Source organism: Podarcis bocagei, assembly GCF_964188305.1.
Source record: "Podarcis bocagei genome assembly, chromosome: Z".
Taxonomy (NCBI): Eukaryota; Metazoa; Chordata; class Lepidosauria; order Squamata; family Lacertidae; genus Podarcis; species Podarcis bocagei.
The window spans coordinates 3020083-3084713 of NC_138140.1; the positions used below are offsets into that span (position 1 = coordinate 3020083).

The following is a 64631-nucleotide window of genomic DNA, read 5'->3' on the forward strand; positions in this document are numbered from 1 at the left end:
ATCCTAAGATGACTTGGCATCCTGCCACGTGAGATGGGAAAGGCTCACCCATTTGTCTCTGGCAACAGAGCTCACTCTTTTAAGATGTGGATGATGGGTACTTAGTTGAGCTTTTAAGGCCATCACCTTGATGAAGGAACTGGCCTCACTGTTTTAGCAACCTTCCTCCTCTCATACACAGGATCACACATCTGGAAAGGACCCATGGATGTCATCCAGACAGGCTTCCCTCCCACCCTACCCCACTCCACCCCACCCCTGTGTGTGTATTAGTTTCTTTTCCTTCAAACCAGCTTCCACCCAGTTTGTGAGTGGAGGCCACAGTTAAAGCGTGTGTGTGTGTACATCTGAGCAGTCATTGTGCATGTACAGTGGCACCTCTGGTTGCGAACGGGATCCATTCTGGAGCCCCATTCGCAACATGAGCAGAGCACAACCCACATCTGCGCATCTGCGCATGCTCGGGTCGTGATTCACCGTGTGACGTCATTTTGAGCGTCTGCGCATATGTGAGCGGCGAAACCCGGAAGTAACCTGTTCTGTTACTTCCAGGTCGCCGCAGGACGTATCCTGAAAGAACGTAACCTGAACCGAACGTAACAAGAGGTATGACTGTACAGTTGGCAACACAGGTACATAGAGCAGCTTCATTGAATAGCAGTTCAGCATGGGGAAAGAAATTGGGTAATGTTCATCAAGTGAGGAATCACTTCCCTGCCTCCCCTACGATGTGTCCTGTAATATTAAAAAATCAGCTTGTAACTCAGTGGGGAGAAATGACCCAGCTGACTTCTGGGTATTGCAGCCTGGCTGGGAAATGTCTGGGAGAGCCTTCCTTATCTCTCTCTGCCTGCGTGAAGAATGCAAGGCCAGTCATGATGCAGTCTGCCAAAGGAGGTGCAGAGCTGTCAGCAAGAATTATCAATAAATGCTCTTCTTATCCAGCAAGTGGATTTGTCCAAATAGCAAAACACATTCTGCCCGCACATGGAGAGGGGTTTCATAGCTTTTTTTTAGTTATAAAAAATACTTTTAATTAATTCTACAGAACATGGTGTTGTGCAGAACAGGATCTTGTGACAAGATACGTAGTCCATATGCACTAAAAGTTCATCGCCGAAGGAATACAGACATGAAATACAACCAAAACAGATAAACCACAGGTATGCGTCAAATGTAGCAACTAAAACTCTATGTACCATAGACCTTGTGGTTAGACAACACAAGGACCCTGTTATGCTGACAGAGAGAATTCAAAGTCACTGTTTCAGCTATATCAGCTTGTAGGCCAGGAGGTGTCCTTGACTATGTTCCTCCTTGCTTCCAAGAGAAATAGACTCAGACTAAACAGGTATGAAATCCTGATTCTCAGGGTTTTTTGGCGCCTAAGAACAATAACTTATTAGTTTTCCCAGCAGAAGATGCCAGATACCACCAGTTCCATTTTCCTAAATTGGATGGGGCATCTGCAGAAGAAAAAGTGGACCCTCCCCACCCAAAACAACCACCATAAATGATGCCCTGTGTCCCTGTAAAGGTAAAGGTACTCCTGACTGTTAGGTCCAGTCATGGACGACTCTGGGGTTGCGGCGCTCATCTCGCTCTATAGGCCGAGGGAGCCGGCGTTTGTCCGCAGACAGCTTTTGGGTCATATGGCCAGCATGACTAAGCCGCTTCTGGTGAACCAGAGCAGCGCACGGAAATGCTGTTTACCTTCCTGCTGGAGCGGTACCTATTTATCTACTTGCACTTTGAGGTGCTTTCGAACTGCTAGGTTGGCAGGAGCTGGGACTGAACAATGGGCGCTCACCCCGTCGTGGGGATTCGAACCGCCAACCTTCTGATCGGCAAGCCCTGGTTTAGACCACAGCGCCACCCGCATCCCCTCCAGTGTCCCTGAGCCTCCACTAAATCCCGCAAATTGGACCCACTCTAGCGACATGCCCTCTTTGTTCTGCAGGATCCTCCACAATCACCTCCTGCACTGCAGGAACAAAGAGGGCGATGAACCTCAGCAGAAGCCAGTTTTAGAAGGAAGAGTCTCCTGGCAGTGCCAGGCTCTCCTCCCCAATGCTCTGTGGCTGAAGGTCAAATCTCACTTAGAATCATAGAGTGATAGAGTTGGAAGGGACCAAGAGGGTCATCTAGTCTAACCCCCTGCAAGGCAGGAATCTTTTGCCCATCGTGGATGCTTTGTAATAGTGCTGTGCTGGAGGGGTAAGTAGCTCCATGACTTTTTCCAGAGCAGGAGCAGTGAGTGCCAGAGAAACTGAAAGGCAAGTGAATGAGGTGGTAATGTGTCTTTCAGGTTGGTTTGCAGCAGATGAGCATAGACCAGTGGTTTTCAGCCAGTGTGCCATGGCACCTTGGGGTGTTGAGGGCAGCACTGGCCTCTGTCCCTCTTTCCTTCCCTCCCTCCTCTGCTGCCCTCTCTGTCTCTGCCTCCCAAAGGCTTGTGCAGCTGTTTGTTGCAGCAGCCCTGGCTACAAGCTCCTCAGGGGAATGGTGCCTCTGGGGCTGGCCAGGGGGCGCTTCCCAGGCCCCTGTGGGGCAGTGTGAGGAGGCACCTCTCTTTGGGGCGGGGGGGGGCAGCTCAGAGACCAGGGGCAGCAGCAGCAGTTGCTCAGAGGACTCCCAAGGGGAGAGGAGAGGAGGCTGAGGGAACACTCCACAAGGGAGGCTGTTCAAAAAAGGGTGAGGGGCTTCCAGTTCGGCAGGCAAGGGGGGACATAACTGGGCTCCTGGGCCCCACAAGGGTGCCGTAGAAAGAATGGAGTTGGTCAAGGGAGCTGTGGACCCAAAAAGGTTGGGAAATGCTGGCATAGAAGAATCCTGAGATGAGGGAAATCACCCCAAGCAGAGGCTGGAAAGCAGTGGTGAGGTGTGAAATGAAAACTACTCAGATCTTTGGGATGGAGGCAGTACAGTGGCACCTCGGGTTACAGACGCTTCAGGTTACAGACTCCGCTAACCCAGAAATAGTACCTCAGGTAAGAACTTTACCTCAGAATGAGGCGGTGCAGGAGCAGCGGGAGGCCCCATTAGCTAAAGTGGTAACTCAGGTTAAGAACAGTTTCAGGTTAAGAATGGACCTCCAGAACAAATTAAGTTCTTAACCCAAGGTACCACTGTACTTGTTGCTGGCTCTGCTGTTAAACTAGGCTTCAACAGCCGCTGTGACAGCGACTCTCATTTTTAAAAACTATTGCTTTATGGCTGTATTTGTGTGGTTGATGTCAGTTGGAAAGGTGGGATATAGAACTGACGAAATAAACAAATTTGAAGAAGTGTCCATGGGCTTGGAATGTTCTTTATGCTTTGACAATTTCAAAGCCAGTCTATTTTTCAAGAAAAGTATGGATGGTGGGTTTCTGTTGGTTTTGTTTACATTCCTTAGTCCATTGCTGTTTTTGATGTTAGGCTTTCTTTCTTTTTTTAATGAGCCCTTGGAATGTTGGTTCTTCAGTGTTAAATGAGGTTAGTTAGTACACAAGTTTTCTCAAGGTAGAAATGAGGAAAAGAACTTGCCAAGGAAGGAAGGAAGGAAAGAAGGAAGGAAGGAAGGAAGGAAGGAAGGAGAGGAGAGGAGAGGAGAGGAGAGGAGAGGAGAGGAGAGGAGAGGAGAGGAGAGGAGTCTACTTCAGACACAATGGTGGGGAAATAAGGTCCCTGCTCCTTTAATTGCATAAGATACCAACTTCATGGCCATGAGACCAAGCTATGAATCAAGATGAAACTCTGAGTTCAAATCTTGCCTCTGCTATGAACGGGGACAGAGGGTGGCGCTTGGGGTGGAACTGTCGTCATGCCACTCCTTGGTGTGTGGAGTGCCGCAGGGTGTGATACTCTCCCCAATGCTTTTCAACATCTTTATGCGCCCCCTCGCTCAGCTTGCCCTGAGTTTTGGTTGGGCTGCCATCAGTATGCTGATGACACCCAACTCTATCTGTTGATGGACGGCCATCCTGACTCGGCCCCAGACACACTGACCAGATGTTTGGAAGCTGTGGCTGGATGGTTACGTGGGAGCCGGTTGAAGTTAAATCCTTTGAAGACAGAGGTCCTCTGGCTGGGTCGGGACAATATGGGATTGAGGGGGCAACTCCCATTTCTTGCGGGGGTGCAATTAGTGCCAGCACCGTCCGTTAAGAGTTTGGGTGTAATCTTCGATACCTCCCTCTCTATGGAGGTACAGATGACAGCTATAACAAAGGCGGCATTTTTTCATCTCCGCCAAGCTAAGCAGTTGGCTCCTTACCTCTCTCGCCCTGACCTAGCCACTGTGATCCACGCGACGGTCACCTCCAGACTTGATTATTGTAATTCGCTCTACGTGGGGCTGCCCTTGAGACTGACCCAAAAACTCCAGCGGGTGCAGAATGCCACGGCAAGACTCCTTACGGGGTCCTCACTGCAGGATCACATTCACCCGATGCTTTACCAGCTGCACTGGCTCCCGGTGGAGTACAGGATCAGGTTTAAGGTGCTGGTTTTGACCTTTAAAGCCCTATATGGCCTAGGACCCTCGTAACTACGGGACCGCCTCTCCTGGTATGTTCCACGGAGGACCTTACGGTCTTCAAATAAAAACATATTGGAGATCCCGGGCCACAGGGAGGCTAGGCTGGCCTCAACCAGAGCCAGGGCTTTTTCGACCGGGGCCCCGAGTGGAACGCTCTGTCACAAGAGACCAGGGCCCTGCGGGACTTGACATCTTTCCGCAGGGCCTGCAAGACAGAGCTGTTCCACCAGGCCTTTGGCCAAGGCACGGTCTGACCCCCTCTCTCCTTCTGTAATCCTCATAGAACTATAGTCCAATGGTTGCCATTAATTTGATTCTGAATTGATTTTAGAATGTATTTCAATTAATTGAATGTGATTTTATGTAAACTGCTATTTTTACTGTTGTTAGTCGCTCTGAGCCCAGCTTTGGCTGGGGAGGGCGGGATAGAAATAAAATTTATTATTATTATTATTATTATTATTATTATTATTATTATTATTAGTTGTTTAGTTGTTTAGTTGTTTAGTCGTGTCCGACTCTTCGTGACCCCATGGACCAGAGCACGCCAGGTCTTCCACTGCCTCCTGCAGTTTGGTCAAACTCATATTATTATTATTATTATTATTGCAAGCTGGCCTCCTGTACACCACTGCTTCTCAACCTCACCATCCTTCATCTGTGATATGGAGATGACTATGATGATGATATTTGTATACCACCCTATCCCTGCAGGTTTCAGATATAACGATGCTTGCCTTGAATTTTGAGGCTGTTCTTCCCCTGAGCTGACACACATAAGGTGCATTGAGTACTCAGACATTATACATACAGTTCATGTCCTGCATTTAAGTGCCATTCACTTGAATTAAAATTAAGTAGAATAGGAATGGCTGGATGAGTAAATAAAACTTGGTCACCCAAAGGGCTGCCTCTGGGTGGCCCACAAGCAGGCCATGGAGGGCGTAGTCCTCCCTGTTTGCCCCAGCATCTTGTAGGCAGCTGGAGGCAGACTGTGTCTGGGTATGGAGTGCTTGTTTAGATGGACCAGGAGCAGTGGCGTAGCGTGGGGGGTGCAGGGGGGGCCGGCCACACCGGGCGCAACATCTGGGGGTTAGGGTTAGGGGGCGCAAATCCACGGGTTAGGGGGCGCAAATTACTTGCCTTGCCCCGGGTGCTGACAACCCACGCTACGCCACTGACCAGGAGATCCATCTGGTCCTCTCTGAGTTTCATCTGCAGGGGAGGAGCATTGCCCACCCCCAAAGTGGTGGTGTCTTGACTTGGGAATACACTTTCCAATTGACTCATCTAACCCGCAGGACAACCCTTTGAGGTGGGTTAGGCTGACAGAGGCAGTGGCAGGCTACCAAGATAACACACTGTAAGCCTCATGCTGCGTGAGGATTTGAACGCTGCTCTCTCTTAGGTTCTAGTCCAATACTCTAACCACTATGCCACACTGACTCTCTACTGCTTAGCAACACCAGCCCCATAAAAGGCTGTGGGAATACCATCAGAGGAGTGTGGTGGAATGGTTAGAGCACGGATGGCAAGCCCCTGCGGTCCTCCAGTTTTTGCTGGACTCCCAAAAGCTAGGAAGGACTCTATGAATTGAAAGCAGAGACGCTGTATGTGCCTTTGTTATCCAAGAAAATATTTTACTATCTATCTATTGGTGTGGTGTGAGCAAACTTTTATTCTGAAAGTGTGGCCCAGGTAAAAAGTTTGAGAACAACTGTTCTGGTGTATAGTATATTGGTGTGTTTTTTAAAATTGTGCTAATACTTAATCTTTATATACCCTGTCCTGAAATTCATGCTTTGGATGACTACACAGTTTAGACATCTTCAGAACAAATAAATGGTCACATTTTTATGGGACTTAGTATTTTTTGCACATGTATCCTACTACCTTGGGATCTTGAGACAGCTGATGGGCATCTTTCCTAAAAAGTACATAACAAATAAAGAGTATCTTGGCACCTGAGATTCCCACAGTGGTGTTTCAGATGCCTCTGTTGGGGCAGGGGGAGCCCACAAAGAGGCTCATCCATGAAAGCCAATTTTATGACATTTATAGCCCACTTTCCCTCCCAGGGTGGTGCTGTGGGTTAAACCACACAGCCTAGGTATTGCCGATCAGAAGGTCGGCGGTTCGAATCCCCGCGACGGGGTGAGCTCCCGTTGCTCGGTCCTTGCTCCTGCCAACCTAGCAGATCGAAAGCATGTCAAAGTGCAAGTAGATAAATAGGTACCACTCCAGTGGGAAGGTAAATGGCGTTTCCGTGCGCTGCTCTGGTTCGCCAGAAGCGGCTTAGTCATGCTGGCCACATGACCTGGAAGCTGTAGACTGGCTCCCTCAGCCACTAAAGCGAGATGAGCGCCGCAACCCCAGAATCGGCCATGACTGGACCTAATGGTGAGGGGTCCCTTTACCTTTTTATCTTCCCTCCCAGGAGGGCTAGGCAGCCCTTCACTTCCTCACAACAGCCCTGTGAGGTAGGTTAGGCTGAAAGACAGCAGTGGGCACAACAGCACCCAGAGAACTTCCGAGATGGCCTTGGATTTGAACTTGGATCCCACTCCTTCTTCCTAGGCTGACGCTCTAACCTAGGAATACGTACAACCTCCATCAACTTTGTTGGACTGGTCATGTTGTTCAGATGCCCGATTATCATCTTCCAAAGCAACTACTCTATTCCCAACTTAAAAATGGAAAGCGAAAAGCAGGTGGACAACGAAAGAGGTTTAAAGACGCTCTCAAGGCAAATCTTTAAAAAATGCAATAGAGTGGACACAGGTTGCAAACGTGATCCATGCGGGAGGAATGTTCGCATCCAGGCAGTGCCGTGTGTGCCCACGCATGGGTTGTGATTCAGTGCTTCTGCAAAGCACGATTTAGTGCTTCTGTAAATGTGCAACCACCAAAACCTAGAAGTCACCTGTTCCGGTACTTCCAGGTTTCGGCGCGTCCGTAACCCGAAAAAACGCAACCTGAAGCGTCTGTAACTCGAGGTATGTCTGTATAAGCATGGGAAATTGGGAAACACTGTCCTGCGAGCACTCCAGTTGGGGAATATCCTTTACCAATGTGTATTGCACTTTGAAGAAGCACAAACTCAGGACAAAAGGAAGAAACAAGATGATGATGATGATGATGATGATGATGATGATGATGATGATTATACCCCGCCTATCTGGATGGGTTTCCCAAGCCACGCTAAGAGGAAGGTATGTTTGGCAGACTCTCACCGTGATCAGCTCCCACTTGGAAACCTATGTCCCCACTGTGGAAGGAGGTGTGGATCCAGAATTGGCCTCCACAGTCACTTATGGACTCACCATTATGACCGTGTTCATGGAAGACAATCTTACTTGGCTACGAGGGATCGCTGAAGAAGAAGAAGAAGACAATCTCCACCAATCCTAACCATTGCGTGCCACCCTCAGCTCCTTGAAGAAAGGGTAGGATGGAAATGAATGGAATCTATCGGATTTCTTTACCCCATATATGCCCACTTGACTGCTTTGATTGCCAGAGTGAGCACTGTTATACCTGCTGTACCCATTCCGTACTGTAAGTGCTCAGTCTTTTAGTGTGGCAGCACCTGTACACTTTGGAACTCCCTGCCTGTTGATGGTGCTTTCACCTTACTCTTTGTGGCACCTGCTAAAAACATACTTGTTTAAAACAATAAACAATAGTCTAAAACAGATTAAAACATCTGGGCAGCCTTGTTTAAACAAGAATGCTTTTAGCAGAATGTTTTAGAAAATGTAACTTTCTGAAAGTTTTAAAGTGCGGCTGTTAGTTTTTCCTTATTGTTGATTTATCTTTTTTGTAAGTTGCTTCGATGTTTGTGTGCTGTTGCTGCTGTTTTAACAGTCAAACGGTGTACAAGTTTTATGAAACAGACACATTAGCACATAAATCGGCGGTAGCCTGCGCCTGCACAGAGAGGTTCCACCGACCTGCCATCCCCACGCGTGGGGCGCTGATACTTCCCAGGAAGCGCGGTCCAAGCTGACTTGGCAGCTTTGCCAGGAGGAGGAGGAGGAGGAGGAGGAGGAGACTCTTCCCTACCTGCCCAGTCAGGTCCCGCCCCGCCTTCCTTCTTTGGCTGCGCCAGCCTCTTAAGCCGCCCGGTCAGGAAGGAGGAGGAGCTGAGCTTCGGAGCAGCGGCGGAGAACAGGCGAGGCGCATCAGCTCCGGTTTTCGGTTTGCAGCTCCGGTTTTCGGTTTGCCAAAGCCGCGAGATGGGCAGCGGCGGGACCAAGAAGGTGGCGGTGGTTCTAGGCGGTCTGGGCTTGGCGGCGTTGGCGGGCCTCCTGCTCCTCTGCCTGCCAACCAAGGACTTGCGGGAGCCTCCCGCTTTCAAGGTAGGTAGCGCGCGTGCAGCGCCCGGCATAATCCAGACGCCCGGCGTAGCCTCCGCTGCAGCTGGCGTGGAGGTGGTGGGAAGATACCTGAATCGGGGCACAGCTCTGTCTCCTCCAGGAAAAAGAGCATGTGCAGAGGCACTCAGCTTTGCAAACTGAGCGGGCTAGGGGCAGCGTTCTGCAGCAGAGCATCTGCCTTATGCGCGGCAGGTCGCAGGCGCAGTTATTGGCATCTCCCAACAGAGCTGGCAGCCTCCCTCGTCTAAGAACTTGGAGAGCTTCCGCCAGCCAGAGCTGGCACTGGCAGCGCTAAGCGCGGCGGACCAGTGGCCTTAACCCAGTATAAGGCGGCTTCCTAGAGTTCCATTCTGATCCAGCTCTTCATTCAGAACAATGGGGACCGGAGCCTTATTTTAGTAGGGGAAGGGCTGTAGGTCAGCCTCAGAGCGCTCGCTTTGCGCGCAGGAAGTTCCTCGTCCGGTCCTTGGCGTTTCCAACGGGAGTCACACGGGGCTTCTGCCAGTCAGTGTCAGAGGACCAGTTCCTCAAACAGGGAGATGGGATGGGATGTTGTTTCTAACTTCCACTTTTCTGCGGGTGGTGGCAGCGCTTCTCCCCGCCTCGAGTTTCCGAACCCATTTAATAAGTCCGAACTCTTGAGCTGAAAGCAAACCGACTTAAATGTTTTATCCAATTGAAGAGTTCAGAAGATGAAATAAAAGGGCCCCATCCAGGATGCAAAGTTGGGAGAGAGCTCAGTGTATTACACAGTTTCCATACGAACCTCTTCATCTTTCTGTTCAAAAGTTGTGAAAAAGTATTTCCAGTTTGTTTTTCGTTTGGGGGGGGGTGCGCGCGCGCGTGTTGAGAGTCATTCGGGACACCGCTCAAATTTTCTGTTATCCTTACTGTATTGCTGTTTATTAATTAGCCAACCCCTCATGCTAAGGTTGGCGGGTCACAGCATTAAAACCAATACTTAAAACAACTTAAACTCCTAAAGTAACTTGCAACCATAAAAATATGTTGGGTCCTAAAAACACGCGCCTCGAGTGTTAAAAGCGTTGGTCCTTCATAGGCGTGGCGACGTCTCCTTGCTTTGCGTTCTATTGTCGCGGCGTTTAAGGGTTTGCCGATTTAGATGCGTTTTCCAGGTGTTTTGATTGGAGGCGGGCAGGGTTAATGGGGTTGAGGAGGGAAATGGGTCGCTAGGGAGAGGGGATCCCTGACTTAACACCTGCCTGGTGTAATTGGAAGTTCATCCCCACTCCCGAAAATTGTCATTGATTTTGTTCTTGACCGGGTGGTGGAGGAAGGGCATGTTCTTCCAGGGCAGTTTAAAGTTTAGCTTTCTGGTGAACAAGTCTTTGCACTGTAATTCAATGGTAGCAATTTTTAGGAGTTTCTTTGGAACCCAGGGCTGAGCCCCAGGGGCTGAATCCAATCTCTCTTCACGGAGCGCAACGAAATATGGTCCTTTAAGGCCCTGTCTGTTCTTGGCTCTGGCGCCACCTATTGTTGGTCTCTCTGCTTTCTGGCTTTCTGAAAGTTTTAAACTGCTGCTGTTAGTTTTTCTTATTGATGATTTTATAATATTGTATTTTTTGTAAGCTGTTTTGAGATTTGGTTGTTGTTTTAACAGTCAAGTGACAGGCAATTTTTCTGGGCGGCCAGCCAGCTTAGCTGAGAAGTGGTGGCTAAAAATGTAACAGTAGCTCTGAGCATATCCAAAGTGCCACCCTACTTACTCATGCTCTGCTTATTACTTTTTTAAAATCATCTGTGTTTTAATATGCTTCTGAGATTTTGTACTTAGCTGAGATGACAAAGTTAATGTGTTTAATTAGAGAAAAATATTTATTGGCATTTATTCAGGACTGGAAACTTCTTATGGACTTTTGGTATGAAATAAAATGCTTGTAATATCTGGATTTGAAGATTTAAAAAATGGTTTATAAAGATAGAGTGGTTGGAAATTAATGAGTAAAAACTATATTTGCCTGCAGAACAGAGAACTGGGAGTCTTTTTCATAGAGTATTTCTTTCCTTTTTCACTTTCTCCCTTTCTTCTTTCACTTATTTCCCTTTTTTCTTCTTCTTTCTGCCTTTATTCCTTTTTAGATTAAACATTTATTTCAGTGTATTATAAAAATATATTCTGTACTGGGTATGAACTTTTGTATATCTTTGGCCAAGTATCAATAAATATAATAAAATGGGGGGAGGAAAAAATGTTTTGAGATTGTTTGCTTACATGTTTCATTTTCTTCATTTTCAGCTTTTTGGCTATAACCTGTATTTGGCTGACCAATAAAAGTTGTTGTTGTTGAATAACCACACCCAACCTGCAACCATCTAAAATCAGAGGCTAATATTTCTGAATGTGACAGAATAATTTGAGTACAGGATTGAATGCCTATAATCTCTCTGTTGTATTAATTAAATAGTTTGTGTTATGTATGTGGGGGAGGCGAGGGTCATGGATGGCTTTCCTGGGTGCTAAAACTGGGGTACGTCCAGGGAGCGAATCATCTTCAGTGACAGGAACTCTGAATTGGTACCTTATTTTTCAGCACCGATAACAAAAAAATAAAACATGGTACAAATCTTTCAGACTGCACACCACACTTTTTCAAAGCAGAAGGGGTTAAAATGAAGTAAAAGGCCACACATTGTCTCCAGCAAAGTGCCACTGAATGTGCCCATTAATCTAGCATTGGATATTACCCATCCTCACATCTCCTGGTTAATATTAACAAGCTGAGATATTAACAAGAACAACTTCAGAGTGAGTGTTCTTTTAAGAAACAGTGGAAGGGATACAAAAAGGGATTGCTGGGTGGACCTAAGGACCCCCTGCCCTTGTCCACCCACCCCTTTTGAAACCAATTATCAACAATTTGAAGGAGGGGGGGGGGAATCTGCTAAGATATATTAATGGTCTGGGTGACAATGCACTTTCTTGCTATCCCTGCAAGGCCTTCAGGGCCTTTGGCACCTGGCGAGGGAGACACAGGTCAACTCATTTAGTCGCAAAGCCTGCTAGGAAAATTTAATGTCCTGTTTTGGGGGAGCCCAGTACTGTTGGCCTCCAGTTCCCATCAGCCAGAACTGCCAATGGTCAGGGATGATGGGAGTTGCAGTCCAGCAACATCTGAATGGCCTCAGGCGTTCCTCACACCTGGCCTAGTGGGCAGCTTCGCCCTGTGATGGAAAAATCCCAGTTTATCACGCAGCAGCTCTTTCAAGATCTTTCTGTGGGCCAGGGTTTGCACCTGACCCTCCCACCTCAGAAACCAACCCCCTCCCAATACTGGCATGGAGTAACGGTCACAATCTTTCTTCCTTTCTACCTCCCTGGAGAGAAAGGCAATCAGACAGCTCAAGCGCTCCAAAACAGTTTAAGAATGCAAGGGTCATCTGTTTAGATCAGGGAGGGCAAGGACTTTGCTGGCATAGAACATCTGCCTGGCATGCCCAAGAGCCCAGGTCTAAGGCCTAAGACCACCTTGGGAAGCTGCTGACAGTCGGAGGAGGCTGGGTGGACAAAAGGTCTAACCTGATACAAGGCAGTGCCTGATGCTTAGAACAAGCAATCTGTTTGCTGGAAATATTCCCAGTTTCCGTGCCTCCCTTTTTACGGTGGTTTATTGGATTCGTGTGAGGTATCTTCTTGGGCAGCTTGTAGTTTCTGCTTTGGAGAGATGCCTGATTTTCTTTCTTTTTTTTTTAAAAAAAGGCAATAGGAACCATCTTCAAATATTTGGAACGCTGTTCTCTCTTGTCTCTTGTTCCAGAGGATAAGAACCCAGATTAGTGGGTGCACATTGCAAGAAAAAGGGCTTTGAACAAAGTGGTAGGCAGTGGAAGAGAATGTGGTTTCTCCTCACTGGAGGTTTTAAAGCAGAGGCTAGATGGCTTCCTCTCAGGGTTGTTGTATGAGGAGATTAAAGGGGTGAGGGTTGTACTAGATCCATGAGCTTAGCCCCTCATCCATAGCTCCACCCCTCTCTTTTCACAATACAGTGGTACCTCAGGTTACAGACGCTTCAAGTTACAGACTCCACTAACCCAGAAATAGTACCTCGGGTTAAGAACTTTACCTCAGGATGAGGCGGCGCGGCGGCAGCAGCAGGAGGCCCCATTAGCTAAAGTGGTACCTCAGGTTAGGAACGGACCTCCAGAACGAATTAAGTTCTTAACCAGTATACAGTGGTACCTCGGGTTAAGAACTTAATTCATTCTGGAGGTCCGTACTTAACCTGAAACTGTTCTTAACCTGAAGCACCACTTTAGCTAATGGGGCCTCCCGCTGCTGCTGCGCCGCCGGAGCACGATTTCTGTTCTTATTCTGAAGCAAAGTTCTTAACCCGAAGTACTATTTCTGGGTTAGCAAAGTCTGTAACCTGAAGCGTATGTAACCCGAGGTACCACTGTATACTCATCAAGGTTCTGCTTGCTCCTTTCATATCTATCAACAACAACAACACAATAGCAAATATAACAACATAAGCAACAACAGTAGCATTTCAATACTATAAATACTACAAGATTGCATTAATCTTTCCTCACAGAGTTGGTCTTGCTCCTTGGGAACCTCTTCCTTGAAACCTTTTCCATCTAGGCATCTGGGTTGGCCCTTTTTTGGGTGCTGAGCACCGTGCCAGACAGGCAAGATGCCTTCCATATGATCACAAATTTCCAGTTACGTTTAGGGCCTATCTGTGTTCCCATCAGCAGGGCAGATGCAATATCTGCTGTCAGGGAAGATGAGGTGAGGTTAGAGCGGGGAAGCCCTCTTGTGTCATCCACACTGTGGAAACTGTTGCCAAACATGCCTCCACGTGCATTCCTGCCATAAATAAACACAGGGCAGTGTAGGAGTTCTCCGCCTACCCTCCTGGTTATTGTTTAAATTGTTTGGGGCACTGCGCCTTATGCCCTCCCCGGAGGAAAGGAGGCAAGAGAGAAAGGTATCCCAGCTATTTGGCAACGAGGATCTATTGTGAAATGGCAATGTGAGCTTAGGAAATGAAGTGGCACATTTAGGCAAGGTCAGGTTAAACATTAAGAATATATATACTTGCTGGTGCAGTTTGCAAATGGAGCGAGGCTGTGTGGAGAGATTGCGAAAGAGACTTCCTTGTAGTCGTCGTTTTCTTCTTTGACCACATTTTTGCACCATGGAAATCTCATACTGTATCTTCCTTGTAGGGCACGTACCAGACATGCATAAATGTAAGCAGGTCTGCTAGCATTTCCTTTTGTTTATCTTGCTGCCCTCCATCATGATGGAGGCCATTTAGGTGGCTTTCGATGTAGAGAGAGAGAGAGATGGTTAGATGATGTTGCTGGGCTGGAGCTCCCAGTGTTCCTGATCATTGGCCACATTAGCTGGTGCTGATGGGATCTAGGTCTGGTCTTGGACTGGGTGGGTGACCACCTGAAGCCATGTCCACCTTGGCTTCTATGATAGCAGCGTCCAATATGGTTTCAAACTGGATGGGAAACTGTGTTGAGATCCCTACCTTGCAGGGAATTGGTCTAAATGACCCTCTACAGTTTTATGATTCTACGGAAGAAAGATTCTATGGATCTTTGCATTTATTAGCCAACCTTTCTTCCATAGAATCAAAGTATTGTAGAGTTGGAAGGGACCCTGTAAAATGAAGCGGACCTTCCAGATGTAACCTTCCAGATGTTGCTGGATTGCAGCTTCGCTGTTCCCCACCCACTGCTATGTTGAGGCCAATGCAAAATGGATTCCACGGAGCCGCAGAGGGTTGAAAGGTAAATAGAACTTCCACATGCAGGGGCAGTCTACCTCTATAACAGATAGGGCAGACAAACAGTAGATCACCATCAACTGCCACCCCCTGCTTGCCCCTTTTGGGACCTACAGCGCTGGCTAAGTGAGATCATTGCTTCCCGCTCTGTTTGTGGTTTACCCACTTCCTGCCTGGCAGGCTGACATCTCCTGCTGATTTCTGGAGGCACTGCCACGACATAGGCTCACTCTTTTATTATTTCTATTTAAAGGTAGTCAAGATTTCCCACCTGTGAACATGGGATCTGTGGATCCACTGAAGGGGGATGAAGGACAGAGAGGGAGAATTGTGGGTTCATATCTTGCTTCCAGCATTCTTGCTCATCATCCCCTTTAATCTGCACCATGGGAAGAGTCACACTGACCTGTGTTACACAGTCACTGGAAAGCTGTTTGAGAAAAGTGAAATAATATAGAGATTGTTCAGGGGAGTTTCTGCTTTTGGTTACATGCATGAGCTGGGTTGCTGTGGGAGCATTGCATTTGGAGAGTCTCCTGGTGGGGGGGGGCAGGGGGAGGAGAGGAGAGGCACGGTCTCCGCATGGGCATCCTGCCTTCCATGCTTGGTATGTAAATCTCTTTAAATCCCTTGGCACCACAGCCAAGTCTGAGAGTGCTGCTTTGCCAGGGCAGGAGAGAGTCTTTTAAGAAGCCTGGGAACAATCTTGCACAATTTTGCTGAGGCCTGCATCCAAAAACCAGCCCTGCATGCACAGAAGCCTTTTGGCACCTTGACTTTGCTGGAGGGGAGATCAGGAAAGCCTGGGGGCTAATTCGTGGACTGCATTTGCTAGAGACACTTCCAAGTCGTTTGCAGAGTCTAAATCCACAGTAAAGGATGAGTGGTTTGTAATACCCATGACCCCCTAATGCATTCTCTTTCAGCATGGTTACCTCTCAGCAGTTCTCGACCTGTGGGTCCCCAGATGTTGTTGGACTACAACTCCCATCATCCCTGAGCTCTGGCCTTGCTAGCTAGGGGTGATGGGAGTTGTAGTTCAGCAACATCTACACCCACAGGTTGAGAAAGGCTGCTCCAGATATTACCAGACTCCAACTCCCATCATGCCTGATCATTGGCCACACTGGCTAGGGCTGATGGGAGTTGGAGTCCAACAAGGTTTTAGGTACTGTTTACAGAGCCTTGAATAGCTTTGCTCCAGGGTACTTAAGGCACCACCTGAATATTTGTATCTCATCTCAGTCACTGAGATCATCTGCAGCAGCACTGCTGGTCATTCTCCGAGTTGGTGAAGTTCACATGAAAGCATCAGGAAACTGAGCCAGTCCTGTGGAACACTCTACCACCAGAGAACCAGCAAATTCCTTCCATTTCAACTTTTAAATGTCCGCTGAAAATTTCTATTCCTTCAGGCTTGGAATACCTATTTCCACAATAGTTAGCTGATTTCTGATTTTAACCTTTTGATATGGTTTTTATTGTATGCCTTTACGCAAAATTGTTGTAAACGGCTCTGATATATTTAGGAAGAAACGACGAAGGGTAAGAGCTGTTCAACAGTGGAATGGTCTCCCTTGGGAGGTGGTGGACTCTCCTTCCTTGGAGGTTTTGAAGCAGAGGTTGGCTGGCCATCTGCCATGGATGCTTGAGCTGAGATTCCTGCATTGCAGGGGGCTGGACTAGATGACCCTTGGGTTCCCTTCCAACTCTACAATTACATATGATTTTAAGAAACATCATATGTAAATATTTTTATAAACATCTGGAGGGCCACGGGTTGCCGTATGGTGTGCTACTTGATCAGGGTCTGAGCCATTCCAGTCAGCCATGCCACTGTTCTCCATCCCCACTCTGTCAGTCAGAATCCTTTGACTACTGACCACGCTCGGTCTTTATTCAGCAGTTTTTAGGGTTTTCTCTTTCCACCACTCCGACTGCACTGGGTTGTTTTTTTACTGGGTATTTTTGTACTTCTCCAAACTTTGGGGCAGCCCCAAGCCTCTTGACCTCCTTCTTGTGGGGGGGGAGGGTGATGTTATTTTGGCTACCTAAACCTTGACTCTCATAGCCTGAATCTATCAGTTGAAGGAATGTGTGCTGGTCCCGGGGGGGGGGGGGGGAGGTACTAATACCGTAGCCGAAGTTCAGTCCAGAGTCACTAGCAGGGTAGACGATCACTAGATGAGGCGCGAGGTCCGAAATAGGGAGCCGGGCGGGGAAGCAGGAACGCTGGTAGGGCAGCAGCAGGAAGCCAGGCGGGTAACAGGAACACTGGTGGGTCAGCAGCGGGCGAGGAACAGGAACACCGGAGAGTCAGGAGCAGGAAGCCGGGCGAGGAACAGGCACACCGGGAGTGCAGATCTAGGTCTGGGTAAAGCAGGTACTCCACAACGACGTTGCTCCCGCAACCTGGGACCGGGCTGCCTGGCCTTTATCTTCTTCTAAGGCCGGGGGCGGTCCCGGCCCCCAGAAGCCCCGCCTCTCCTGGCCTTAAGGCGAGCACTCCTCCTGGGAGAGACCAGTTCCCTTCGCCTCTCTGCCCTAAGCCTCTGCAGTTCAGGAGAGGCCGAAGGGTTACTGGGCCCCGGGGGAGGCTCACCTGTAGCCACTGAGTCCTCCAGCACCTCTGGGGCCAGAATGGTTTCACCTGGTGCCTGCCCCTGAGGATCTGGCACAGGTACAGGCTCCTCAGCATCTAGGCCTTGCCCCAGTTCAGCCGGCCCTGGAGGCGGGGACTCCTGTGCCGGCTGGGATTCCTCCGGTTCACTCTCAGACTCGGAATCCCAGGCCATCACAGAATGATTTGGAACCTTGTTCTGTGACCTCCCAGGACTGATCTCCTCCCATTCCCTTCTGCTCGTTTCTTCCTTCAAGTTTGATGACGCCTCCTCTGGCATTTCTTCTTCCTTCCTCCAGATTAGCATTCAAGTCACTCAGGAGTTATATAAATGCTGTGCTCTTTCCCTGCTTTCGTTCCTACTTTCCAGCTGGAACTCTCCCTGACTCTCCTGTAACTTTGCCAAAGTGTGACTTCATCTGCAGCCTCTGAGCAATCCTGAAGCCCTGTTTCTCAATCTCTCTCACTTGGAAGCATTGGCGGGTAGAGCTTTGGGAAGTGACAAAATGTGCTGTCACAAACTGACATGATATCTTAGGAATACAAGGAAGAGCTGGGTCAGGGAAGGGCTGTAGCGCAGTACTAGGGCACCTGCTTTGCCTTCAGAAGGTCTCAGATTCCCCTAATGACATCTCCAGGTAGGGTGAAACCCTGTGTGAAACGCTGTAGAGCTGCTGGCAGTCAGTGTAGTGATACTGAGCAAGATGCATCCAGTGGTCTGATGGTATAAGGCAGTTAAATGACTACACCCCAGAACAGTTGGCCATAGAGCGAAGCAGAGAGTGGGGGGTGACCCTAGACTGAGCCTTAAGTGGTCCCCAGGGCTTGGTGCAATATGTTAACTGTTGCTGGACCGATTAGCAAGAGTGATCACAGAGCCATAACTTCACATATGTAAACGGACAACTTCCAGTAACATTCATATTTGACTTCAAAAGTGGAAAGCAGAAATAGCATGGCTTCTGCAAAGGCAAGCCATGTCTCATTAATCTTTTAGAGTTCTCTGAGAGAATCTACAGGCACACAGAGGTGGCCCAGCTGAAATGGTGTACTTTGTCAAAAGATTTTTGAAAATCTAAGCACCTCACCCAGGACTCCTGAGTAAGCTTAGCTGTCACGGAATGAAAGGTGGGGTCTTTTTTGTGAACCAGGAGCCTATTAAGAAACAGGGAAATCAGGAAGCGAAGAGTGGGAATAGATGGACAATTCTCTAAATAAAGAGATGTAGGAAATGGAGACCCCCAAAGGATTGGTGTTGTGACCTCTGCTTTTTAACTTGTTCACAAACTATCTACCTGTATATGTAGGGATGAGCAGTGAGGCAGCCAAGTTTCCTAGTGCTACTAAATTGTTTAAAATAAAAAGAGTGTGAGAAGAGCTCTGATAGGACTTCTCCAAACTGACTATGTGGGTGGTAAAACAGCAGGTGCAATTCACTGTACACAAGCGTAAAGTGAGACACACAAATGAAATAGTAATATCGATTTCATGTTTATGCTCCCGGGTTCCGAGGAATAAATGTGGCCCTCTAGACGCTGCCTTGCAACAAGTCTCAGCATATTTCTGCATTGCAGGGGACTGGAGTAGATGACCCTTGCAGTCCCTTCCAAATCTACAGTTTATGATCTACGAGCTGTAAGAGTCAAGCAGCATCTTGGAGGGCTTGCAAGAGACTCCAGGTCTTGCCCTTCTTTATTTCAAATCAGGACACAGAGAAGCTGCAGTCAATTCTTCTTGTTGTTCTTCTTTCTGGAAATCCCAGAGATGTTCTTTGCAAAGGTCATTCAGCTGCTGCCAGAATGAGCCCCTGTGCGCTTAGAATAATTCTTCTCTGTCCGGCAGATTGAGTGCCAGGACTTCTCCAAGAGACTATTGGGCTTGACTTGGGCTTTTTGCAATGCAGCAGGGGCTGTTTTAAGGAGGATCTCTTGAATTCATTCTCTCTCACTGGTGTTTCTCTCTCTCTCTCTCTCTCTCTCTCTCTCTCTCTCTCTCTCTCTCTCTCTCTTTCTTTCTTTCTCCCCCCCCCCCCCTCTGCCTCTGTGGCTATTTCCTTTCTCAGAGCTTCAGATAATGTTTTCTGCTCAGAGTTCTGGTTGCACCACGACATAGGTGCAAATTCCTAGGGGCTAAGGGGTCTTCGCTCCCCCCTTAAAATATTTGAGGGAGCCCACCCCCACCCCCCCACTGATGGGCATTGCCAGTCAAATGGTGTGCATGTTCCACATCTTGTGATTGATTATATGGGGTGGGGATTACCCCACCCTGTATAGTGTAGTATCAAAATAGGGCTCCTTTTTTGGCACAATATAGATAGACATCTTTTCAAAATTTGAGGAAGAGGTTTGGCTATATTTTACAAAAACTATACCAATCAGTATTCCATTATTGATTCCATCAAAACTTATTTATACTGTTGAATTTATCTTAATGCTACCAGCATTTTCAGCTGTACACAATTACTTTCCATACATTAAATAAACGTTTTCCAATCTTCTTTAAACACATGTTCTTCTTGCTGTCTTATTCTATGTTAAGTCTGCAAATTGTGCATATTCTGTCAACTTAAGTTGCCATTCTTCTTTGGTTGAAGCAAATTGCACAGCATTTGATGCATAAGAAAGATTACTCTCAGGCTGAAGATGTCATTAATATATGCAGGTTGACAGGCCAATGCAGTTTCTGAAAGTTGAGGTTGTGTACTGGGAGGTGGGGGGTGGGAATGGTCAAGAGCAGCCTTTGCCTATGCTGACTGGGGCTGATGGGAGCTGTAGTCTAAAACAGCAGGAGGGCACCAAGTTAGTGCAGGCTGGTCAAGAGGGTAGCTCAGGTGACCATGTAATGTTGGGGTTTCTTTCACCCCAGTTCCTCCCATTCTTAGAGCCAGCCAATTAGACGGCCCATTGTCTATCCTGCCATGACAATGAATTGCAATGGCTTGGTCACTGGGTGTGGGTAAATGGTTAAAAGTTTGAACTTGGAGTTCATGCAAGCACCTTGCAAAATTTGCTATATAAGGGCATTCTCTGAAGTGGAAACACAAACCTACTCTGCCACCTCCAGCTTTCAGTTTTAGATGCATTGTGAAGATGAAAGGAAACATTTTCTTGGTGGTGTAAAGAAATTCAGACTCTGGCTTTGGGTCTCTCTCTCTCTCTAACTACTGATTGTTTTCTCTTCTTGGGGGGTCTCCTGAGATCCTTCTGCTGCTGTTTTACAACCCAAGCCCCCCCCCCCAAGGCCCCCAATGATTAGAGTACAGCAATTCAAGGAAAACCAAAACCTCCTGGGGCCACTGTTACGCACAGCTCAATACCAAACCATGTGGGAAGTTGTCTCCCCTGTGGCTCTGCGAAAGTTGCTGCTCTGAGTTGGCATCCGTTCAGTTGCTCTCCTCCAGGAAGTGGAAGCTTCCAGGAAGTGGGGAGACAAGTCTAACATGCTCCACATTCTAAGGATAGATCACAACTAATAAATGCTTTTTGCATTTATGTTGATGGGGAAGCAGCATTTCCTTAGATTTGGACGTGCTAGCCACAAAAGAAAGGTAGCAATGCTAATCGTGGATCCCTCTGCATTTCCAACCTTACTATAAGAAGACATTATTTAAAGGATACCCTTCAAAAATCTAAGGGCATATTGGCATTCCTACCACCACACATACATACATGTCCCCTCCCCACCCTGTATCTTGCATTCCCTCCAGCAATTACCGTAAGTGATGGGAGATCACAAATGCAACTAAGGGCAGACAAGGTCTCTAGGACCAGTCAGACTGCTGCATTTTGGATCCTATTCAACTCAGTACATAACAGGGTCATGTACCAGGGGAGGCAGATTCATGGAGCAGAGGTCTAGCCATCATAGCTAACAGCCATTGGCAGGTGGAGCCTCCAGGCAGTATGCCTTTTGAACAGCTACTGCAGGGGCCAGATCATTGATCCACCATGCTCACTGTTGTCTGTACTGACACTCTCCAGAGTTCCAGCTTGTGGCTGTTCCCAGCCCTGCCTGGAGATGCCCAGGATTAAACAGGGGAGGATTTTCTATGCCAAAATAGTTGGCCATTGTACAAAAACAGGATACTGGACTAGATGGACCAGAGTTCTATTCAGCAGGGCTCGTCTTGCACCCTTATGCTTGTTAAATGGAGCCTCCATTTGCAGAGGCAGTCTGCCTCTGAAAGCAGATGCTGGAAAACCAGCGAAAGGAGGCTCTTGCCTTTATGCCCTGCTCATCCTGATTGGCTGCTGGAGGTGTGGGTTTAGGTGGATCTTTGGCCAGATCCAGCAAGGCTCCTCTTAGGATATGTTGTTGTTCTTTGCACACACACCCCTCTCCTGAATGCGTAGGCTTTCCAAGAACTCTGTGATCTTTACAAGTCATGCATCTAGCAGTCCGAAGCATGTATTGTTTTGGAATTTGCAAGAGTCCAAGTCCCAACTCTAGATTTTTCCACCTAAAGGAGGGTGATAAAAAAACAGACTTCTCTCCAGGCTCTTTTGTGGGGGCCTGTCAAGGAAGCGGGGGGGGGGGTGTTGGAGGGGTGGGTGTTCCTGGCTGAAGTTTGACCTACAGATGTGCAGGCTGGGAAATGGGCTGCTCTCTGTTGCTGAGCTCACAATACACTGTTTATGGAAAAATTGGCCTTGTGAATCTTGTAGCTAAATAAGCTCCAGGGGAGCCTTGCTTAAAACCGGGAGGAGAGGCTGGACTGTGGAACAAGGCGGGAGGCATAGATGACTATCAGATGTACAAGGGAACGTGGGCTGGCTGTCGGTCTGAATGTCCCCTTTTGGCTTGGAGTGGTCAGAGGTTATGGGAAAGAGATTTCAAGTGGCGGATGCTGGTCCTGCAATAGGCGGAGCCAATGTACAAACTGTGGAGGCAAAGCAAGCGAGCTGCTCTGAGTTTTTAATTCCCTCCGCCCCTGACTCCAGCCAAACTGCTTTGGAAATCATAGAACTGTAGAGCTGGAAGATATCTGTCATCTAGTCCAAACCCCTGCAATGCAGGTACCAAAAATATATATATGAAGAAGTCTAACCTCCTGCATGAAACCATCACCAATTGCATGCAAACATTTTACACAAATGCCCCGGAGTGTTTGCAAACATTCCTCTCAGGTGTATGGTGTCTGTCATAGAATATTGGCCAACTGGAGCCTGCTTCTGTGAGTTTGGATATAGCTGTCATGAATCTTAAATCTGAATTGGATCTTAAGTTCAATTCCACATCAGCCTGCTATTTGTTCTTTAAGTTCTCATGAAAATTTATTGGTATTTTAATGCCAATTTCTGCTAATATATTCATCTTTATACACAGCTTTGCCCAACATTTTTTTTTTTTGCAAAGCACATCTTCTCTAATGTTTGGCATCTTGGATGTCACTGCTACGAATACAGGCACACTGTTCCACACACTTTACCCAGTCCTATGCAATTTTGTGCACATTGCTGGACTGGAGGAGGATGGCATTGCAAAATTCAGAGGAACATAAATTTTGGAGGATGGCTGTGTTTTTGTCTGCATATTTTTCGAGGAAGCAGAAATTAGGCAGGCTCACCTTTAAAGGTGATCTGGATGGAATTTCTCCCCCATCCTGAATAGTTGTCAAGGCAGAGCCAGGCACTACTAGGGTAAGTGAGGTGCCAGGACTTGTTTGGAAGGAAACTGAAGCAGCGTTACCAGTTACAAGGCATTTTTTGCTTGCTCTGGATACTGTCATGTTGTCTGGGCAGCCTCTTTAGGACAATCAAGTTATTGCTTGAATGCAAACCGGCGAGTCTCGCCCTAGAAAATTAACTGCCCTTGAGGTGTGTATTAAGTAATCAGAAGGCATTAAGGAAAAAAAACCTTTTGCAAGAATCTCCACCAGATTTTTGACACAGAACTGGATCGTCCAGGTTCTCTGCAAAGTGGAGGGTGAAAGGCTGGTGCTGTGTGTGCATTGTTGCAAATTTGAGAACGTTATCCTAAGAAGAGTCCTGCAGCAGCTGGATCAGACCAGAGGGCCCCATCCAGTCCAGCATCCTCTTCTCACAGTGGCCAAACAGAGGCTCATTATGGGATGTGTGAAAGCAGGGCCTGAATTCAACAGCGGCTCGCTCCCCACTTGCAATTCCGAGCAACTTGTACTGCCTACAATACAGTGGCGTAGCGTGGGGGGGTGCAGGGGGGGCGGCCGCACCGGGCACAACGTCTGGGGGTTAGGGGGCGCAAATCCCCGGCTAGGGGGTGCAAATTACTTGCCTTGCCCCGGGTGCTGACAACCCACGCTACGCCACTGCTACAATAACAATGATGGGTTTAGTTTGGATGTAATCTGAGGGGTCCCTTATAGCCCTGTGATTCTTGGCTACGTTTTGTTCATCAGGAGAGGTTTTAGAGAACAAGGAAGCCCTCTAGGGATTATCTTGCTGGTTCTGAGACAGTGTTCAGCTGCCCTGGCTTTTGACATGGAAGCATGTTCCATCAACAGATGGGCTCTTCTGAAAGGTCATTTGGGAACCAGAGAATCATAGAATTGTATTATTGTTGATGACTTCTGGGAGGAAGGAATGGCAGTTCAGCTGTCTCTCTGTTAGCTCAGTCTTCTGGTGTAGGGAAAGCAGACTGAGAGGTTTTTTGCTCATCGTACTAGAAAGAAACATTTTACCACCCCTGGCGGGAATGCATTCCAATATGAGGGTTTTGGTCTGATGCGCATAAGGAACTGCTGCTGGTGCTACAGGTGATAATACAGAATTATTTTTGCTGTCTATGTTTATGGGGCATAACAAAGATATCAGGTCTAAGGACTTGATTCCGCATTTGCTAATTGCAGCTGGATGAGCCGCCACTTGACACAGGTAAGATTTTGATAACCTAAACTTACCATCCTGGTACAGAAGGATTTGGACTTTAGCAACAGCAGAGAAAATGATGCAGCAAATCAGCTTTATGCAAGGAAAAGGAAAACCACAATAATTTTGCCTGTTTTGTAAGTCAGCCATTTTTGTAAGTCAAAGACTTACAAAACACACAACAATGGCAGTTATGAACATTTGGCAACTTTAATATACTTAATGTGAACTCTGGAACTGTTTGATCTTTTATTCTTTGAGGTCATGGTGTGCCTTGTCCTTTTCTTGCATTTCCCCCCATTTTAATTTCTATTTTATTGTTTTTCTTTTGGATAAATAAACCGGGGAATCCAATGCAGGTGAATGTTGGAAGATTATGGACAGACAAAAGAGAGTAGTTGTCTCAGGGCAAAGTTAAACTTAAACTCTGAACTTCCCTCCCAGAAGGAGGATGGCTTTAAAATGGGGGGGGGGGTGCGCACAAATTCATAGAGGATCAGACTCTCAGAGGCAACCAGCCACAATGGCTGTGTTCTACCTCCATTGCCAGAGGCTGCATGTCTCCAAATGCTGGGACTTGCAGGTAGGGAGGCTGCATGTCTCCAAACGCTGGGACTTGCAGGCAGGGAGGCTGCTGTTATGCCGAGGTCCTACTTGTGGGCTTCCCATTTGGCTGGCCACTATGATAAGATGATGCTGGCTCAGATCGGCCATTGGCCTGATCTGTGAGGGTTCTTCTTCTGACATCCTCATGTTCCTGAGTCAGACTACCGTTCCACCCAGCCAACCATTGTCCCTACTCTGCCTGGCAGTGATTCTCCAGGGCGGTGAGCAGAGAGAGCAATTTCCAGAGCTGATGCAGACATTGAACATGGGACCTCTTCTGCTTGCAAAGCATGTCATCTGCCACTGAGTGCTAGCCCCAAATGAGGGCTGGCAATCATGAGCTGGCACCACTGGAAGCTTCCCAATGCCCACACCTCCAAAGGGGGGCCGCTGCCTCTCATTGTTGCTGCCTGTTTCTCACTCTGAAGTAGCACAGGAGGACCCAGAAGGTGAGGAGGGCCCTTGCCATCTCTGAGCTTTTCTGTGGACTGGACAGCATCAGTGGGGGGAGGTTCACCTAGGAAGAGCCCACCCATCTCAAAATCTGGAGCTGGCCCTGTCCCAAATCCCGCTAATGGAGCTGGTTCTAGATGCCTTGGCAGTGTGGTTTTATCCTGAGAGGTCAAGAGAGGGAGTTTTCCAGATGGCTTTGCAAGGCTTCGGTCTCCATATCACTAGTTGACAGAGAAGAGCCTTCTTTGCACCCTTGGGTTCCGTGGGGCAGGCTCATTGCCTTGTGGAGCTGGACAATAGCCAGCCGCCACCATCCTTCAGTGGCAAAGCACAAGCTGCTATTTCATTCCATTGTGCGCTGTTACTTGTTGGAACGTGAAGGCTTATCTCCCTCCCATTTAATAATGCTTTTTGTTTCTTTCATGTAGAGCACTTATGTCTCAAGTGCTTGTGCTTGCTGGCCAGAAAGGCTCTTTTCTTTTCTTTTTGTGATATGATACTTTATTTAGAATTCAACATTAACAAAGAAAAAAAAAACCCACAGTAGTTGCTACATCAATTCCTTTACAATTAACCAATTTTAACAATATATAAATAGTAATAAAAAAATTACATAACATCACTTTTTAACTTACGGAGGTTTTCATATTACACTTTTGTCTCTTTCTTAACATATCAAAAAGAGAAAGACCAAGAAGGGAAACAGAAAGAAAGAAAAAAGAAGAGAAAGAAGAAGGGGGAGGGAGGGAGGGGGAGGGAGAGGGGGGGGGAGAAGAAAAATAAAACAGAGCTCTCAGAGTAGCTGACACACACTCAGTTAAAACTAGACAGTCCGTGTCCACAGGCTTGCAGTCTAAAGAACAGAATATAAAGGACAAGGGGGTGGGAATCAAACTCAGGCGCCAACTCTTAAACAGTTGTTCCTGTAATGACCAAATGCTGGCGCTGTTCAAGGGAAGGATGTGCTTAGTGCAGCTGGTCTTTGGCAAAGCATCCCATCTCTCCTGCTGAGGCAGCCTGATGGAATGGCTGCCCCAGGGGATGGCTGAGGGAGAGGAGGAAGGAATGTGTGTCCAAGGGTTACGTTCATGCTGATAGTATGAGTAGTAGTAGTAGTTGTTGTTGTTGTTGTTGTTGTTGTTTTCTTAATGGGCCAGGGCAGTTTTCTGTGGTTCCATGAACAAAAGCCTGCGGCCCTCCTGATGGCTGTGTTGGCAGGGGCTGATGGGAGATGTAGTCCAAAATGGCGGTGGGTGGGTGGGGACTCCAAGTTGGCAAAGGCTGGAAGAAACCTGCCCATTTGACTCGGGAGCAAGCCCAAATACAGAAGAGCAACCAAGTAGTGAAGTATTGGGTTTCTGATCTTATGCTGTAAGATTCCCAAGAAATGTTTATTGTTGGGTAGCTAAATAAAATAATAGAATCTTAGAGTTGGAAAGGACCGCAGGGGTCATCTAGTCCAATCCCTGCAATGCAGGAACCACAGCTAAAGAATCCCTGACAGGTGGCCATCCAAACTTTCTTTGAACATCTCAACTGAACTGTTCCATTGTCAAATGGGCCTTACTGCCAGAAAGCTCTTCCTGGTGGTTAGCCGGCATCTCCTTTTTTGTTGTTTAAATCCATTGGTTTGGGTCCTCCCCTCCAGAGCAGCAGAAAACAAGCTTGCTCCCTCCTCCCTGTAGATATTTGAAGATGGCTATCTTGTCACCTCTCAGTCTCCTCTTTTCCAAGCTAAACATACACAGCACCTTCAGTCACTCCTCATAAGCCTTAGTTTCTAGACCCTTGATCATCTTGGTTGCCCTCGTCTGCACAACTTCCAGTTTGTCATAGAATCATAGAATCATAGAGTTGGAAGAGACCACAAGGGCCATTGAGTCCAACCCCCTGCCAAGCAGGAAACACCATCAGAGCACTCCTGACATATGGTTGTCAAGCCTCTGCTTAAAGACCTCCAAAGAAGGAGACTCCACCACACTCCTTGGCAGCAAATTCCACTGTCGAACAGCTCTTACTGTTAGGAAGTTCTTCCTAATGTTTAGGTCAATATCCTTCTTAAATTGTGGTACCCAGATCTGGACGCAGGACTCCAGGTGTGGTCTGACCAAGGCAGAAGAGAGCAGGACTAGTACTTCCCTTGATTTGGATGCTTCTATTGATGCAGCCTAGAACTGCATTGGCCTTTTTAAAATTTTTGGTTACTTTGAGTTGCCAGCAGCATTCTGCTGCCTGTGCCTTACAAAGTTCAGCTGATACAACAGCAGCAAAATTGAGCCAGTGGGTCTCTTCCTACATTCCCATATGCCCCACAGGACAGATAATCTGAATTTCTGAGAAGGGGGAAACAGAAGGGTTAACTGGGAAGAAAATGCTCAGATGCTTCCGGTTGCTCCCTAGCATGCCCCTACAGGCAGGGACCTCTCTTTTTTTAAGCGATCTGTTCCTTTGATGGTAGCTTTCTAAATAAATAATAGTTTATCTTTCTGTGTAAGTCTTTAAGTTGCCAATAATGCAATTGTGGCAAAATCTTGAGGGCCGTTCTTCTAAGTGGGGAGGGCAGTTTGAAGCAAGTGCATTTCATTATGTATTCTTCTGATCAGGGAGAATGATTTGATGCAGATGCACTTGATGATAGAATTGTAGAGTTGGAAGAGACCCAAAGGGTCATCTAGTCCCACTGCCTTCTTTCTACCCGGCCTTTTGGCAGACATTGCTGAACTTTGCCATCTGGGAATGGATCTGAGATTGCCTGGCAAATAGAATCTCTCCTACCCCCTCCAAGCTTCTAATCATCACCATCATAATTTATTATTTATACCCCGCCCATCTGGCTGGGCCTCCCCAGCGACTCTGGGCGGCCCTCAACAAAGTATCAAAACACAGTAATGCATCAAACATTAAAAGCTTCCCTAAACAGGGCTGCCTTCAGATGTCTTCTAAAAGTCTGGTAGTTGTTCTTCTCTTTGACATCTGATGGGAGGGCGTTCCACAGGGCGGGTGCCACCACCGAGAAGGCCCTCTGCCTGGTTCCCTGTAACTTGGCTTCTCGCAGTGAGGGAACCACCAAAAGGCCCTCAGCGCTGGACCTCAGTGTCCGGGTAGAACGATGGGGGTGGAGACGCTCCTTCAGGTATACTGGACCAAGGCTTATCAGTGTCCTTCCTATCCCACTTGACATAAAACTGGTGAGGGCACCTGCACGGTAGTGCCTGCTAACTCAGGGGGCTATCAGGGAGTTGTGAGTTCAGCACCACATTCTGGTTGCATGGCTTTGGTGTGTCAAAGGCCCGTGCACCACACAAGGAAATTCTCTGGGCAAACGCCCTCCACTTCCCAAACAGTTTAACACCAAGTAGTAATAATAATCAATTATTCCCTTGCTGTTCTTGTGCTCATCGCTTCTCTCTTAGCTTCAGGATTCCTCACCTGTAATATAGGTGTGTGGATCAATTCAGGGGCATTGTTGCCCCGCCCTCTTTTTCAGTGGGCACTGGATCCCTTGCCCCTTCATCCCTTCAGTGGTGCAACTCCTGCTTTGCATAAAAAGCTCACAAGTTCAGCCTCCAGTGGCCTCTCTAGGCAGTGCTAGGAATCTCCCTGCCTGATGAGTCCCTGCCAGTCAGTGTAGGCAATACTAGCTGTATGGACTGCATAGTCTAATTATTGACAGTGCAGCATAATTTTTTTATGCCCTCATGAAAACTCAACAGTGTCTTAGTACTCCTTTCTCCTTAATATATCCATTTCTGTATGCAGTTTCCCTAATACAATGCATTTTGTTTTGTACGTTACAATATGAATTACTTAATGTGAACTTCCCCCTGATATACAGTGGTACCCCGCAAGACGAACGCCTCGCGAGACGAAAAACTCGCAAAACGAAAGGTTTTTTCGTTTTCGAGTTGCCTCGCAAGACGAATTTCCCTATGGGCTTGCTTCGCAAAACGAAGCTTGCCCCGGGGACAGCGGGTCTTCTCTTTTGAAGCAAGGGGCGGCCGGGAGATCGCTTCTCCCCACCGCCCCTTGCTTCAAAAGAGGTCCGGGGGCAGCGAGAAGTCCTCCGCTGTCCAGGGCGATTTTAAAATGCCGCCCGCCAGCATTTTAAGATCGCCCGGACAGCGGAGAAGTCCTCCGCTGTCCCATGGTTTTTTAAAATGCTGGGGGTGAGAAGAAAAGCCCTTGTCCCCCCCCCCAGCCTTCAGAAGAGGTCCGGGGACAGACTGTCCCCGGACCTGGTCTGAAGGCGGTTTCCCTAGGAACGCATTAATTGATTTTCAATGCATTCCTATGGGAAACCGTGCATCGCAAGACGAAAAAACCGCAAGACGAAGAGACTTGCGGAACGAATTAATTTCGTCTTGTGAGGCACCACTGTATGCATATTTGTGCATGGTTTTCACTCTGGCCTTTTTGATTGGCCAAAAGGCTGCGCTGCAGGATTCAGGGCAACAGAGGTTCTGATGCACAGCTCTGTTTCGGTTCCCTTCTTGCTTCGGGAAATGTGAATTGGGTAGGTTTGCATTTACATGAGGACCGAATTCCTTTTGCATCTCTCATTGGTGATGGGTGTTCCCCTTCTCCACCCCCTACAGAAGCCTTGTGTGTTTCAGTTCCCTGTTCTTCATGGGCATTTGGTGGGGTTTGCCTTGGCAAGCAGGAGGGAGAAGAAAGGACCTATTTATAGAATGGCTGTTCAGTCCATAGATGGTCAAAAGGACAGGAACCGTTGAGAACCCTGCCGTTCTCCTGCCATGGTCTGTTTTGAGAAGGAGCTGTGGGTCTCTCTGCTCAGGTGACAGCTGAATCTTTCCTGACGCTCTCTGGCAAAGAGCAAAGTCCAGGATATCAGCTCTGAAGTGAGTAGCCTTGTAATCCCTGTATGGAAATCCTGCACTTGAAGCACAGTTAAGTGTGGGCAAAACTCAGTTTGCATTTTAAAAGACAGGGGTGTGGCGGCTCCATTCCCCATCCCAAACCAACAGGAGTCCTGTCGCTTAAACCAAGGTATATGAGAGCTGCCTGCTGGTATTCAGAAGAGGGGCGGTGGCACTTTGCATGTGCTCAGAGGCTACTTCCCTTGCTCAGAGAAACACAATGGGATCCAGCCCCCAGGGGATCCACATTCAGTCCTGGTTCCTTTCTGTGTGTACATTTGGAAAGCTTTTACCTATAGCCTCCCTAAATTAAATTAAATTAAATTAATTAATTCAAATTCAATTAATTAATTCTAATTTAATTAAATAAATTATATTTATTTTATATATTCATTAGTATTTTTTTAATCCTACCATCACTCTTGGGGCTGCATGCATAGTTTTCATAGAACCATAATGTTAGAAGGGACCCCAAGGGTCATCTAGTCCAACCCCCTGCAATGCTGGGGTCTCAGCTAAAATATTCATGACAGACGGCCATCCAGCCTCTGTTTAAAAGCCTCCAATGAAGGAGAGCCCAGGAGGTCATCAGGTACCCACTTCACTTCCTCACATCAACCCTGCAAGGTAGGGGGCGAGAGAGAAAATGAGTGACTGTCCTAAATGTCACCCAGTGAGTTTCATGATTGAGGGAGGGACAGTAACAGTAAGGGGGTGGGCTTTTAGGGGATAAACACCACCCAGGAATTATACTTACCCCCAAACACCTTTCTTAATTTTTATTTTCTCTCACCATTTGCTCCTAAACTGGAAGTGAAAGAGGCTCTGCAAGGCAGGGAGGAGGACTGAACCCAGAGATTGCTCTTCCACCGTGGTTGAAAATGTACCGTATTTTTCGCTCTATAAGACACACTTTTCCCCTCCTAAAAAGTAAAGGGAAATGTGTGTGCGTCTTGTGGAGCGATCCCTCTTGCTCTCCTGGCTTCAGGGATAGCCACGCAAAGCCTCTTGAGCGAAGAGGGAGCTCTCCTGCCTCTTCGCTCAAGAGGTTTTGCATTGCTTTCTTGTCATCCTCCTCTAAAAACCAAGCTCGTCTTATGGTCAGGTGCGTCTTATAGAGCAAAAAATATGGTAATATTTATGAGAACAGAAGGAGAGCCGGCTGGGTCCGGCCAGGGGCCCCTCCAGCACCCTGTTCTCACAGTGGCCAACCAGATGGCCCAATGGAAAATCCTGAAAGGATCTGAGCGCCAAAGCCCCCTCCCCTTCTGTGTCCCCCAGCAATTGGCATTATTCAGAAGCATTCCTGCCTCTGACGGTGGAGGCAGAGTAGAGGCATGGTGTCTTGTAGCCTTTGATAGTCCTCTTCTCCTCCTCCTCCATGAATTTGACTGCTCCTTTTTTTAAAGCCACCCAGGTTCGTAGCCCCCACTGCCCCCTGCAGGAGGGAGTTCCACAGTTGGACTTTGCACTGCGTGAAGAAGGACTTTCTCTTATCTGTCCTGAACCTTCCAGCATTCAGCTCCATCGGATGTCACGAGTTCTAGCATTACAAAAGAGACAGGGAAATGCATAGCTTTCCCCATGCTATGCATCGTTTCATAAACTCCAATCATTTTCTCCTCTTGTAAGGTGTTAAATATAATACTTAGCCATTGAGCAGGGGCTCAATGGCACACCCATGCCTGCTGCCTCTTGGCATAGCTGTCAACATTTCCCTTTTTTAAAGGGAGATTCCCTTATTCCGAATAGGATTCCTCGCAAGAAAAGGGAAAAGTTGACAGCTATGCCTCTTGGTTGGGTCGGACAGGTGGGTTTTTCCTCTTGCTGGATCTTCACAACAGCCCTGTGAGGTGGTTTAATTTGTGAGGCAGAGAAGCCTCTTATCAAGAGTCACGTTTTGAGTTTCAGGGCTTGGCCATCTGTAATCCAGAGTTCCTTCTGACGCTAACACCCCCCCTTCTCTGTTTGTGCCCAGTATGGAATTGTCTTGGATGCCGGATCTTCCCACACTGCCATGTTCGTGTACAAGTGGCCTGCAGACAAGGAGAATGACACTGGGATCGTTAGTCAGCACAGCATGTGCGATGTAGAAGGTAAGTGTGGCTTGTGCGCACTTAGGCATCCCAGCCTTCAGGGGGCGCTCTACCTTTACTGCAGCTCCCATCATGCTGTTAACAGAATGGGAATGCATTGTAGAATTGGGGTGTTGGGGCATCTGGCTGGCAGCTTACCTTTAAAAATCATTTTGAAATTAGAGGGTTCTGTCTGCAATTAGAGGCAAGAACGGTTTGTTGGCAAGTTAAGGTACTGCAGGTCCTAGGTTTCGCAAGCTGCAAGCAGATTACCTTAAATCTTAGCTGGTCAGCTGGTTAGGCTTACGAAAGATCTGCTTGTTGCCACAGCCTGGAACTTGTTAGAGGATCCTCCTTTAGCTCAGAGCCACATGTCTCTTTTCTGCACCAAGGAAACCTATTTTCTCAAAGCAGAATTAAGTCTCACTTTAATTACGCAATTAAAATTGAAGCGATGGTCTGCTCTTGTCCTTGAAAAGCTCTCTGGCGCAGTGACAGAAAATGACCTGCCCCAGGAGAAAGCAACCTCCTGCATTTCTATCTGAGGGGAGATAGGAGAGAGCAGTGACTCATAGAGGGGCAATGGGAACTCTGGTCAGAAATTGCCATTCTTCTTAATAGGGCTCAAATTGCCTCTGAGTAAGTGATGTGGCAGAATTACCTGCAGCCCTGATTGGAAGACACTTGCAAAGATGCAGTAGACAATGGCCTCTCCTGGTCTGCCCCGCAGAGGACCTTAAGGTCCATGAATAACCATAGTTTAGAGGTCCCGGGCCCTAAGGAAGTCAGACTATCCTCCACCAGGGCCAGGGCCTTCTCAGTGATGGCTCCAACCTGGTGGAATGCTCTGTCCCAGGAGACCAGGGCCCTGCAGGATTTCACTTCCTTCCACAGGGCCTGTAAGACAGAGCTATTCCGCCTGGCTTTCAATTTGAATTTAGCCTGATCTTTTATTCCCCTTCCTTCCCTCCCCTTTTTATGAAGATTACCGACTCTGGGATCCCACAGCTAATTCTCCCCTGGTCTCCTCACTGGCCCAAGTAGGACTAATTTGGCCAGCTAGCCCTGGGGATCATCTAATGTTTATTGGATGGATTTCCCCCCCCCAAACTGATTTTTGAATTCTGAATTTATTGTTATCCATGTTTTGTACTGTATTTTATGCTATTTTTTTGTTGCATCAATTAAGCGTTTTGAATTTGTGGTTGGCTGCCCTGAGCCCGGTTTTCTGAACCAGGAAGGGCGGGGTATAAATAAAAATTTATTATTATTATTAAGAGCACAACTCTGGGATTCCATCTTGCGCAATGTGGCACTTGTTCCTTCGTGGGTCAAACTGGTGGCGCCTGCCTTGGGAGTGTGTTGTGGCGGCTGGCTCTGATCTGGCCATTGTCTGAGCTTTCCAATCTGGCTTTTGTACAGTGGGCACAAGAGAAGCTGGGTTGGCCAGTCCACCATTTTCTCCCTTTCCCTTTTCCCACGGAGCGCCAGACAAAGAACCAGCCTCGCCCACCTGCTTTGAAATCTTTAGTGCCAACTTCCTTTTCTGTTTTTTAAGGCAATGTGGTCTCTGTTCCAGAGCTGGCATCGGCCGGGCAAATCGCACAAAAGGCCCAGGTGCTTGTTTTCAAAACATAAAATAATATGTCACAATGGGAGGCCAGGCAGAGAGCCAGGTGGGTGCTCTGCCCGTGCCAAACCAACAAATGGTTTTGGGATCGAGAGGGTGGCTCAACAGGGCGTGATTCGGCAATGTAAAGGGCACAAGTTAATCTCCTGGCCATTTCATGCTGGCTCTACAAAGCTTTGGGGAAAGCTAGGAGGACTTTGGGATGTGGGTGGCACTGTAGGTTAAACCACAGAGCCTAGGGCTTGCCGGTCAGAAGGTCGGCAGTTTGAATCCCCGTGACGGGGTGAGCTCCCGTTGCTTGGTCCCTGCTCCTGCCAACCTAGCAGTTTGAAAGCAAACCAGTGCAAGTGGATAAATAGGTACTGCTCCAGCGGGAAGGTAAGCGACGTTTCCGTGCGCTGCTCTGGTTCACCAGAAGCGGCTTAGTCACGCTGGCCACATGACCCGGAAGCTGCACGCCGGCTCCCTCGGCCAATAAAGAGAGATGAGCACCGCAACTCCAGAGTCGGCCACGACTGGACCTAATGGTTAAGGGTACCTTTACCTTTACCTTTAGGAGGACTTTATCCAAATGGTGGTGTAGTAAATTTCGTCAAACCATGCCACTGTGATGTTTAAGGCAACTTTACTTGCTCAGAGCAGTGGCCACTGGGAACCCACAAAAGTGGAGCCCCCAGCCCCATAAATTACACAGGTTTATACAGAGACATTCCCTCCATATGGTGGGGAGGGCCAGGGGTGCTGTAGCCCTGGGCACATGATTTTGAGGGGGTGCGAGCCAGGCTACCTCACACATGGATCTCTGCCCTGCCTGACGCCAGGGGTCCCTGGGCCCTGAAGCCTGGTCTGGCCTTGCTGCTGGGCCCTCCAGCCCCCTCTCTGAACAGCCACCCAGACAGCGTTGGAGTGATTCTCCTAACGATATCATTGCACACACTCTGCTGACATCTTCTCACATGTAGGCTCCCTATCAATGTGACCTATGGAAGAGTCATAGCTCAGCTGTCAGAGCACCTGCCTTGCAAGCAGAAGGTTGCAGGTTCAATCCCTGCCAGCATCTCAAAGTAGTGAAAAAATGAACCTATACTGCCAATTCTCCTAGTAGACCAGTATGAAGTAAGCAGCACATAAGCGGCACATAAAACGCTACCAAACCATTCTACGTTATAAATCTTATATTAATAATCCAAAAATTGAGAGGACAAGGTACAAGATCTACTACAGAAGCCACAAACAGAAAACTCATTCAAATTGTGTCCAAAAGGAAGATTCAGTCTTTAAAGTTCCTTTAGCCAGGCTCCTGTAGATATCAACAAAGGTAAGTTTGATCAAACGAAGTGTCGGTGATGTTACGTTCAAGGGTTAGATAGCAACGAAGATAAGATATCAACGTTTGATCAAACTTACCTTTGTTGATATCTACAGGAGCCTGGCTAAAGGAACTTTAAAGACTGAATCTTCCTTTTGGACACAATTTGTTTTTTTTTATAAATATTTTTTATTGCTTTTTTCCAGGGTCAATAACATAAACAATATCTCAACAAAAGCGGTTTTACAGAAAGAAGAAAGAAAAAAATAAAAAAGAAGGACATATTCATATTTTCCATACAATTTTTCATGATCTACTGGACTTCCCCACATCCTCCGCCCCCTGCATTCTTTACAATAAAAATGACAGCAAATTGTTACCTTGTTTCATGCGTTTTTTCTTTTTTCGTCTAATTATCTTTAGATTTAGAATACTTGTTATTAATTCACTTTTCCCCATCATCGGTCCTAATATAGAGACATTACTCTAAACTTTAGTTCTTTCATAATTATAACCTAATTTCCACCATTCTCAAATTTAATTACTGAAGCTAATTTCACCAAAACTTAGCAAATTTTCAACATTCATATAACTTATAATATTTTTGTAAATAGTCCTTAAATTTTTTTCAGTCCTCTTCTATTGCTTCTTCTCCCAGGTCTCGGATTCTGCCAGTCATTTCAGCTAATTCCATGTAGTCAATCAGTTGCGTCTGCCACTCTTCCAGCGTGGGTAGCTCTTGTGTCTTCCAATGTTTAGCTATAAGAATTCTTGCTGCTGTTGTTGCATATAAAAAGAAAGTTCTGTCCTTCTTTGACACTCTCTGGCCCACAATGCCCAAGAAGAAGGCCTCTGGTTTCTTGTGAAAGGTATACCTAAATACCTTTTTCAACTCGTTATATATCATTTCCCAGAAGGCCTTCACCCTCGGGCATGTCCACCAGAGGTGGAAGAACGTTCCTTCAGCCTCTTTACATTTCCAACATTTATTATCAGACAGATGATACATCTTTGCTAACTTGACTGGGGTCATGTACCACCTATATACCATTTTCATAATGTTTTCTTTCAAGGCATTACATGCCGTGAATTTCATACCGGTGGTCCATAACCTTTCCCAGTCTTCAAACATAATGTTGTACCCAATGTCTTGTGCCCATTTTATCATGGCTGATTTAACTACCTCATCTTGTGTGTTCCATTTAAGCAGCAAGTTATACATTCTCGAGAGCACTCTCGTCTTTGGTTCAAGTAATTCTGTTTCTAATTTTGATTTTTCCACCTGGAAACCAATTTTTTTATCCTTTTTAAAAATCTCTAGGATTTGGGCGTAGTGAAACCAGTCTCGCACCTTTCCTTTCAATTTTTCAAAACTCTGCAACCTCCAAGTATCACCAACTCTTTCTATTATCTCACAGTATTTTACCCAGCCACTCTCCATGTTACGTAGTTTTATGGCCTTGGCCTCCGTCGGTGATAACCACCTCAGAGTCTTGTTTTCAAGTAAGTCTTTATATTTAGTCCAGACAATAAATAAAGCTTTCCTGACAATATGGTTTTTAAACAATTTGTGAATCTTCACCTTGTCGTACCACAAATATGCATGCCAACCAAAAGCATTATTGAACCCTTCCAGGTCTAGGACATCAGTGTTTTCTAGTAAGAACCAATCTTTCATCCAGCAGAAGGATGCAGCCTCATAATATAACCTTAAGTCCGGCAGGGCAAATCCCCCTCTTTCTTTTGCGTCTGTTAATATTTTAAATTTTATACGGGGCTTTTTGCCCTGCCAGACAAATTTCGAGATATCCCTCTGCCATTTTCCAAAGCATTCCACTCTGTCCACAATCTGTAGGGTTTGAAACAGAAACAACATCTTTGGCAATACATTCATCTTTACGGCAGATATCCTTCCCAACAAGGAAAGTTTTAGTCTTGACCAGATTTCTAAGTCCTTTTTAATTTCTGACCAACATTTTATATAATTATCTTTAAATAAATCCAAATTTTTACCAGACAAATTAACCCCTAGATATTTCACTTTTTTGACCACGATCAACTCAGTCTCCTTCTGAAACCCCTCTATTTCTAAAGGTGTCAAATTTTTTGCCAGAACCTTAGTTTTTTTGTTTATTCAACTTAAATCCCGCCACCCGACCAAACTCATGGATTATTTCTAAAACTCTTTTTGTGCTAGACTCTGGCTCCTGTAATGTTAAAACTAAGTCGTCTGCAAAAGCTTTCAGTCTGTATTGTTTTTCTCCGACCTGTATTCCTTCTATCTGCTGGTCCTTCCTCACCAAATTCAGCAACACCTCCAGGACAGAAATAAATAAAAGAGGTGATAGGGGGCACCCCTGTCGTGTCCCTTTTTCAATTTTGAACTCTTCTGTCACCACATTGTTCACAATCAGTTTGGCCTTTTGCTCTGAATATATTGCTTCTATACCATTTTGGAACGCCCTTCCCACTCCCATTCCTTCCAAGTTTCTCTTCATAAATTTCCAAGATATATTGTCAAAGGCCTTCTCTGCATCTATAAAGATTAACACTGCCTTCGTATTCAAATTTGTCTGCAACAGTTCCAAAACATCAATAATATTCCTCGTATTATCAGACAAATGTCTCCCAGGGAGAAAGCCTGCTTGGTCTTTATGGATAACTTCATTTAATACTTTTTTAAATCTACTTGCCAAAATGTCTGCAAAAATTTTATAATCCACGTTCAGGAGTGAGATGGGACGGTAGTTCTTTAGTTGGGTCTTTTCAGATTCTACTTTTTGTATCAAAGTGATGAATGCTTCTTTCCACGATTCTGGCGCCCCCTTCCCCTCCATAATTTGATTGCACACCTCCAGTAGCGGCTGAATCAGATAATCTTTTAATGTCTTATAGTACTTGGAGGTAAGTCCATCTGGGCCTGGGGACTTGCCTAATTGCATGTTCTGAATGGCACTTTCAATTTCCTGCTGCGTTATTCTGTAATTCAGGGTTGTTTGTTTGTCTTGAGATAGTTTTTGCAGTCCATTTCTCTTTATAAATTGGTTTATCTCCATCTCTGCTTGGGGCCCTTGGGTAAACAATTTTTTAAAATATCTCTGGAAACACTTTCTAATTTCTTCTGGTTTCTGAATGCATACTCCTTCAACCTCCAGATTGGTAACAAAGTTCAATTTTTGTCTCTTTTTCAGCTGCCATGCCAGCAGCTTCCCACATTTATTCGCCGATTCAAATGATCTTTGTTTCATTTGTTTAATTTTCCATTCAACTTCTTGGTTTATCAATTTCACATATTGTGCTTGATGGAATTTGATTTCTCTTAAAACCTCTTTTGATTTTGGATTCAATCTCAGCCTTTTCTCTCCATCTCTTATCTTCTCTAATATCTTATCCTTTTTACCATTCCAGAGCTTTTTCTTAATTGTATTCTGTTGTATCAGAAACCCTCTCATAACTGCTTTACTCGCGTCCCAGATTATTTTCTTTTCCACCGAGGTGTTCAAGTTTATCTCAAAATAATCCTTCACCGTTTTTTGGGCCTTCTTCACAATCTCCTGATCTCTGAACAAAGTGTCATTCATTCTCCATCTGAAGGATCCTGCTGGTGTGAGTCTCAAATCCAATTTCAAAGCATTATGGTCGGAGCAAGTTTTAGGGCAGATCTCTATTTTTTTAATCTTAGGTGCCAGTCCTCTAGATGTCCAAATTTGGTCGATTCTTGTCCATGATAGGTGGGCCTCAGAAAAGAATGTCCCTTCTTTACCTAAAGGGTTTTTTGTCCTCCAAATGTCGATTAAGTCCATACTGTCTGTTAGTTCAAAGAAAGTCTTAGGTAGTCTGCCATCTTTAGTTAAGTTTTGATTTTGTGACTTATCCATATATGTGGAAACTACTCCATTCATATCTCCCATCAAAATGATGTTAGTATAGTCAATATGATCCAGCATTATCTCATGCAGCTTTTTGTAGAATTCCGATTTCCCCTCATTTGGTGCATATATTCCTACTATCAAAAATTTTTCTCCTTGTAGTTGAATTTCAATCGCCAAAATTCTCCCTTGTTCGTCTTTAAACACAAACTTCGGTGCTAGGTTCTCCTTTGCATAAATCACTACTCCTCTTTTCTTGACCTTGTCTGATGAAATAAATTCTTGGCCTAATATCTTATTAATTAACACTCTCCTATGGAGCCTAGTCACATGTGTTTCTTGCAGGCAAATAATGTCCAATTGCTCTTTCCTCAGTATATGGAAGATCCTTTTCATTTTCTCGGGGGAGTTCGCGCCATGAATGTTCCAACTGAAAAGCTGCAGAGACATCCTGGATCAATTTGTTAGCCTATGGGAGTGTCTCCCTTGTCGTCTTTACCTGGAGGTGGAACCGGATTCAAACCAAACGAGGGGGGTGGCCAAGCTCCTGCTACCCCTTTCCGAAGGTCTTCCCCGTGATCGTTCAGAAACTTTTCTTGCTCCTCTGCTGTTCTAATTCTTACTTTCTTCCCTTTCAAGTTAAAAGATAGTCCTTGAGGAAATTCCCACCTATAAGGAATTGTGTTGTTTCTCAATAAGCTTGCAAGGTCTTTGTATGTAGTTCTCAAATCCAACAATTGTTTCGGTATATCTCTGAAGATTTCTGCTGTCTTCCCTTGAATCACCAATGAATTTTTGAAGTGTAGGCCGAGTATATTGTCTCTTTCTTGCTTAGATCTCAAGATGATCAAGCAATCTCTTGATTTGTCCTTTTTAACCACTCTTCCCAGTCTAAAAGCGGTGACAATTTTAAAATCCTTCTCTTCTGCCAAACCCCAGAATTTTGATATTTCTGCAGTCAAAAAACTGATCAAATCTTCTTTCTCAATTTCTGGGATATTTCTGATCCTGAGATTGCTTTCCCGGTTCTTCAATTCCGCCATGGACAGATAGGCTTGCTGTTCATTAATCTGTCTGCTCAGTGGTCTTACTTCCTCTCTTAATTCCTCTATTTTCTTTTTATTTTCCTCTGTTTTGAGATTTACTTCTTCAGCTAATTTTCGATTTTCTGTTGTTGTTGATTGAATATTTCCAATTGCCTGTGTGTTTTGAGAAACTTGGTCAGTCAATTTATTAATTGTATCTGTCACGTGGTCAAATTTCTTATTTAATGCTGATAACTGGTCCAGTATTTCTTTGGAAACTGGATCTATTCCTCCTGCTGCCATATCCCCAACAGCTGACTGTTTAGGTTGTTCTTCTTGCAGGCCTGTCACAATTGGGACCGAAGATCTGCGTAGCTGCACAGGCAAAGTCGATTGCAACAGTTCAGTTTGTTTTGCTTTTTTAGCAGCCCTTGTTTTTGGTGCGCCACTCATTCCACAGCTGTCCAAGACTCAAGGTCAAATTGTAAATCCCATGGGAAAGACAATCCAGGATGTAAAAGTCCAAACAAAATTTGCAAAACAACCAGCAGTTCTCAGAGACTAGAGTTCCACAATCCAGTAGGGGGAGCTCCCCAGAAAGTAAGGATAGAGGAAAAAAATAAAAAGTTTCCACCATTAAATTCCCAAGTAAAAAAACCAAGAAGTTTTGTAAAGTCCAAATAAAAGCCAGAACACAGGAGAGAGCCTCAGCCTTCACTTTAAATTGCAGAGAATAGAAATTCTTAACAGTGGTGCATGCAACAGTTTCTTATTTGTAACTTCCACACAAGCCCCAATGTAACTTTAAGACTTTATACACAGTGACCGCAGTCTGATGGTTCTTTTGTAACCAGGCAGCCCTAGAGCTGGATTTCAAATTTTTGTAATCCACAGAAAGAAGAGAAAAAAGTCACTGTCCATGTCCATTTATAAAAAGAAAGAAATACAGTTTCTTTAATTTCCAATAATCAAGTCCAAATTTGCAAGGTATATTCCAATTTCCTTAAAGCCCCTCTCAGCGCTTCAGCTTTGAAGTTTCTTTGCTTGCTACTTTAAGCAGAGTCGGAAGACGGACTTCCTTTTAACGTCTCCCACTTTCAGTCGAATTTCAGAATTTTAAGCTCAAAGATCCCAAGTGTCTTACTCACGAGTATGTTGTTTCAAGCCAAATTGTCAAGAGAAGAAAGGTCAGCGCTCATCTGCAACAGCCGCGCGGCTTCGCTTCCACGGAAAGAGCGATGAACTCACAGCACCGCTACCCCCTCCACGTTCCGGAGCCCCTTACGGGGTCCCTTCTTCGTCTCCGAGGTCGCTGTTGGTGCCCGCCGAGTCCCACGACCCCAGGCTCACTCTACCTGGGGTTTTACTTAACGAGTCTCCGCTTTGCCGCAGCGGACGACCCTTTTCCGCGGAGCCCCTCTTCACACAGTAAAGAGGACCGCCATTGCCGTTTCGCGCCGCCTCCGGAAGAAACAATTTGAATGAGTTTTCTGTTTGTGGCTTCTGTAGTAGATCTTGTACATAGCTCTCTCAATTTTTGGATTATTAATAAAAGATTTAGAATGTAGAATGGTTTGTTAGCATCTCAAAGTGGGGCTAGGAGAGACTCCCTGTCTGAAACCCTTGAGAGCTATTGCCAGTGAGTGTAGACAATACTGCGCTAGATAGACCAATAGTCTGACTCTGTATGAGGCAGCTTTCCATGTTCTACGGTAATCTATATACCCAAACAGGAAACTAAGGGCTCATCCACACTTCTGCTTGTCCCACTGCTTTCCCCCAGGAAAACCCATTCTTTACCACTGAATTGGAACAAACATCAATCAGGTTTCCCCACAGATGAACGTTTGCTCCAGTTCAGCTCCAAAGAGTGAGTTTCCCCAGGGAAAGTGGCGGAACAAGCGGAAAACTGCTTGGACATGTGCTTTCTAGGCCAGGGACCAGAGGAAGTGTGGATGAACCCTAACACAGAAAGTCTAATTTCAGATGTTCTTTGGAATGCTGTCTCAAGGGGATGGCCATGGCTCTATGGTAGAGCATCTTCCTTGCAAGCAGAAGGTCCCAGGTGTTCACTCCTCAGTGGCATCTCCAGGCTCCCTGTCTGAAATCCTGGAGAACCTTCTACCAATCAGTGTAGACAATACTGAGCTAAATAGGCCAAAGGCCTAAGCTGATACAAAGCAGATTCTTATGTTCCTGCTTATGCCTATGTCAATACGGCCACCCATCACACCACACCACACCACACCACCTGCCAGCCACTTGATGTCACCAGTGGCACCAGACGATTGACACCTGCGGAGTTCAGTGGCGGTCACTGTGTGATTAGAGGTGACAGAAGCCTCCTCTGAAGATGGACTTTCTGTGCCATTGGCTGATTGGCGCTGGGAATGCACTTCCAGAGAGGCTCCCTGTGACCAATGACCAACTGGCATGACCAGTACCACCTTCTCCTTTGAATGCCCATCCCCTACTGTGCCCCTAGACTGGGAATGATGGCCTTGTCTCTGGTTGAATCCGCAGGTGGTGGCATCTCCAGCTACGTTGCAGACCCCTCAGCAGCTGGACGGAGCTTGCAGGCGTGTCTTGACCAGGCCCAGGATGATGTTCCGAAGGAGAGGCATTCAGCTACCCCTCTGTACCTGGGAGCCACGGCCGGCATGCGACTGCTCAAGTGAGAATTCCGTAGCCTAGCCTGGCACCTCGGGGCATTTTTTCATGCTTCTATCATTGCCATGCCATCCTCATCACTGGTTGTCATGGCTGCAGCTCCCCAGGAACTGGCTTTCAGAGGTAGACTGCCTCTAAAGCTGGGGGCTCCAGGCAACCATCATGACTGGCTGCTCCTCCTCCCTTGAATTTGTCTAGTCTCTTTCTGCAGCCACCTAAGCCAGTGGTATCTTGTGGCGGTGAGTTCCATTGTTTGCTTGAACCTGCTGCCCATCAACTTAATTGGATGATCCTCAATGCTAGTATTACAAGGCGGGGGAGGAACTTCTCTCTCTCTCTCTCTCTCTCTCTCTCTCTCTCTCACACACACACACACACACACACACACACACACACACACACACTTTTATAAACCCCACTTGGATCCTCCCACTATCTTAGAAACCGGTTTTCTGAGCCCCAAAGCTTTGGAGCTCTTCTTCACGGCATCAAAATTAGACTCCCTGATGCAGCTGTTTCCTTCCTCTCTGGACAGGTCCTAGACCAAAAGGTGCCCAGCTGAGTAGCATCTCTGAGACACACACCACACACGCACACACACACACACACACACACACACACACACACACCTTTCATGCATTTTAACTTTTGAATATCACATGCATGCTTGTGTGTTTGCATGTGTGTTTAAAATTTGCAATTGTAACCCACTTTATTATTTTGGAGCATGATTTATCTCTGCCACATAGGATTACACATTTATTTTATTTATTTTGTTTCATAAAATTTATACCCCGCTTGATTGTAACACACACACACACACACACACACACACACACACTGCAAAACAGTTCACAAAAAAAGAAAAATCAATAAAATTGTCAATAAGAAAAACAATTTAAGACTTTCGGAAAGTTAAAATAACAATAGAGTAAAAGCAAATCAAAACTTTGCACCAACTCTCTAAACATCTGGGTAGGCGTAGCTGTGCTTTCAGAAAAGCACAGTGAAAGTTCCTGCCAGATATCAAGAGGCAGGGAATTCCAAAGTGTAGGTGCTGCCACACTAAAAGATCCAATTGTTACATTTGCACACGTAACTCTGATCACAATTTCTCATGCCCACAGTTTCTTTGAAGGGTGTTGACCATCACCAGTGCCCAGTGAGTAAGCTGTGTGCACATGAGCAATCAGTGTGTGTGCATTGGGGTTCTAACAGACCCCCAAAACAGTTAACAATATGCTTATGATAATATTTTATTCTCTTGTTAATTATGCTGTTTCGAAGGCTCATTTTATATTTGACTTCCTTTCACTTTGAATCTTTTAGATTATATTTTAGTTTCCTGTTGCTTTGAATGTTGCTCTGAATGTTTGACTTTCTTCAGCAGTGTTTTATTCTGGATTGTTTTATTTGATGCTTCAGTGTGGTAAACGGCACTGAGGTCGTCCCCCCCTTAAAAAATTTAAAACAGCATAGAAATGAAATGAATGAACAACAACATCAACAAGACAACACTGGCCATCAAGTTCAGTTTTGCCTGCTTTGCACTATTTGCTGTTGAGTAGGGAGAGATGCAGGTGGCGCTGTGGGTTAAACCACAGAGCCTAGGACTTGCCGATCAAAAGGTTGGCAGTTCGAATCCCCGCGACGGGGTGAGCTCCCATTGCTCGCTCCCTGCTCCTGCCAACCTAGTAGTTTGAAAGCACGTCAAAGTGCAAGTAGATAAATAGGTACCACTCTGGTGGGAAGGTAAATGGCATTTCTGTGCGCTGCTCTGGTTCACCAGAAGTGCCTTAGTCATGCTGGCCACATGACCCGGAAGCTGTACGCCAGCTCCCTCGGCCAATAAAGTGAGATGAGTGCCAGAACCTCAGAGTCGTCCACGACTGGACCTAATGGTCAGGGGTCCCTTTACCTTTACCTAGGGGGAGTTGAAGGAAGGGCCTTAGTTCAGTGGTAGCATCTGCCCTGCAATCAGAAAGTTCTGGGTTCAATCCCTGTCATCTCCAGGTAGGGTTGTGGGACACCCCCTGCCTGAAACCCTGGACAGCTGCTGCCAGTTAGTGCAGACAGTACTGAGTGAGGTGGACCAATGGTTGGACTCAGTATAAGGCAGCTTCCTATGTTCCCATGTTTCTGCACCCGTGAATCTAGCTGGCTGCTTAGGTCACTGGTGTCCAACTTCCAGCCTGATCTAAACAAATGTTCTTGTTTTTTGGGCAGCCTCACTGACCCCGAGGCTTCGGACAGGGTCCTTGCAGCTGTGAGCTCCACTATGAAGCAGTACCCCTTTGACTTCCGTGGAGCGAAGATCCTGAGCGGAGAGGATGAGGGTGTGTTTGGCTGGGTCACAGCTAACTACCTCCTGGAGAATTTCATCAAGGTAGAAGAGTCTTTTTTTCTTTCTTTCTTTCTTTCTTTCTTTCTTTCTTTCTTTCTTTCTTTCACCCCTTTTTACTATATTAAACGTGAACTGAAGTCATTCACTGCCAGGTGTGGAACAGTGAGACAGTGGAACAGTGTGAGACAGTTCAGTTTCTGCCCCAAAGGCTTTGCATACAATGGTTAAAGCCGGAGAGGTTCCCTCTGGGTTCTGCTGGACTCCAACTCACATCAGCTCCTGCCTGCAGGCCCAGTGCTATAGGGTGAAGGGAGTTGGTCCACCAACATCTGCCAGGGCACAGGTTCCTCATAAGAGAAACTCACCATGCAGAGAAAAAAGCATGCCTTGTAGAAAGGATGAGCATTTGGGTGCTCCGGTAAACTAAGTCAAGAGCCACCAGGCCAGTTCTGTACTTTGAAGGCAGCTCCATTAAGATGACCATTCCTGTTCCTTTTAATTCAGTACGGATGGATTGGACAGTGGGTCCATCCCAAGAAGAAGACCGTGGGCGCCATGGACCTGGGAGGAGCTTCCACCCAAATCACCTTTGAGACACCACAGTTTATCGAAACACCTGCCAACGAGGTGATGCTGCGGCTGTACGGACAGACCTACAAGGTCTACACACACAGTTTCCTCTGCTATGGCAGGGACCAGATCCTGAAGAGGCTTCTGTCCAAGGTGCTGAAGGTAAGGGAGTAGGGTTGGAGGTGAGACATCTGGAGGCTGCCATCCTAGTTCAAAATTTCTGGACTTTCCTTCATTGGCTGTCTGCCAGGGATTCTTTAGTTGAGATTCCTACATTGCAGGGGGTTGGACTGCGTGACTCTCGGAGACCCTTCCAACTCCACAATTCAATATTACAAACCCCAAGGGACGCAGGTGGTACTGTAGTCTAAACCACAGAGCCTATGGCTTGCTGATCAGAAGGTCGGTGGTTCGAATCCCCGCGATGGGGTGAGCTCCCTTTGTTCAGTCCCAGCTCCTGCCCACCTAGCAGTTCAAAAGCACATCAAGTGCAAGTAGATAAATAGGTACCGCTCCAGTGGGAAGGGAAACGGTGTTTCCGTGCGCTGCTCTGGTTCACCAGAAGTGGCTTAGTCATGCTGGCCACATGACCTGGAAGCTGTATGCGGACAAACACTGGCTCCCTCGGCCTATAGAGCGAGATGAGTGCCGCAACCCCAGAGTCGTCCATGACTGGACCTAATGGTCAGGGGTACCTTTACCTTTACTTTTTACAAACTCCAGAGAATCCCAAAGGGCCTGGTGTTTTGTTGGTTGACTCAGACTGGTTATTTTTACCCACAACAGGCCGAAAGGTATGTTCTCCAGGTGAGCAACCCCTGCTGGCCCACAGGATACTGGAAGAACTTCACAGCGGCGACCATCTATGACTCACCATGCACCGAAGCGGAGAAGCCGACCAGCTACTTCCCCACCGCTATAGTCAACATGAGCGGCTCTGGAAATGCAGCCAAGTGCCAGCAGCACGTGGAGAGCCTCTTCCAGTTTACTCCGTGCCCCTATTCCCACTGCTCCTTTGACCAAGTCTTCCAGCCAAGTGTCACAGGGAACTTTATCGTGAGTAGCTCGAGGCGGTGGAATGTCATGGGAGAAGGGAGGCCTACTTTGAGCCTTGGCTCAGATAGCAGGACCAGTATTCAGAATACACAAAGTACAGATGGAAAAGGGTGCCTCTGGGCATGTGTAGAGCACATTGCATTTGCCGCCAATTAATCAGGGTCTTGCAAAGGATTTAAGGGGAAGGGCTGCGGCTTAGTCGTAGAGCGCTTGTTTTGCATGCAGCAGGTCTGAGGTTCAGTCCCTAGTGGGATCTCCAGGCAGGACTGGATAAGACCCCTTGTCTGAAACCCTGGAGAACTTCTGCCACTCAGTGTAGGTGATGTTGCGCAAGATTAACTGGTCTGAATCGGTGTAAGGCATTTTCCTATTTTCCTTAGAGGAAGGGGGGACAGTGACCTGCATAGTTCAGCCTTCAGCCCTCCACCCTGATCTGGCCAAAACTTCTATGACTACTCATATTTTTCCTAGTTCCTAATCTTCAAATTCTGTGAACCCGAACACTGTAGTTGTTAGATTAAACCATAGCTGCATGCTTTGCAGGGGGCCAACTTGAATAAAATATTTCAGAGGTGGGGGGAGTCCGCAGATAAATCCTGCTCCACGTAATAAATAACAAAATGCAGTGCACACACAGCATTTGAATGGCAACCCCCATCAACTTTGGGGGTGGTGGTGGCCCTCTCAAATATTTTATTGGGGGGCTGAAGGGACCTTGGCCCCTAGGAGTTGGCTCCTACGGTGCTTTGTTTTGTGTGTCTACTTTTATTGGTCTGTGACTGTATGAACAATTCATTCATTTGGATTTCTTAAATGAATACCTGCCTCTCTGTTTTCTAGTTTCAGGGATTTTGTAAACTACTGCCCCCTACTGGGGAATGTTTGAATAACACCCCATTTCCCCTTTAACAATTTGGTATATTGTTTGCTTGCACCATTGGTCCATGTGGTGTGCATCTTTCCACCTGCTTACAGGATTCTGACCTGTGGCCCATGGACCACTGGTAGGCCCCCGTAGACTTTTAATTCTTAAATTTGGAAGGTGGGAAGAATACATGGGCAGAGAGGGGGTTATTTAAGTAGATTTATAAAACATGCAGCGTTATAAAACAAAAAGCATCTCAGTAAGACACCTCCATGAATCTTTTCTGTAGCCGTGGTAACATTTTGCCAAATTAGTCCCTTCCTTCTGGAAATGTTTTCCAAACTCTCTTCTGCATAAAATGCATTTAACCAGAAAACTTAATGGATTCTAGCATTTCCCAAAACTTACCATGACAGTTATTGGCTGTCAGGCCTATTTATGTAATGAAAACAACATTTTGCCATCCATATATTGGCAGCGGCCAACGGGTTTAAATAATAACCTCTGCTCGATTTGGATGTTTCAGCAACTTTGTGGCTGATTAAGCCAATAACTGGGTTGAAACGAATAAACAAAAAACACATTACAGTCTACTGCTCATGACAGTGGTCTAGCGGGGGGGGGGAGAGAGCAGGGGGGCTGTGCCCCCAGGCACAGAATCTTGGGGGGGGGAAACCAGGTGCCCCCCTCATGTGCTTGGCATGCGAGCACCTGGCTGCCAGGTGACCGGGGTTGCGTGAACACAGACAGGTGGCCGCTTCCATGCCAGGCAGGGATGGTGCAGAGGGTAAAGAGACCCTCCGTGTTGTGCCCCCGTCTAGTGGTGGCAATGGTGAGGGCTGGGTAAGCAGGCTCCATCCCTGCCCTGGGGCGGGGGGTACACACTTGCTCCCGCCCCCCAGGCTCTGTCAGACAGTACTACGACCCTGGCTCATGAGTCCTAACCTCAGCGTACGACCACAAGATATTAAGTAAAACCAGGGCATTAGAAGAGCTTGCAGCCCATCTAGTCCAGTATGGTGTCCTCAAAGTGGCTGAGCAAAATAATCATAATATAATAATAATTTATTATTTATACCCCGCCCATCTGGCCGGGCTTCCCCAGCCACTCTGGGCGGCTTCCAACAAAATATTAAAATACCGTAATGCATCAAACATTAAAAGCTTCCCTAAACAGGGCTGCCTTCAGATGTCTTCTAAAAGTCTGGTAGTTGTTGTTCTCTTTGACATCTGGTGGGAGGGCGTTCCACAGGGCGGGTGCCACCACTGAGAAGGCCCTCTGCCTGGTTCCCTGTAACTAAAAAGTCTATTATGAGAAGCCCACTAGCGGGACCTGCGTGCAAGAGCCGTCTCCCCTTCTGTGCTTTCCAGCAACGTGTCATGGACTGGCTGGATGCAGAGAAGTGGTGGGAGGAAGGGGAAGAAGGCTCAAAGCCAGGGGATTGGTGTCAGGAGGACCCTGAGTGGTCAGAGGGAGAAGAGGGAGCAGACTGGGAGGAGGAGGTGTCAGAAGCAGAAGGGGGGACTGGGTTTGGTGAGAGGGAAGAGGCAGTGGCAGAGCACAGATCAGACTCCAAGGCAGTAGCTGATGCCAGGGAGTCTCCCACTCCTGCTTTGGCCAGCAACCTTCCCCTCTGGTCTCCTAGAACACACAGAGAAATGCAATGTGCAGAGACACGGCCTGAGACTGTGTGGGAAATTTCCTGGAGAGGAGGAGTCCTAGTGGGCCCCTGGGAAGGGGGGGACGACCTTCAGTCCTTGCAACTGCTTCATCAGGGCAAGACCTCCTAGAAAGCGTTGCTGAGACCACTGGGCTGGAGCTGTGGTCTGTCTCCTTGAATGAAGAATTAACTTCTCTGGTCTCATAGCATTTATGGTACTGTTGCTGACCTACACCTGACTCCGGCCCTGACACAACTGGTATTCAGAAGCATTTCTGCCTCTGACTGTGGAGTCAGAGCATAGTCATCATGGATAGGGGCCACTGATAGCCCTTCTTCTACATGAATTTGTCCTCCTGTAAGGCCATCCAAGTTGCAAACCAGCCGTGCCACTGCTGGAGGGAGCTCCATGGTTTAGCTTGGTGCTATGTAAATAGGTCCTTTTTTAAAAAATAAAAAAGAAATAATAAAATGAAATTGATCATTATAATGACCAGGAAGTGCGATCAGTGGTATGCCACACCCTCCTCACCTTCTTCTTCTCCTTCCTCCTCCTCCTCCTCCTCAACAGGCCTTCTCTGCCTTCTTCTACACTGTGGACTTCATCCAGTCGCAAATGAAGAGACATGTGGCCACCCCAAGTGACCTGGAGCAGGCTGCTAACGAAATATGCAGCGCAACTTGGTCCGAGGTGGGTTTCCTCGTAAGGGGGGCTTTTCCAATGCAAACTGAAGCATGCACCAGACATTTAGGTCCTGGCGGTTTAAGAAGAAATCTGATATTTCAAAAGATTTCAGTTTCAGCTGTAGGGTAGCATGGTGTATAGTGCAGATACATCCAACCTTCTTAGACCCAGGACCCAGTTTTACCAAAACATGCATTTGGGGGACCCATATCTTAGTCTTTTATCTTATATTTCTGCTGTGATCCTCCTTGGATCAGGCTGTGACCCACTGGTAGGTCCCAGCCCACCAGTTGAAGACCAGTGGATAGTGTTGGAGCAGGATCCTGAGCTGCGAAGCTCACATTGAGTGACTCACTCTCTCACTCACTTAGCCTAACCTACTTCCCAGGGCTTTTGAGACAAAATGGTGTGTGGGTATGGGAGGGAGAGGAGGAAGAGGAAGAGGAAGAGGAAGAGGAAGAGGAAGAGGAAGAGGAAGAGGAAGAGGGAGAGAGAACCTTGTGTGCCACCTTGTGTTTCTTGGGGGAAAGGCAGAGTGTAAGTGGAGCAAGGACCATACCTGTTGTGATTCCTTCATCACAGGAGGTTGAAGTAGGTGGCCCTTTGTCTCCATTCCACCTCTTCAATTCTGTGATTCTATGGTTGCTTTCCTTCAGGACCAGGAAAGAGGCAAAAACAGAGACAAAAGAAAGATACAGCCATGCAAAATTATGAAAAGGGCAGAGGGCTCTGCAGTGCCCCTTTTTGGATGGCTGGAGATGTCCTGGAAGCTGGGAGGTTAATTCTGTGGGTGACATAACTGGGATTAGAAGACAGCTCTTAACACAGCAATGAGGGGTCTTTTTCAGCCAGATGGCTGCATTTCCTCACAGGAAACCCCCAGGCCAGTGAGTCTGGGATAGAAGAATGGGTTGAGCAGGAGGAGTACACTGTGAAAGCCAGGAACAGCCTCCCCTCAGGCGGGACAGGACCCAAGAAGGTTGGGAGGGGGCAGTCAGAGTTGTGCTTTGCATTTGAGAAGAATATCAAGCCTTTTCTCTTCCCTCCTCTCTTCCTGCCATGCTTCTGTAAAACTAGCTTCTTGAGAAAGCACCAGGCCTAGAGAAGAGGCTTCCTGATTACTGTTCAGCGACCACCTTCATCTACCTCATTCTCACACGGGGCTACAAATTTGACAACAGCACCTTCCCCAACATCGCCTTCCAGAAAAAGGTAAGAACCTAAGCATTCCTACCTCTGATGATGCAGAGCAGACCCATCCAAATTGGTGGCCATCACTTCCTCCTGTGGGAGAGAGTTCCATAGTTTAAGTAGGCACTGTGTGAAAAAGGACTTCCTTATATCAGGGCTGGATCTTCCAACTTTCAGGTTCATTGGATGTCCACGGGTTCTGGCGTTATGTGAGAGGAATAACAGTTTTTCTCCATCCACTTCTATCATGTCCCCTCTTACTAGGCTTTCCTCTAAACTAAGGAGTCCTGGACCACCATGCCATTAAAACCCTATGATCCCACTTTAAACAGTGCTGGCTTCCCCAAAAGAACCCCAGGAACTGTAGTTTGTTAAGGGTGCTGAGAGCTGTTAGGAGGCCCCTATTCCCCATCTCAGAGCTACAAGTCCCAGAGTGGAACTTGAAGGTGGTGGAACACTGGAAATTGCAGCTCTCTGAGGGGAATGGAAGGGTCTCCTAAAAACTTCCAGCACCCTTAATGAACTACAGCTCCCAAATAATTCTTTAGGAGAAACCAGCACTGTTTAAAGGAGTATCGTGCCTCTTTGAATATATGGTGTGAATGTGGCCCAAGTCTATAATACATACACAAAGCACATAATTTGAATTTAGATGTAGACCTAGGTAGAGAATGATCTATATTTAAATTAAACATGTTCATTCTGTTTCCTCCTAAGTTTATCTTTTGCTGCTTGCTATCTGTCTCAGATTCCAACCAACATGTTTCAATAACCAATATGAGCCTCCCCACCCCCCCAAAAAACCCCAGTTGTGCTTTTGGTAACGTGTATTCTGCCTGCAAAAAAGCAGTTATGTTCTTAGCAACATGAATTCTTCTGGAACATGCAGAGCCCTGTTGTTTGATGCTGATGGAGGGAGTTTTGAGAGGGGACCTGCTGATCGCTGTGGTGCTCAAGTGAGGGAGCGCTTTGTAGTGGAAGTAGCCACAGGAGAAGCGTTGCCAGTTGTGTGAGTCTTTTTACAACAGTTTCTTTGTTCCTACATGCAGGCTGGGGACACATCCATCGGCTGGGCCCTGGGATACATGCTGAACCTCACCAGCATGATTCCGGCCGAGGAGACCGGCTTCTGGAAGGGCACAGCGTACGGCCCCTGGGTTGGCGTGGTCCTCCTCTTCGTTGCCATCATCCTGGTCACTGTGGCAAGCATCTTCTGTCTGCTGAGATCCACCAGGGGACGGGGAATGATGTAAGGGGTTTATGTGAAGGTTTATGGTGGGGTTTATGTGAAGATGACAGGTCTTCCTGGGCCTCATCCAGTGTCCAGCCTGACCACACGGCTTGTTGGCTTGGATCCCCTGTGGAGATCAGAACCCATTCCTCACATGCCCCACACCCCAAACCACAACTACAGCCTAGAGGAAGAGGAGATGGAGACTGATGCTGGACAAAAGAACTGTTCATCTGAGGCTTGTGACGAAGCCCTTGTTTGCATCCAAGACTGCTGCAGTCTGAACCATCGACTTCCCTCATTTTCTTCCATTGTTGAAGAGCCAGTGAAAATCACAAGGAGTGGTTGTGGTTGTTCTTGTTTTCTTTTCATAAGGACTCCAGCTGAAAGCAAGGTTTTTCTGGACTTCCACCCACTCCTCTGCTCTGCTTGCATATCTGTTACTTATTGAAGCTCAGGGACTTATTGAATCTGCCACGAATGCTTTGTTCTTGGTGAGGCTCCAGCCCTGGGAAGAAATGTTGGGTGGGGGGATTGGGGGGAAAGCTCAACTTTTTGCTTTACAAATAGACCAGTGTGGCTGAAATCTGGCACTGTGGATAAGCACCAGGTGTGGCACAAATTGCACCAGTGATGTGGGCACCTGTGGTTCTGCTTTCTTTGAGCTCCCCCAGGGCCACCTTACCATTGAGCAAAGCAGGGCAGCAGGTGCGGGGGGCTGAGAGGCAGCAGAGAGACCTGCGTGCAGCTCAGCGGTAGAGCCTTCTTTACATGCAGAAGGTTCAGTCCTTGGTTGCACCTCCATATAGGACTGGGAATGTCCCCTGCCTGAACCCCTGCTGTCAATCAGTGTGGACAAGGCTGAGCTAAGTGGATCAGTGACCTGACTCAATAGAAGGTCGCTTTCTAAGTTATTGGCCCCTGAGGCAACTTGCTGCCCATGGGAGCTTTGGAGAATGCTGCCATGGTTGAAGTAAGATGGGACAGCCACTCTAGTCAACGATCCAGGAGTGGGCTCGCTTGCCTTTTACCTCAGGCAGCAAAATGTCTGCCGCCACCTGACTTCTTAAAGCTTCTTATGGTGGTCTGCTAACATTGCATTCAAGAGTCTCATCCAAAATTAAACACCAAAGACAAATTTTGAATTTGAAGCCTACCCATAGTAGAGACTTCAAACTGGTTTAGTCTTCAGTCCTGAACAGTACTCACTTACCTGGGCATAAGCTCCACTGAACTTAGTGGGACTTGCTTCTGCGTAAATGAGGGTAGCAGGAATGCACCACTGATTTTTTAAAACAACTATTATTGTTATTGTTATTTGCTTGCTTTCCTGGAAACTCTGAACTGTGCAGATGGAGGTGAAAGTGGGTTGAAGGTCTCTGAAGGAGGAGCTGCAATTCCAGGATAAGGAGATCACTATTTTTTTCATGAAAAATTGCTCCGCCAAAATTCCAGGTGGGGCAGCTGGGAAATTGCATTTAAATATACTGTACTAACTTGTTACAGATAGGTAGCCGTGTTGGTCTGCCATAGTCAAAATAAAAAAAATTCCTTCCAGTAGCACCTTAAAGACCAACTAAGTTAGTTCTTGGTATGAGCTTTCGTGTGCATGCACACTTCTTCAGATACACTTCAGTGTATTCAGATACGTATCTGAAGAAGTGTGCATGCACACGAAAGCTCATACCAAGAACTAACTTAGTTGGTCTTTAAGGTGCTACTGGAAGGATTTTTTTTTATATTGTACTAACTTGATTTGAAATAATTTGATGAGGGGTGGAGAGAGAAAACATCTCCCCACCCCTTCACAACTTTTGGCTGTTTTTACATTAAATACGCCCCCACATGTGGCTCATTTATTCCAGGATCCTGGTCTCACCTTGGATAACTGGACCTTGGTGCAAAACAGGCAAGCTTGCATTGGTTTCTTCCCCACCCCAATACTCCTTAGCATATTCTGCACTCTTAAAACAAAATGCAGCTGTATGTGTGTGTGATATATTCCATCTGTTTTCCTTTTAAAGAAAAACACTGCACGTCTTAAAAAAACCACACAAATAAAAACATCTCATGGATACCAACATTTGGCGTGCTCAGCTGAGGAGTTAGTTATTGATCATAGTGAGCCCCTAGTTTGCCTCCAAGCAGCGACTTCAGCATCAGGAGAGTGACGAAATATTTTCTACCATTAGAATCCAATGCTTTTTGGGCTGGTTTCCAGACAGATTCACTGGTGTTGTGGAAGAAGGAGCCTGTCAATTTCAGTTGCTCCCCATTTCTCATTCCCTTCATTATGTTGAATTTGCTCCATTTTTGCATGTTTGTGATTTGTTTATTAAAAAACACATTAAAAATTCATATGCATTTGTGTTTCGTTTCTCCTAACAGAGATTTTTGAACACAATCTTGCCTAATAAAATGCACTGCTGAATGCTACTACTCCAGACATTTCCCTGATGATGATGATGATGATGATGATGATGATGATGATGATGATTTATTTATACCTCGCCCATCTGGCTGGGTTTCCCCAGCCACTCTGGGCAGCTTCCAACAGAATATTAAAATACAATACTGTGGTACCTTGAGTTACAGATGCTTCAGGTTACAGATACTTCAGGTCACAGACTCCGCTAACCCAGAAATAACTCGGGTTAAGAACTTTACCTCAGGATGAGAACAGAAATCGTGCGGCAGCGGCAACAGCAGCAGTGGGAGGCCCCATTAGCTAAAGTGCTACCTCAGGTTAAGAACAGTTTCAGGTTAAGAACAGATCTCCAGAACAAACTAAGTTCTTAGCCCAAGGTACCACTGTAGTCTATTAAACATTAAAAGCTTCCCTAAACAGGACTGCCTTCAGATGTCTTCTAAAAGTCTGGAAGTTGTTTTTCTCTTTGACATCTGGAGGGAGGGTGTTCCACAGGGCGGGTGCCACTACCGAGAAGGCCCTCTGCCTGGTCCCCTGTAGCTTTGCTTCTCGCAATGAGGGAACCGCCAGAAGGCCCTCAGCGCTGGACCTCAGCGTCTGGGCAGAATGATGGGGGTGGAGACGCTCCTTCAGGTATACTGGACCGAGGCCATTTAGGGCTTTAAAGGTCAGCACCAACACTTTGAATTGTGCTCGGAAATGTACTGGGAGCCAATGCAGGTCTTTCAAGACCAGTGTTATGTGGTCTCGGCAACCATTCCCAGTCACCAGTCTAGCTGCCACATTCTGGATTAGTTGTACTTTCCGGGTCACCATCAAAGGTAGCCCCACGTAGAGTGCATGGCAGTAGTCCAAGCGGGAGATAACTAGAGCATGCACCACTCTGGCGAGACAGTCTGTGGGCAGGTAGGGCCTCAGCCTGCGTACCATATGGAGCTGATAAACAGCTGCCCTGGAAACAGAATTGATCTGCGCCTCCATGAACAGCTGTGAGTCCAGAATGACTCCCAGGCTGCGCACCTGGTCCTTCAGGGGCACAGTTACCCCATTCAGGACCAGGGAGTCCTCCACACCTGCCCGCCTCCTGTCCCCCAAAAACAGTACTTCTGTCTTGTCAGGACTCAACCTCAATCAGTTAGCCACCATCCATGCTCCAACCGCCTCCAGACACTCACACAGGACCTTCACCACCTTCACTGGTTCTGATTTGAAAGAGAGGTAGAGCTGGGTATCATCCGCATACTGATGAACACCCAGCCCAAACCCCCTGATGATCTCTCCCAGCGGCTGCATGTAGATGTTGAAAAGCATGGGGGAGAGGACAGAACCCTAAGGCACCCCACAAGTGAGAGCCCAGGGGTCTGAACACTCATCCCCCAACACCACTTTCTGAACACGGCCCAGGAGGAAGGAGCAGAACCACTGTATAACAGTGCCCCCAGCTCCTAGCCCCTCTAGACGGTCCAGAAGGATATTATGGTTGATGGTGTCAAAAGCCGCTGAGAGATCCAGCAGAACTAGGAAACAGCTCATACCTTTGTCCCTAGCCTTGGTTGGTTTCACTCATCCAAGCAGCCTGTCCACATCCTTGGAGTTAACAGATTGGAATTGATCCCACGCAACTTGACTAGACAGGACTCTAGCCCTCTCCTGAGTGGTTGCTGAACAACTCCCAGCCCTGCTCCCATGGTGGAGTCTACCTCTTCCCAAATCTGAGCGACTTTATGTGCAAAAAAATTTGCAAAATCATTGCAGGAGATCATGTGGCCCATACTGGGCCCCTATGTATGTGGGTGAACATATCAGGCGACACAGCGATTCTTCAAACAGCTCTTCTTTATTCAGAGGCCAGAACAGAACTGAACTGAAGGGCTCAGTCAGCCTGCTTATATAGAGCTCCAGTACCACGTTACTGTAACAACTTTCTAAAACTATCCAATCACTGAACATCACTTTCGATCCTTCATTTGCATGACAATCTACAGTATCCCCCAACTGGCCCAGGGTGAGAACTTCAGTACATAACACAGGTGGTTCCGTTAAATTGCGAACCACCTGAAAGAGTCTCCTGCTGCTGTTTTCTGCAGATGTAATAGAGGCGGTGAAGAAAGTCCTCTTCACTGTTGCTATCGCCACTTGGTAGGCTCGACACTGAGCTCTAACCCGTGTCCAGTCAGCTTCAGAATGAATTATCTGCCACCGGCGCTCTAGCCATCTCAGTGAGTGTTTCATTGCCCTCAGATCCGTGGAAAACCACGGGGCTGTCCGGGCTCCATGCAATCGGAGAGGGCGCTTCAGAGCCAAACAGTCAGTAGCCTTGGTTAACTCCACATTCCAGCGTGCCACCAGCGAATCAGCTGAAAGGCCATCAACATGGGATAAAGCATCCGCTACTACTCTCTGGAAACCATTTGGAGCCATTAAGTGGCGGGGGCGGACCATCCAAATCAGTCCCACCTCCCTGCAAAGGGGAAGGGTTGTGGAGAAGTCCAGTTGCACCAGAAAGTGATCAGATCATGGCACTTCTTTAGTTCCGTTTTTACTTAGTGTCAGATCACCAACATCCATAGAGGTGAACACCAGGTCCAAGGCATGTCCATGGTTATGAGTTGGGCCAGACTTATTCAGGGACAGCCCCATGGAAGCCATGCTTTCCATGAAGTCCCAAGCGGCCCCTTGTAAGGTCGTGTTGGCATGAATAGTCCTCAAACTATGACTAAACCTGCCTCCTCGGTAATGACAAAGGTCTGGTCTTAGCTTAACTCCTCCTCCTACCTGTGATCACTGAGATCGGTTGTTCCAGTGCATTCCCCCCTGTAGAACCTGCCCCAGCCATTTTGTTGGCTAGGACCCACTTCCAGGCAGCCCTGACCCCTCCCCTTAAGAACAAATAAAACCTAAAACAACCACACACACACAATAAAACAATACAAACCAAAAACAGTAAAAATTACAAACATACCAAAATTAAACACATTCCCAAACCTGACTAAACATCCATTCCACCCCCCACACCAAAACCAAAAATTTTAAAGGGGAAAAAAGAAATTTTAAATACATTTTTAAAAGAACTCTGCACTGTTCTGAGTCCTCCTGGGCAGCAGCAGCAGCGGCAACCGTCCTTATGATGCCTATCAGGCCCTGCCCTGGGCCAGGTGGTTAGTGGCAGGAACGGGGCCATCAGGCACTCAAGCAGGGAGTCCTCCTGGGCAGCAACAGCAGCAGCGGCAACCGTCCCTGATAATATTTGGTTGGCAAAATGGATCACAAAGTTTAGAAAATATCCCATGGATTTTGAAAGAGAACTGTGTTTCAGTTCGTGCCCATGAATCGGTTCAGGAATTAGTTCAACTGTGAACTGAAACGTATTTCCCCATCCTCTCCTAAGCAGATACCTTTTGCAATTTGCAAATGTGTAGTGGGGCATGCCCTGATTTGGGGTTTGCTCCAAGAATGCGCTTCTAAAATCCTCAGAATGCTGTTGATGGAATGGCTGAAGGGTGAAATGCAAAGTCCAAGTAGGCGCTCTTCAGGCCCCTGACCAGGGATTTGGGTTAGGGTCTTATTCTGTAAGCTGGTGGTGCTATAAGTTGAACCTGGAACCTATGCCTGCAAAGCAGGTTCTCAACCACAGACCCTTTCCAACAAATCAGGTTACAATTTCACAGTGGGGAACCTTTTCTGAGATACCAAGGGCCACAATTCCTCCACAGTCAACCTCCTGTGACACCACATGCCAATGGTGGGCAGGGCCAAAGACAAAAGTGGGAGGAGCAATGGATGTGACTTTTGCCCCTGGGTGGCATTCTACATTCTAAGAGGTTTTGACACATGTATGGATCTCTCCAGTGTGGTGTAGTGGTTGAGAGCGGTAGTCTCGTAACCTGGGAAACCGGGTTCGCTTCCCCGCTCCTCCACATGCAGCTGCTGGGTGACCTTGGGCCAGTCACATTCTTTGAAGTCTCTCAGCCTCAGTCACCTCACAGGGTGTTTGTTGTGGGGGAGGAAGGGAGAGGAGAATGTTAGCCGCTTTGAGACTCCTTCGGATAGTGATAAACCGGGATATCAAATCCAAACTCTTCTTCTTCTTCTTCTCGAAGGCACAGTCCTGCCAGGCAAATAGACTTTGAATAAATAAAATTAAACAAAACAAAAAAGTGGGGGAGGGATGTCTCAAGATGACCTTAGCCTCTGGGCAGTGCGGCAATTGCTTTCAGACAAATTTGAAACTGACATTTAAGATGTGGTGAAGGATTTGTCCAGTTGGACTCCTTCAGGTCCTCTAGATCTGAAGCTGGTGTGGAGGTTTTTGGCCATAAGATGGCATTGTTATGTTACGCTGTAGGAAATGAACTGTGATTTAAGAACGGGTGGGCTCTACAGTCTAGCGGTTTTTGAGTGGCTGCTCATATGTAGCAGGTATTCCTGTTTCAGGAGTGGGGTGCATTGTGGGTAACCATGATGGTGAAGCAATGTCCCAGCTTGCCTTTGATAGCAGAATGGTACCACTTTTATAAATAAAAAACAATGCATTCCTTTTCTTAGTATTGAATTTGTTTTTATCTTGCCCTTCCAATGAACACAGGACAGTGAGGCTGGCTCTCTCTCTTTTTTTATAATTTTTTTTATTGGTTTTTCACAATTTATATAAACACAAACAATACACGATACAAACAAACAAACACATAAACAAACATGTATAATTTCAAATCCTTTTTTCTTAAACCTTACTTCACCGACTTCCCCGTACCTCCCCTTTCTGCATCCCAATTTCCAAATTTGTTTCAGCAAATCCTCCCCCTTGAGTTTATCTAATTTTCCCTTGTTCTTTTCTTTTACTTAATCTTTTATAGCTGTAATCCCTTTTTTTTCTATAACCTCACCATTTTAGCACTCATTAATTTTACAATATTTCTTAAGATAAATTTTAAATTTCTTACAATCTTCTTCTGCCGTCTCTTTCCCCTGGTCTCAGATTCTGCCAGTCATTTCAGCCAGTCCCATATAGTCTATCACCTTCATCTGCCATTCTTCCAGAGTGGGTAGATCCTGTGTCTTCCAATACTTTGCGATAAGAATTCTTGCTGCTGTAGTAGCATACATAAAAAAGTCCTCTTTCTTTAGCACCAATTGGCTGACAATGCCCAAGAGAAAGGCTTCTGGTTTCTTGGGAAAAGTACATTTAAGTACCTTTTTCATTTCATTATGTATCATTTCCCAGAAAGCCTTAATCTTTGGGCACGTCCACCAAAGGTGATAAAAAGTACCTTCAGTTTCTTTACATTTCCAACATTTATTATCGGGCAAATGATAGATCTTTGCAAGCTTGACTGGGGTCATGTACCACCTGTAAATCATTTTCATAATATTCTCTCTTAAGGCATTACATGCCGTAAATTTTATACCGGTGGTCCACAACTGTTCCCAGTCAGCAAACATAGAGGCTGGCTCTTTCTCACCCCTCCATTTCATCATCACAACAACCCTGTGAGGTAGGTTCCTTAGGGTAACAGTGGCTGGTCCAAGGTCACCCAGCAAGCTCTGCAGCTGCGTGGGGCTTTGGATCTAGATGGCCACAGGCCTAGTCAATGAGACTAGCCAGAGTATGGTTACCAGACGTCCCTGTTTCCCGGGGACAGTCCTCGGATTTACAAATCTGTCCCTGGACAAAATCTGTCCCTGGAGTGTCCCCAGATTTCATTTAATGTCCCCAGATTTAAGGTATTTTTTGCTCTATAAGACTCACTTTTTCCCTCCTAAAAAGTAAGGGGAAATGTGTGTGCGTCCTATAGAGTGAATGCAGGATGCGCAGCTATCCCAGAAGCCAGAACAGCAAGAGGGATTCAGAATATTTTTTTCCTGTTTCCCTCCTCCAAAAAATACCACATTTTTCGCCCTATAGGACGCACTTTTTCCCCTCCAAAAATGAAGGGGAATTGTGTGTGTGTCCTATGGGGCGAATGCAGGCTTTCGCTGAAGCCTGGAGAGTGAGAGGGGTCGGTGCGCACTGACCCCTCTCGCTCTCCAGGCTTCGCGCAGCTCCCATGGCTTCCGGAGAGTTGCCTGAATGCTGACGCCTGGCGCACTGAGCTCAGCGCACCCAGGCTTCAGCATGCAGGCAACTCTCCGCAAGCCGTGGCAGCCCGGCGCCGGGCTCCCACGGCTTGCGGAGAGTTGCCTGTTCTGGGGGCTGGGGTCGGGGGAAGCTCGGGCTTCCCCCGCCCCAGCCCCGCACCTGGGGGGGGAAATATTTTTTCCCCTTTATTTCCCCCCAAAAAAACTAGGTGCGCCTTATGGGACGGTGCGTCCTATAGGGCGAAAAATACGGTAGGTGTGTCTTGTGGACTGGTGCGTCTTATAGAGCGAAAAATACAGTATATTTTAAGTGTTGTAGATTTAACAGTAGGGAATGGTTCAACGGCACAAGACACATCATATGGAGACTTCCAGCGAGGCAAAATGGCGGGCGCCACGGCAGCGAGCAGCTCCTGCGCTACCAGGCTAGCTCTGGGCTGCTGAGACTGCTGCTGCCATTGCCAAGGGGAAATCGGGGACGCCCAGTGCGTCAACTGGGGAAACCAATGAACACTCCTCATGACCCAAATCGAGCTGGGAGCGAGAGCGTCTGGCCACCCAGCAGACTGCCCAGCGGTGCTCCAGGGCCAGGAAAACCCTGGAGCTGATGCAGGGAGAAGGAGGAGAGGAGGAGAAGGAAGAGAGAGAAAGAGGAAGGAGAAAAAAGAGGGGAGCCCCAACCTTGCCACTGCTGCTGAGGAAGAAAGGTAGGAGAGCACCAGAAGGGCAAGGACACGGGGCCGAGCCCAGGCAGGACCCGAGCCTACTCCACGGCGGCTAGCACTCCAAGAGAGTAGGCTGGGGCCCAGAGGAAGGCCACGTGACAGAGGAGACCACAGAAGAGAAGATATTACTTCTTTTTTAAAAAAAAAACACAACTTTTAAAAATAACATTTTTTTTCTCTTTTTTAAAAAAAAGTGTCCCCAGATTCTTTGGGAAAAAAATCTGGTAACCTTAAGCCAGAGCACAGGAGCCAACTTTTAGGGGCAGAGGGGTTTCCATGCCCACCCCAATAAAAGCCCCTCCCAAAGGTAACGGGCACTGCCATTCAAATGGTGTGTGTGCACTGCATCACATGACTGATTATGCAGGGTGGGTCTTACCTGCCCCCCCCAATATTTTATTCAAGTTGGCACACACACAACCACAATTTTAAACAGTATTATTTTAAATTGTAGTACAGTTCCTAGCACTTTTAGGCCCCCATCCTATATAGACACACACCTAGAAGGAATTAAATCCACTGAACAAACTTATTTCTCAGTGGACATGAATAGAATTGCATTATTAGGTACTCTGTAATATACTAATTTTTAAACATCTGAATCATTAATAACAATGATTAATAATAATAATTATGGGACGTGCTTCAATATTACTCAACCAATAATCATTAATAACAACAGAATAATAATTAGAGTATTTCATTTTTATTGCTAATGACTAATAACACTGGTCAACAACAAATTTGTTGTCTGCATTTTTTCAGCTGATTTAGGACAAATCTGATGCACTGAATCCAAAAATCACATTGGTTTTGCTCAATCAGGTCAAGTTTTTGAGCTATGGCCACGTCATTTTTTTACGTTTTTGTTCACATGTACACTTGTGTGGAGCATTTTAGAAGAAGTTGGTGGGGGTAAAATGCCATGTCGAATAATTGTTTTGATTGGAAATGATTATTTTAATGACAAGAAGTATTCAGGTCCGATAGTTCTGGGTGATTATGTCGAAAAGGGATCAGTTTGAAGTCATAAAACTTCGAAATCTTCCATAAATTGGTGCGGCAAAGCATAAAGTTGGGAGATCAAAACCCCTGGCTCACTCGAGTACACTGAAGGAGAACTATGAAGGGGTGAAGTATGTGCTGGAGAAAATTGGTTATGATCAGCGTAAGTGGTTTATTTGTGTTGACCTGAAGATGGTGAACTTTTTGTTGGGACAACAGTCTGGCTTCACCAAGTACCCATGTTTTCTGTGCATGTGGGATAGTAGGGACCGTGCTCAGCATTACACGAAGAAGGACTGGCCTGTGCGGGAGGAATTGGTGCCTTGCAGAAAAAAGGAACGTCATCAACGACCCTCTGGTGGACAGAGACAGAATACTCTTCCCACCGCTGCACATCAAGCTCGGCTTAATCAAGCAGTTCACCAAGGCTCGGGACAAGTATGGTGACTGCTTCACTTACTTGTGCCAGGCTTTTCCAGGATTGACCATGGAGAAGTTGAAAGCTGGCATCTTTGACGGACCTCAGATCCGTCAGCTCATCAGAGATCCAGAGTTCGGAAACTCAATTAACAAAATAAAAGAATTCCTTCCAGTAGCACCTTAAAGACCAACTAAGTTAGTTCTTGGTATGAGCTTTCGTGTGCATGCACACTTCTTCAGATACACTGAAACAGAAGTTGCCAGATCCTTCTATATAGTGAGAAGGTGGGGAGGGGTGTTACTCAGAAGGGTGGTGGGAATGGGAGATAGGCAGATAGCTGAGAGAGCCTCTTGACGACTCTTAACGACTGTAATAGGTCTTACAGGAAAAGGCAAGGGGTGGGAAGGTGAGAAATGGTTTAGTTATGTATAGTGAGATAAGAATCCAATGTGTGTACCGCAAACCAACTGACCGACAAACATATCTACATGCCTCTAGCTACCATCCCAAACATACCAAACAGTCCATTGTATATAGCCAGGCACTACGTTACAGCCGCATCTGTTCCAATTCTACAGACAGAGACTCTCACCTAAGGGATCTACAGCAAACCTTCTCAGAACTAAAATACCCAGCAGATGAAGTTAGACAACAGATCAACAGAGCCAGACTGATACCCAGAGAGAACTTGCTGCAAGACAGACCCAAAAAAGAAAATAACAGAACACCTCTAGTCATCACATACAGCTCCCAAGTTAAAACAGTACAACGCATCATCAGAGATCTACAACCTCTCCTGGACAATGACAGTTCTCTTTCTCAAGCTCTGGGAGGAAGACCTTTCATTGCCTACAGACAGCCACCCAATCTTAAACAACTCCTAACCCACAATAATACTACAACCAGACTTAACACAGACACTGGCACCAGAGCCTGCAATAAACCCAGATGCCAACTTTGCTGCCACATACACCCGGACAACACCATTACTGGCCCCAACAACATCACACATACCATCTCGGGACTATTTAATTGCTCATCGTCTAACATTGTGTATGCCATCAAATGCCAACAGTGTCCTTCAGCTCTCTATATTGGACAAACAGGCCAAACCTTACGCCAAAGAATAAACAGACATAAATCTGACATCAAGAATCACAGAACAGAGAAACCAGTAGGAGAACACTTCAATCTCCCAGGACATTCTATACAAGATCTCAAAGTAGCTGTTTTACTACAAAGGAATTTCAGAAATAGACTGGAAAGAGAAGCTGCTGAATTACAACTCATTACCAAACTTAAAACCATGAAAAGACCTGGACTGAACAAAGACATTGGATTCTTATCTCACTATACATAACTAAACCATTTCTCACCTTCCCACCCCTTGCCTTTTCCTGTAAGACCTATTACAGTCGTTAAGAGTCGTCAAGAGGCTCTCTCAGCTATCTGCCTATCTCCCATTCCCACCACCCTTCTGAGTAACACTCCTCCCCACCTTCTCACTATATAGAAGGATCTGGCAACTTCTGTTTCAGTGTATCTGAAGAAGTGTGCATGCACACGAAAGCTCATACCAAGAACTAACTTAGTTGGTCTTTAAGGTGCTACTGGAAGGAATTTTTTTATTTTGACTATGGCAGACCAACACGCCTACCTATCTACTACTGGAATCAATTAACAAAGTGGAACTGGAAGCGTGGAAGGCATTTGTTCTGGTAGTGAA

General features: G+C 46.6%; 1 protein-coding gene across 1 annotated transcript; it reads left to right on the forward strand.

Moving 5' to 3' along the window:
• The first annotated feature begins 8650 nt into the window (after window positions 1-8650).
• ENTPD2 (ectonucleoside triphosphate diphosphohydrolase 2) lies at window positions 8651-53754 on the forward strand. The gene is made up of 9 exons (XM_081179783.1): window positions 8651-8883; window positions 32049-32166; window positions 42502-42652; window positions 44875-45034; window positions 45497-45724; window positions 46349-46618; window positions 49716-49835; window positions 50907-51041; window positions 52070-53754. Exons 1-9 carry the CDS (start codon window positions 8761-8763, stop codon window positions 52271-52273), a joined length of 1509 nt encoding a protein of 502 aa, XP_081035909.1. The 5' UTR covers window positions 8651-8760; the 3' UTR covers window positions 52274-53754.
• Window positions 53755-64631: the final 10877 nt, after the last annotated feature.

Bases quoted from the DNA above. Each gene is read 5' to 3' on its own strand.
- ENTPD2 (XM_081179783.1), top strand. From the start codon at position 8,761: ATGGGCAGCGGCGGGACCAAGAAGGTGGCGGTGGTTCTAGGCGGTCTG. The intron at 42,653-44,874 runs GTGAGAATTCCG...TTTTTTGGGCAG, and splicing joins GCCGGCATGCGACTGCTCAA to CCTCACTGACCCCGAGGCTT. The intron at 46,619-49,715 runs GTGAGTAGCTCG...CCTCCTCAACAG, and splicing joins GTGTCACAGGGAACTTTATC to GCCTTCTCTGCCTTCTTCTA.